Below are 68682 nucleotides of genomic sequence, written 5' to 3' on the forward strand. Positions count from 1 at the left end.
GTATTTACAGAGCCTGCACGGCAGGCACTGAGCATCCCTGGGCTCCCTTTGCCAGGGATGGGGCACAGCACAGGAGCCAAACACCTCCTGCCACAGCCAGGGCTCCCCGACCCACAGGCACAGCCTGGGGGACCCTCGGGATCATTCATCAGCTCCCGGTGGCCGGCACGGAGCGGGACCTGCTGCAGAGATGTTCTGTGATGTTCTGCAGAGCCCGTGCAGAGGGTCGGCATGACCTGGGAAAAGCGAATTAATCGCCTCGCTGAGCGGGGCAGTGGTGCTCAGAGCAGCCACACGCCATCCGTGGCAGCTTGGGACCAAGCCAGAGCTTTTGTCTGAAACCTCGGGGTTTATTTATGAAATCCCAGCTTTGCTCAGAGGAAAGGAGCGCATCCCTCTGTTACAGTGCGCTCGGACATGCCTTTTCCCCATTCCAGGGACCCCTGTGGCTCTGATCAGATAACCCTGGACCCCTCCTTCCTGCCCTGACAGGGTTGGTGGAGAGCCAAGAAGCCCTCCCTGTCCAAAGCCTGGATAAACCCCGACATTTACTGTTCCTTCTCTTTTGCCTCGCTCTTTCCCTTGGACATCACAGAATAAAGAGAGCTGCACCAACATACATCGGGGTATGAGCCTCTTTTGGAAATCTTTACCATCTCCTGATATTCCTCCCCTCAAAGCCTCGGACCTCTGGGCTAGCCTGATAATTTAGGAGCTGAGAGGGGGGAAATATGAGCGGGGAATAACACCGAGGAAAACACAGCTCCTATCAAGGTAGCAGCTTTGGCTCATCAAGGTTTCTGTCTCCTGCTCCAGCCCGAGATGTAAATCAGGTGCAAAAGCCACCGTGGCTCTCAGCCCCCTGCCTGTGCGCCTGCAGCTCCCGGCGTCTGGAAACAAACAGCCCGTTCAGCTCCGCTTGGCATCTCCAGAAAGGTTAAACAGCGTGCGAGGGGCCGCAGGCTGGAAAGGCTCCCGGCAAACCCCCGGGACACCGGGGCTCCCTGCCTGGCAGCGACCTCCCCGGTCACCCCCGGAGCGCTGCCGTCAAGCTTTGATATTTCCAGGCTTTGCGCTGCTGAGGCTTCCTTCTCCCACCCCCATGTTCCCCCACCAGCATTGCCTCCTCTGAAAAATCAATAGGAGTTTCAAGCTGAGACGGAAGGCTGGAGGTTGATATTGCTAGGCAAGGCTGGAGTTTTCCCCCTGCTTTGGGGCTCCAGCAGAAATCACCCCAGTTTTCCGGCCCCCCGTTGATGGGGAGTTGCTGTTGGTCCTGTGCAGTTCCCAGGGGTGGAGTGGCATAGCAGCTGTGCATGGAGGGGTGGCACAACTCGCTCCATAAATACACACACTCTGGGGCTGGATGTGCAAACCAGGCTGCTGGGACAGGCAGAAAGGGCTTGGAGATGCTTTGTCCGAGCCAGCGGTAAAAGCAAAATATAAAAACTCATTGCCAGGGATGATCAATTATCAGGGGAAAAGGCAGGGCACCAACACACCTGGATATCAGTGATTCAACCAGAGTTTGAGCTCTCCTCACCTCAACACAAGCCACCTACACTTCTTTTTGGAGAGGAGAGCTGGAAGACATCCCCAGCAGCTCCTCGTGGGCAGCAAAGGCTTCTCCACCCAACACACCTCACTTAAACCCTTCCCTCCCAGCTGGGCTGCACTGGTCCCTTTGGGTGCCAGCTGAAATGATTTTAGAGCCTCTGGCTGGGCCAGGAAAGGTTGATCTATATTCCCGAGGTCTCATTGCTATTCTGCAGCTTCAGCTCATTAGTGCTTAGGTGCTACAAGAGCTTGGGAAGTTTCTGGGTGAGGCAGTTATTAGGGGAGGATTGAACACGTCTTGTACAAACCCGTGGCCTGGGTGAACTCGCTAATTTACACGATCGAGCGACAAGGTGCCCACAGGCCACCTGAACCAAAAAAAACCACCCCTGTCCTAGATACGGGCTCAGCCACCATCTGGGAAAAAAAAAAAAAAGAAAAAAAGAAAAGGAAAAATTAAGCAAAATAAATAACCTTCAGCCCCAGGAAACTGGCTGCATCATCACACCCCCTGCTAATCCATTAGCCAGCCCTCCTCCGCACACGGCTCTTAGGAACAGCGTGAGCTCCTGCTCAGGAGCTCCTGGAGAGAACCACCACAGAATGGAAGCACAGAAGGGTTTGGGTTGGAAGGGACCTTAAAGATCACCCAGTTCCAACCCCCTGCCATGCGCAGGGACACCTTCCACTACACCCCAGATTGCTCCAAACCCCATCCCACCTGGCCTTGGACACTTCCAGGGATGGGGCAGCCACGGCTTCTCTGGGCACCCTGTGCCAGGGCCTCCCCACCTTCACACCCAAGAATTTCTTATGTGTTTCAAACCTTTATTTTCCCCTTTTCAGTTTGAACCCATTACTCCTTGTCCTACCACTACATTTCCTGAGGAACCACCCTTGCAAAGGGCCAGTATGACCAGTACAAACACCTGCACTGTACTGGGGGAGCACTCTGGGGTCTGCCCTTTTAGAGGGACTGCTCATGTTACTGTAAGGCTTTATAAAGGAAGGGTCTTGTAATGTGGCTCTAGCCTGTTATTTAGGCTAAGGAGAAGGGAGCTATGGGGGAGTGACTCAGCTGGAATAGGGGTACAGAGATGTGAGGAACATTCTGCATGACATGTCCACTTCGTAGTGCATGGTGGTTGGTTGACTTGGGCTTTTGTTTTTAAAACCATGTACCCATGTAACCATGTTGTGCCTTAAAACCATGATAACTGGCTAAGTGCTTTAAAAAGCCGGGTTTTGGCAGTGAAGAACTCTCCTTTACACCTGCCCAGGGTTTTTGGCAATGAAGAGCACTTCTTTACACTTGCCTGGGGTTTTTGGCAATGAAGAGCACTCCTTTACACCTGCCTGTGGTCCCTGCATCACTCATTATCACAACACGCTCCCAACACACGTTCTCAGCACAGGGCAGGGAGAGCTGCTGGCCCTTCGTCTGAGGAGGCCTGAGCTGCTGCAGCCCTGATGGTCCCCAAGCCCGCTGGATGTGCTGAGTTTTCCCTTCTCTGCAGCAGGAGCTGTGTCCTTCTCACCCAGGTTTGGGCACTGCCTGTTCGCACCTCGTGACAGTCCCATGGGGGAGTCACCAGGCAGAAATAACCTCTTTTTGCCTCAGTTTGAGACAAATGGGGGGGAAAAAAACCCCACCTTTTCTCCTAATAAGGGAACTCAAAGTGATGAATTTTCCACTTCTCCTGAAGTTCTTTCCTCGGAGGCACTGATGCATTTTTAATGGTCTCGATGTAGCTATTAAGCTGGTAATTGGAACAGAGCAGACACCAGCTCCCAGCAGGTCGGGCCCCCTCTCCGAGCGTGTCCCCACCCACACGGATGGGTGTTCCTGGGGTCCCTGCTCTCCTCAGCACCGCTGAACCCCCACCCTCCCCCGGCCGCATTTCCAGGCAAAAAGCATCGCCACCAAGATCCCGGTGCTTGGGGGACGCGCTGTCCCTGGCCTGATCCTGCCTGGAGAGGGCTGACAGGGAAAACACTTGGGAAGGAAGCTGTTTCCTTACTCCCAGTCCCGCGCCAAGCCTGCGGCTCCATCCTGTTGTATGGCACGGAATCAATCTTCCATCATCCCCCACGGGCACGATCCTGGATCCCCTGCCCTAATCCCGGCTGCGAACCCTCCAGGGAGGGCTGGGAGGTCCCGAGAGAGCGGGGTCACAGCAGCTTGGGATGGAAAACAGGGGGATCCGCCGGGTCCCGCCGTCGGAGGGGGCTCATCCCTGCAGATCCCGGCTCATCCCGGTGTGTCCCTGTGGATGTTCAACTCCGTGGGGCTGGCTCATCCCGCCGGATCCCGGTGGATGTTTAGACCCGTGGGGCAGGCTCAGCCCGCGGACCCCGGTTCATCCCGGTGTGTCCCGGTGGATGTTCGCCCCGCGGATCCCGGTGTGTCCCAGTGGATTTTCACCCCGCGGATCCCGGTGTGTCCCGGTGGATTTTCACCCCCGTGGATCCCGGCTCATCCCGGTGGAAGTTCGCCCCGCGGATCCCGGCTCATCCCGGTGTGTCCCGGTGGATTTTCACCCCCGCGGATCCCGGTGTGTCCCGGTGGATTTTCACCCCCGCGGATCCCGGCGGATCCCGGCTCATCCCGGTGGATTTTCACCCCCGCGGATCCCGGTGTGTCCCGGTGGATGTTCACCCCCGCGGATCCCGGCTCATCCCGGTGTGTCCCGGTGGATGTTCGCCCCGCGGATCCCGGTGTGTCCCGGCTCATCCCGGTGGAAGTTCGCCCCGCGGATCCCGGCTCATCCCGGTGGATTTTCACCCCCGCGGATCCCGGCTCATCCCGGTGTGTCCCGGTGGATTTTCACCCCGCGGATCCCGGCTCATGCCGCTCGCTCCCGCCGGGTCCCGGCGCCGGGCGCTGCCTCCCTCTCGCGGCCGCGGGCAGCGCCGGCTGCCCCGGGCCCCTGGACTCGAGGGGATCCCCAAGCCTGGCGAGCCTCCCCCTGCCCCAGAAACCCACAACCTCACCCCCAGCCCGGCAGCAAGAGCAGCAGAACCCCGGGTACGCCCTGGCAGCGCTCCCGGGGTCCCACTCCTGGGATGCTGAGTTGGGGCTCCCGTGTTGTGCAAGCCCCAGACTGGAACCAGCGGCCCTCCACAGCCTCCTGCACCCCCAGTCCAGGGGAGCTGCTCCAGGGATCCCATCCCAAGGGTCGCAGCTTGTACAATCCCCAAATCAGGAGCAGCATCACCCCACACTAGGAGGAGAAAGCGGGATCCCCCTCCAAGCTGATGCTCAAACAGCAAGAGGAGACAAGCAGCAGGTTTGAGGGTGAATTTTATTGGAAACAAGGATGGGGGTTGAAGGGTACAGATCATTCCCAAAAATATAAGGGGAGAGGGGCTTCCCATGCAAGTCAAAATCCTTGCCCACCTTAAAGCCAAGCTGGTTATCCCCCCAGGGAACTGCCACTGCAGAGGGAACGAGGTGGGACAGGGAGGCAGGGAAGTGAAAAGGGACACGGGATTTGGACAGGTAAGACCCGTGTTGAATGAAGCAGAGGAGATGGCACAGGGAGGTGTGGTGTGTCTGCCCCCTCAGCAAAGCCTCAGCTCATCCACAGGGGCCCAAGCCCACCCCAGAGCCATCTCCCCTGTGTTTGAAAGGGCAGATGCTCCATTGTCCAAAACCATAGAAATCAGGACTTTCTCCAGGAGAAATGCAGAAAAAAAAAATAAAAAGCATGCAAAAAATATTTTTTTTTTAAAAAAAAGAACACCATTCCCCAAAGCACCAAAAAAGGGTGAGATAAAGGGGAAAAGGGTTTAAACAAAGAGAGAAGGGAGAAAACCCAAAAGCTCAACTCAAAACAAAAATAATCCAAAGTAACCAACTATGGAAAAAAATACAATTGTACATCTCAGCAGCAAAGCTGTCAAACCAAGCAGGTACAGGTGAGTGTCAGGTGGTTTGCAGAGCAGGATGAGGAGGAGGGAGACATGGAGAACATCAATCACTCCCTTATTTTCCATCCAGAGGTGGGCTGGGGGGGTCAGGGTCGAACTGAAGCTGAACAGGGTTTGTGCAGCTGCACCTGGGCTGGGTTCCTCAGGGTTTGCTGACTCGGGGAGGGGGATCAGAGGGATGGCACAGGGAAAGCCTGGCTGTGTGATGCATCAAGGGCTGAAAACCATGTGCTCCAAAGCAGCTTTCCCAGGAGCAGCTTGTGGGGATGGATGGTGTGGAGCAGCCCAGTTCCCAGGCAGGGGGTCCCCAGCACTGCATCAAACCCTGGACTGCAGGAGGGGGGATAATGAATTTAAGGGGACATCATTCTTCATTGTGGGGGACCCTGAACACTAGAAATTCACCCTGAAATCCAGACCTCCAGGGCATGAATTTCAGGAATAACATTTTTAAAAGATTCAGTTAAAAAATAGATGCATTTCTTTAAAAAAGAAAGAAAAAGAATGTAATCTTAGACCAGAGTGTTTTCTAGTGACCCCTTCCCCACCTGCCCAAATTTAGCCAGAAAAATGTTATTACACCAGATCTGCTGGCCACATAGACATCTACACATTCATCATTGATTTAAAAATATATAATATATAGAGAGCACACATACACACACACAAATATATATTAGAAAAGAAAAAAAAAATCCTTCGGAAAAACTCAATTATTAAAAAAAAAAAAAAGAAAAAAAAAACCAAACCAAAATCCACAGCCGGTGTGTTTATCCGTGATCATGTACAGTAGAAGCCAGAAACCCCTCCTGCTCCTCGGGCTGGGAGCTTGGGGAAACACATCAGGTTTTCACAGTGGATTTGTCAGCAGAGAAGGAACTGCTCCTCCCTCCTCCCACACAGAAGGGCTTTAATTTATAGCAAGTTAGATCAAACCTAGGAAACACGTTACAAAGTCCATTATATATAGACATCAAATGTACAACTGCCGGCAACCCCGGGCCAGGCACTGGGGTTTGGCTCTCGCTGGCACCCGCAGGGTTGGGGACAGTTTGGGACACCAGGGCTGCGAGTTCGGCCTCTGGAACAGCGTCACAGTGCGAGGTCTGACAGCAGCTCCAGGCTGGAAAGCAGATGGAGCAGAGACTTCTCAGGGAGCCAGGCAAGGCAGAGGCAGCCAGGGATGTGTCCTCCCAGCCCAGGGCCACGGGGAGGAGAGGCAGCCTGGGGCAGCTGCTGTGTCTCCATCACCTTGTGCCCACGAGGGAAGGGATGGCTGCTGGGTGAAGTCCCACGGGCAGGCGTGGGGACAGCGTGGGCTGCAGCTTGTAGCACAGTGGGCTCGTGGGAAAATGCCTTTTTGCCTCTCCTCAAGAGAGCAGCATTGATTGAGGGAGAGGGATGCCCGAGCTGGTGCTGCCTCAAGGTGTCCTTGGTGTGGAGCCAGGCGTTCAAACAGCCTCAGGTGTGAGCAGCAGCCCAGAGAGCCCCACGAGCCCCTAAAGCTGTGTGGGCTCCTGGGGGCAGAGCCAGGCACAGAGGGAAGGCAGGTGAGACCAGACTCCAGGGAAGTGGCTTTGGGCAGGCAGGAGAGGAGTGGGAGAAGCACAGCAGCACTGATTCTCTCTGTCTTCCCCCGACAGCAAAGGAACACAACCCCCTGTGCTGTGCTCTGGGTACTGGGGAGGGGAGGTGGCCTCTGGCACCCTCTGCCTGCTCAGGCACTGCTCCTCTCCAGGGACCTCCTGAGCCTTCAGAGTCCTTGGCTTGGCTGGGAAGGTGTTGGCTTCAAAAGGCTCCTCCTGGGGGATTTTTTTCTCAGGGCAAAGAGAAAAGAGATTTTGCTGGGGCCAGAGATGCCCCCAGGCCGGGGAGGTGGATTTGTGATTTGTGCAAAGCACCGTGTGCTGAGTCCTTGCTCTCCTGCGGGGAAGCCAGGATGGAGGGACTGCAGGGAGCTGGGAGTTAGGAGTCTTCCCCGAGGATCTCTGTCACAAAGGAGGCCATGTCAGTCTCTTTGGTGTCGTGCAAGGTGAAGAACGGGTGTTCCTGCCAATGATCAAAGAAAATGTCAGCTGACACCAAGGCCAAGCACAGACCCCAGGACATGTCACACAGCTGGAGCTGGACTCCACCCACCTCCCCAGACTCCCATGGACACCATTCTTCAGCTAAAATATGAACTTTGGCATTTCTCAGCTCAGCCCCAGCAGGACACCCCACCTTGGCAGCTGTACTACCATCCTTCCAGGTCTAAACTCTCCAAGAGCAGATAGGACAGAGGGAGAAAACACCTGGAAACCCTGACCTTAACACCCATGAAATGAACCCACCCTTCCACCTCTGACACACTACACCCATCCCACTCCATGCCTGAAAAGTCCCATTTCCCTGCTGGACCACTGATCTGAGTTTCAAAACTGGGAATAAAGACCAGCAGAAGCAGCTCTGTGCTTACCATAAGTTCTAAATAGTTCATTCGCTCAGCGGGGTTCTTCCTCAAGCTGGAAGGAAAAAGAAATGGGACAAAAAGGCTGTAAGATCTTTTTCTTTTGCTGTACCTGGTCTGTCATAGGGGATCTCCCCTTCCCACCCAACATGAAATGCTCCCTGTGGGCTGTGCCCATCCCTCTCCCTCCTTGGCTGAGCACGTTTGAACCAGCAGCAAAGCAGCCAGGTAAGGTAACTGGGGAAGGACAACTCAGTGTTTTGCCACAAAAAGCACAAGCCAAGCAGCTCTGCAGTCTGTCCCACACAGAGCAGAACAACTGGGAAGGGGAGAATATGGTTTCCCAGCACCTGCAGGCTGAGCTTGCCTTTGCCTGGCAGCTCCAGGCAGCACCCAGGGAGAAGGGGACACCCTGGGGGGAGCAGCTTCCCACAAAACCACAAAGCAGCTTTCACCCAGAGGCTGCCAGGCGTTGGTTCTGGTTTCACTGCCACTTTGCCAGAAAACACCAACATTTCAGCAGCAGCAACAGGAAAAGGGGAAGAGAAACCTCTGCATCTTCCAGCCAGCCTGGGTGAGTCAGGCTGAGAGCAAAACCAGTTTGGGCAGTGCTTCCTGCCATGCCGAGCACCAGGTACAGCAAGGAGGGCAGAAATGGGTTCCCAAAGGACAGCAAATCCAGCCCCACGCTCCACTCCAACCCCTACGGATCAGGGCTCCTCCTCAGGCAGGCTGGAGAGCCAGCAGGCCCTGCTGGAGCCTCACCACTGTGCTGTGAAGTCCACAAACTCCTTGGAGAAGCGTTCAGGGGGCAGCTGGGGCGAGGGCTCCTCCACCACCTGCTTGAGCTGCTGGAAGGGCGTCCCCCAGGACTCGTACGGGAAGCGGAGAATGGCCAGTTCAATCTGGGGGTGGAGGCAGGGCGACGTGAGACACACACCAAGCACAGCCCCACGATGCTCAGCCAGCTCAGATTCAAAGGAAAACCCTCAAACCCACTTTCCTCACAAACCATTTTCAATTTGGGTCATACTATCTCTCTTTTTTTTTTTTTTTTGTTTTTTTTTTTAAATACAAAGACCCAGAGGCCAAAAATACTTCCTTTTGAGGTTGGTTCAGCATATTAATGCATTTACAGGAAGTCACAAAAGATATGTAAAATGGGATTATTTAAAAAGATAATAATAACAGCACACAGTTTCTGCACTGGCTTCCAAAGTACTCTGCTGGCTCTAAGGCAGCCCCTGGGCCTTGGGCTGGCACTGCATGTGCTAAACACACAAAAAATCCACAAACCCAAGAAAAATTAAGTGCTAGAATGTAGTTTTGCCAAAACCACCTGAATTACTCAATTCCTACAAGTCACCTCTGCTCCATCCCTCATTCAAGCAGGAAAAAAGTCTGTCACAGTTCTTGGGTAGTCTCCTCAAGCCAAGGATCAGTTCCTGTCTCAAAATGGGCAACAGAACCTTGAGACCTGCCTGGTAGGGTGTGATGGGATGGGAGGAAGAACAAACCTGAAAGGACAGAGCCCAGTGTCCCTCCCTGCCTCTGGCTCAGGTCAGGGGAGCTCAGTTCCTGCTGCTGCAAAACTGAATGAAGCCACCAGCCTAGGAAGGCCTGGAACAGCCCTGCAATGGTCTGAAATCAATCCAACCCCTTCATAAAGAAAAGAAACCTAAAAAACCCCAGGAGGAAGACACAAGAAGGAACCAAACATTCTGTGGCTCCATTCAGCTGCAGGCTGGCCAGCTTCCAGCAAGGTGTCCTCTCCCTTCCAGCTTTGGAAAGGTTTGGATATTCCATCACTCAGAGTCTCCCATCCCACAGCTTCCTGCAGCTCAGAGCTGATGACATTTCCTGTCAGCCAGACCAGCTCTGCACTGGCATGGGGACACCAGGGAGAAGGGCTTGGGTTTGGATGAGGCCACTGGGGAAGAGGGAATATTTACCAAGACACAGCATGCACAAACAAAGGGATGCAGCTCCCAAAATAAAAGCCACGGCTAAGAGGGCACAGGAGAAATTCCTGCAAATAATCTACCCTCAGAGAGAGAGAGTCTCCTGGAAAGCAGGAGCTGTTTCTCTGGCAGCATCCCTTGGAGCCAACAGCTGGGATTTCCTTTGTCCGCTGGCGCCAGAGGATCTCAGCTGCTTCCTGCAAGATCTGTTTCTTGCAAGAGGCAGATTAAACCATCCCAAGCAGCTGCAATTTTGGAACTGAAAGCATTTCCCCTTCCTGTTGGCTGCTCTGAGCTACCCCGCAGGCAGGATTTGCTGCAAACCACACACAGCAGCTCTCACTGCAGCAGGACTGGAATCCCCTGCAAGGCTCTGGTGACATGGAGGGGTGAAGCAGGAAAGGTGAGCCCCAGCTCCACTGACCACCCCTCAGCCAGCAGGAAGGGAACTGCAGAGCAATTAAAAGCCAGACTCTTGGATACTCAGTGTGGATACTCATTGTCATCCTGATATTGTCTGCTGGGAGCCTGAATTCCCTGGGTAATTAACCTCATTGCCCTGAGCTGTCATGCTCAAACTGAGTCCTGCTTGATGGGCACCCACCCAGCCCCACCTGCCCAATCCCCATCCCAACCCTGGGGCTGCAGACACAGATCCCAGCCTTTGGCCTTACCATTGTGATCCCAAGGCTCCAGACATCTGACTTCACGTTGTAGCCCTTCTGGTTCAGCTCGGGGTTTATTCTTTCTGGCTGCAACAGCAAAATGGGAGGAGTTACCACTCCTTTCCCAGTGCAAACCCCACAGAGCACATCTCTGGCTCCAAAAGCCAGGCTGGGTGGATTTCCCTTCTCATGTCCCCAGAGAGGCAAGGTCTGAGGTTAAATCTAGCTCTGATTAAAGACAAATCTTGCTCCACACAACTCACATCAACTCTCTCTCTTTGTAGGAGAGCGAGACTTGCATGATCCCTGCCTCAGGAGCACACACTTCCCACATGGATGCCACACATGGCAAAGGGAAATTCATACTGACTTGAGGACGAAACTGAACGATCCTGCCAAGAAAAGCCTCAGCACTTTCTATCCAACAAGAAGCAGTGCCACAACCAGTTTTGTATCCTTCTGCAAATGGAAGGGGCAGAGGGAGAGTCACTGTGGGATTAACACAGAGCTGGGCTTCGAGGGAGGCTCTGCTGAGTCAGGGAGACCAGAGCACTCTTGTGTGGCTTTTCTCTCAGGGTGGAGGTGGAACAGACTGATTTCTAAGCAGCAGCCTCTTGCAGTCAGGGCTGAGGTTGCACAGGGTTGCACTTACAGCCATGTAAGGTTTGCAGCCAGCATCCATGGTCTTGGCGACAGAGTCCACCAAGTAACCACTGATCCCAAAGTCGCACATCTTGACGTGCCCCTCCTTGTTGATCAGCACGTTGGAAGGTTTCACATCTAAGAGGAAATGCAAGAGGGAAAATTTGGCTTGTTCAGGGGTATTGAAGAGTCTGAGACAAAACAGGCAATTCCCTGCAGGCCTGGGAGGGAGCAGGCAGGCCCCAACACAGGGGAAAGGAGACAAAACCCCAGCAGGCTTATTGCAATAAAAGTCATTCACAGGTGAACTACAACCATGTCCTTAGGGAGAACAAGTCCTGTCTCCAACCAGGCAGGTCAAAAGGTTGAAATAAAGTGTTGAGGACTTTATCCCCAACTCCTTAGGAGAGATTTATGTGCCCAGCACAGCTCTACCAAATCTTCAGAAGAGTTTGTCTCATGCACATCCTGATCTGTCCACAAGTACACAAGGGACTTTACCAGGATGGAGAGCAAGACCTGGGTGTTACAATTCCCATCTGTGATTTTGTAAGGTCTCCTTCAGCCCCCACTATGCTAAAACTACCCAGGCCAGAAGGATTTGGGGATTTTATCTCCAAGAGCTGCCTTCAAGGCACTTCTGTACTCCAAGAGGGACAGAGATGCTCATAAAATACAGGTAGTGATGAATTCTGTTGTTACACTCCACCCTTCATCTGGAAAAGAGGAAGAGAACACCACCCTGCAGAAAGGGAAGCATCTCAGGAGCAAGCATCTAGATCTGTTCACCACAGTCCCAAGCACCAGCAGATTCCACTTTAGGCATCCCACAGGGACACAGCACACCTGGAAAGGTGTCCTCCCCTAGCCTATTTCAAGGTTGGATCTCCAGCCACACTCCACTAACCCATCCAGCATTTACCTCTATGGATTACAGACAGTTTACTGTGCAGGTGCTCCAGAGCTCGTACAATCTGGGGATAAAAGAGTGAAAAAGCACCCATCAGTCACAGGCAGCAGCAGCTTCTCACTGCAAACACACCCAGGCCTCAGGAGAGGCCTCCAGCAGGCTCAGGGCATGCATAAACCCATCTAAGGACTCAAGAGCCACTCACAGACACAGCCATTTTCCCCAAAATGTCTTCAGGGATGGTCTTCTTCTTCTCCAGTACTTTCTTGTAGAATTTATCTAGGGAAGTGTCCATGAGTTCCATGCAGATCCACACGTCACCCTGCGGATGGAGAGAAAGCAGCTGAGAGGGAATTCCCTGGAAATCCAAGGGAGATAAAGAGCTGGGCTGAAGAACACAGAGGTGTTTTGGGGAGAGTTTGGTGCCTGCAGTGCAGTGCACAGCCCAGGTGCCCCCAGGCACCCAGCAGGTCAGTACCTCACGGAAGAGGGCTCCGTAGAAGGTGACTGTGTAGAAGCAGTCGACCGTCCTCATGGAGATGTCCAGGTCCATCAACAACCTCTTCTGCTCCTGCGTGTTCACAGTGGCTCGGATCCTCTGGGGCAAATATGAAACAAGAAGGGTTTGGTGTAGGTGGGGTAACAAACAGCAGAAAATCAGATATTCACACAGTAGAAAATCAGACATTCAAACAGTAGAAGAAATTAGTAGATATTCAAACATTTGTTTTAGGTTGGCTAACTGGTCGATCTGCATGGCTAGAAGCAAGAAAAGCAAAAAAGCATAAGCATAAACTTTTGACTGAGCTCCTTGAATCCCCCAGCCTGACTCAGGACCTGCAGTCCTGGGACCAGAGTGTTTTATCCTTATTTTGCAGCCAGCAGCACCCAGGAGGAGACGCCCAAATTGCCTCTGCCAGACAGAGACTTGATGAATGGCCAAACTCTTGGCACTCTGTGCAGCAGGTGAAGGGCCAGGCCAGCAGCCTGGACAGGCACTCTGACATCCCAGCCTTGCACTGCAGGCACCAATCCCAGATTTCCAAGCCTGTTATCAACCCCACCGTGCCCAGCCACCACCAGCAGAGACCCTCCGCTGGCCAAAGCGCACCAGGAACACCAGAGGCTGCCAAACCCAGAAAAGCCTGTCCTCATTGTGCCACAACCAGCGGAGCTCAGCAGCTCCTCTGCTCCCCTGGGGCTGCCCCTGCTGATCCCCAGCCCAGCCAGGTGTCCTCACCCACCTTCACGGCCATGATGGTGCCGCTCTGCGCATGCCGCACCTTCTCCACCACGCCGTAGGCCCCGCGGCCCAGCTCCGAAATGGTCACCAGGTCATCAGCTTCCACCTCGAAGTTCTTTAGGGAGAGAGGACAAAATGGCATCAGGGACAAGCACGTTTATCAACAAGGACATCAGACAACGCTGTCAGCTCGCTCGTGCAGAGCGTTTCAAACAATGGTACCTACAGGACTCCAGAGGCACCACACTTAGAGAGGATGGGAGTATTTTTGGCTCTGTTGAATCACAGCCCAAACCCTCTCACCCTACACTCACCAGGGTTCATTGAATTCCCACTCTGCAGCTGGAGATCAGGACTTTCATCCTTTAAGCCCAGGGAACATTGCCACTAGAAAGGGCACCAAAGGTTGGTGCCTCTCTGCCGGCAGGGGATTACCCACACAAGGGTATTTCTGCAGTTGCTGAACTATTTGCAGGATTTTAACAGCTCCTGTGCTAACATGGGCAGCAGTCAGGAGCCTACACCACAGCTCCAAACCCCTGTGTGCAGCCAGGGATCCCTCACCTCTCCCCACATCCCAAAACTCATCAGTCACAAATACACCTTTGTGAGTTTAACAACACCTGTGCAAAGCCTCTCTTAGGTGGGGTGCACACAGCAACTCCATTTCTAATTATCAGTGAGTTCAAACAGGTTTTGCCCACTTTCAGTACCTTCTCCTACCACCAAAAAGCTGTCAGCAAGGTAAAACCTGAGTTAACACCAAGAAAACAACTACCTAAGTGCTGCTTCAAGCTGGAAAAAAAAAACACAGCCAGTGCTCACCCCAGAGAGTGGCTGACGCTGCAGGGAGCCAGCAAGCTCCTGCACAAGCCACAAACAAGTTTCCCTAAAGCCACGTTCCCCTGTAATTGCTGGCTCTGCTGGGCAGGGCACGAACCGAGTGACACACGGGCTATTTTTGGATGCTGCATTCATCTCTCCTAATAAGTCACAGGCCTCCTTTTAGCCAGCCTTTATCCAGCCTCCAGTTTTCCTCCGGTCTCAGGGAACGAAAATAATACCAGGATGCCAAAGTGCCCCAGTGGCCACAAAGGCAGCGAGGGTGGGAACCAAGCACGGCACCGCTCCGGATACGGAGCCTGCGAGCTACGCCCTGAGCAGGGAGAGAGGAAACAGCCTCTGGCCTGGAGCAGCCAGGCTGGGACATGTGGCTGCCAGGCCCCTGGCCAGCACTGTCCCCTCAGCAGCAGCCACCAGGTCTGCCCGACCTTCCTGCCAGCCCTGGCTCCGCAGGTTGCAGCCAGATGTGACTGTAGATTGCAGCCAGATGTGGCGGGCAGGGAGGGCTGTGCCCGAGCTCAGCACTGAGCTGAGCTCTGCCCAGCACAGGGAGGTGCCAGCCCTGGGTCCTGCAATGAGGAGAGCAGGGCTGAGGGGGACACATCCGACCTCCCAGCACGGGCAGCTGGCAGAGGAGCAGTGCAGGCTCGCAGGGGCCTCCAGGAAGGATCTGGAGGTGCTTTTTGGACACGTGTTCCGCAGTTGTTCCAGGTTATTGTGTTTTTCCTTTCCTGGCATTTGCCCCGAGGCTTCCCCAGAAGTTCCCAGCACGCTCCAGGAACCAGCGCTGCCCTGCCCAGCAACAAGAGGTGATGGATGCACCCACAGAGCTCTCCCTGGACAATGGGATGCATGGCATGGCCTGTGCACATCCCAGGGACCCGAGGTCACCACCCACCTCCACTCCTGAAGCTGGACTTCTGCCCAAGTCCTCTTCTCCATCATGTCACTCCAAAATACCCAGGCCAGACCCTTCCTGCAAACACTGGAGCAGGCAAGGAAGTGACTCTAGAGAGTTTTCCCTGGGCTGCAGCGCTGTCCCCCTGCACGTACAGTGCCCAGGCTGTCACAGAGCACCTCTCCCACAGCTCTTGCTACACACGACACCAGGCCCAGAAAACAGCACAGGCAGCAGGACTGTTCCCTGGACCCAGCCAAAGCTTCCTCTCCTCAACCCTAATCCTTGCACCGAGGCCAAGGGACCCAGATCCCATCAGCCAAGCCACCTCCCAGCCTGGATGGGTCTAGATATAGGGCTGATCCAATGCAGGGTATTTTTAGCTCGTTTGCAAACAGCTCCTGCAGCCCCAAGAGAGCCCATAAGAAGAGAATGAAATAAAAGAGAGACGGTGGCTATTTCTAGCAGTGTTTTTCATCAGGTCACTAGGAAAGACTTTTGAGAACCAGAGAGAAACTTTGTGCCCAGCTTCTCCTGGGCCTCAAGCAGCAACACAGAGCTGTGGGTAGGCAGGATAAAGGGACTTTGTTAGGAGCAGTCTGAGAGCTTGGTGAGGCCACCCTCATTTAGGACAGATGGGTTGGATCATCCAAGAATGGCTTAGATTAAAAAGTTGTATCCCATGAGGCTGCACTCCCGATCTGACAGATTGCAAGGCACAATCCATAGAGCTCTCCATGCCAGGGGAAACCAAACTGGAAGCAAGCAAAAAAGAAACCCCAATGGCACGTACTTTATCTCCAATGGTAATGAACGTCCTGGAGTCCAAGTTCCTTGGGGGCCTGCAAGAAATGAGACAGAGTCAGGAGAAAGCCCAGCTTCATTCACCCTCTTGGCCAGAGCCAGGTTTCACATTCCTTTGAGCACTTTCAGCTGCTGCTTTCCCCCCACCCTGTGCCTCGTTGTAGGTTCCAACCAGCCCCCTCCAAACACCCACAAATGCTTTAAATCGTGCCAGTAATGCCTCACCCCACACCCACAAGGCACAGTGAGAATCCTGGGGAGTCAGCCAGGTGAGACATGCACCAAACCACCAGGCTGTGAAACCATTCCTGCTCGGGAGAGGAGCCTGAGGAGCTGAGATGAGACATTTCTGTGGCAGAGCAGCTCAGCTGTCATGTTTTGACAGGCAGGTGTTGTACCAGCACAGCCACGTAGCCTGAAACGCACGCGAGGGAACAACAGGTAATTCCTCCCTGTGAGTCATTTGTGTACACTCTGCTGCCTGATCCAGGCAGGCAGAGCAGGCAGCACTCGGGTGTCACCCTTTGCACAACACCAGGCAGGTGAAAGTTGTCCTTTATGGCTTTTTTCCTTATTGCTGCCCACTTCCCATTCTGGGCAGCACGGTACTTTTAGAGCCGCCCTGCGTGTTCTGCCCCTTGTGCCTCACTTCTGGGCTCTCCCCATCCCCTGGGAGCTTCTAAAAAGGAGAGATTGCCCAACTGGTTTCGTCTCAGTTCCCATCAGAGCAGCCTCCAGCTTCAAGGAAGTACTTTGGGCTCTGAGCAAAAGCCCTGCGCTGCGCAAATATTTGCACTGCAGCTTGAAAAGCAGGGAGAAAAGGAGCAGTGGACAGCTTGTGCCAACCTCTGGGCATGCAAAGCCCTGCAGACTCCAGCATGAGGCCTTCTCCAGGGGAAATTCAAACCCCAGCAGGAGCAGAGACAGATGTGCCCGTGGGGGAAGGAGGTGGCTGTCACAGGCAGGGCAGGGCTGTGTGAGGCTGCACAGCACCAGTGGGTGAGCTCCCCTGCCTCCCCCTTTCTACCTGGGGTTTTCAGCAGTGATATTTCCCTTTTGGGGACTCCACTGCTCTCCTGGAGTTTTCTAGAACAGGTTTCTGGAGTAAACAAGGCTCAGCAGTGGCGATGCAGCCCAAAGTGTTTTGGAAGAGCACCATGGAAGTGGAATTTCAGCCATCTGCTCTTTGTCAAACCAAGCACTGCTACCCTGGGCTCTCCCCCATGGCATAACAAGCATCAGCAGCTCGAAGCAAACAGGGCAGGGAGAAATTCCAGCGCCCTGAGATACTGCTGGGCACTGGCCCCAGCACCAAACAGCACAACAGTGCTAGATGTCTGTGTCCTCCTTTTAGCAGGGTAAGGAGCTGCAAACAACTCAAACTAAACCTGATACCCTGGTCCTGTAAAACACTCCCCCAACCTTTGTGCCTCTGGCTTCTGCCGAGGTCCAGCTATCACCACCTCTTCTCCTCCCCTGCACTCAAATTCTTCCCTCTTCTTCCCTCAGGAAAATTCACTCTCTCTACCACATCTTTGCCCTTTGGCATTGGCACAGCCATGGCAGAAAGAACTGAGGAGAGCTCCCCAGAGGATTCTGAGTCTTTGCCTTTAGGACATTTCCTATCAAACAGGCACCTCCCAGAGCGACACACGCTGTGCATGTGTCTGCACACATGTGCAATTCCTTCTCATCACCCACGAGCCCCAGCTTAAGAGACAATAAAACTGTGCTGATTATGGGAGGTTTCCAGAGGTCATTCCCCTTGAGGAAGTGCCAAATCCAGCTCTGGAGAGCCTCTAAGCAGCAGAGATCCTTACGTTGTGTTGGCCACGGGTGGTTTGATGGGGACACATGTTATCCTCAGATCCCGTTTCTTCTTGCCTTTCACTGGAAGAGAAGATGCACACGTGAGCAAATGGATTTTTGCTTTTCTCCTTCAAGCACCCTCTTCCCAGCAGCCACTAGGCAAGGAATGCACGGCCTGGACCCCTCACCATGGTCAGCAGAATGCCAAGAAGGTCACAGTGACCACTTGCCCAAAATTTCAGGCAAGAGCCAGAGCAAAAGTGGGTCTCAATGACACTGATGAACACTGCTCTGTAGAAACAGCCAAGGGTGCACTAACAGACCATCTTCCAGGTCTTGCAGCCAAGCACTGTACCCCAGAAGTGCTCTTTACCCTTCATGGTCATCAATAGTCCCTTCTCTTTGGGATTTAAGCCCTTTCTGGGGTGGAAGCTGCAATTTCTGCTGGGCACTTACCTGGTTTGTGTGGCTCCAAGGATCCTTTGGAATCTGAAAGAGAAAAACAAGACACCAGCTCAGCCTTCATGCTCCAGCCAAACCAGAGAGCAGCCCTGTACCCCTCATGGCTCGTGGACCCAGCAGAGCTCCAAGAGAGGGAGGCAGCTGGGCTTGAGGAGCACAGCCAAGCCTGGCCCCATCCCCGTCTCTCCAGCCACAAGAGGTCCCCACGCCATTAGTGATGTGCAGGGCTCCCAAAAAATGTTCCCTGTCCAGAAGCTCCTTGATCCCCAGGGCCCCAGGGGATCAAGCCTGGCTTTCCTGGGAAGAACCAGAGTTGGACCTGGCATGGAGGCCAATGACCATGAGACATCCAGCAAAAATCTAACAAAAGCACTCCAAAATCCAACAAAAGCAAGGGGTTACTCCCAGCAGGAGAGGGAACACCCCATCCACAACAAATGGAAAACAGGTAAAAAACAGACACAAGCTGTCAGCCAGAAGTGAACCCCTCACAAATCTGGGCTTGCACAAGCTGAGGCACCAGGAGTGACTGGCATGAGGATGCTCTTGTCCCCCTCCTCCCAACTCCAAACATCCCTGAGGTAACAACACCCACAGGCCAGAATCCTGCAGGTGAAAATTCCATCCTGGCTCCCTGGGAAAATAAACTGACCCCAAGGGGCTGAAAGTGCAGCAGCTGAGAGCATCGAGGTCCTGATCCTCCCAGGAGAGACAAGGGGGCAGCTGCACTTCTCAGCTAAAGCTGCTGGGGCTGCACAGAGCTGGAAGATCCATTAGAAAGCAGGAATATCAAGGTGTGCTCCAGGCATGGGGCTGGGAGCAGACAGCTCAGTGTGGCCTTGGACAGCCTTTCAAAAGCTGCTCCTACCTGCCTTGCTGCTGGGAGCAGGCGTGTGGACAAAGTCCAGCACTCCAAAGGCTGCCAGGGAAGGGAGGGGAGAGCGAGGAGCTGGAATTTCAGGAGACAGAACCATGCAACAGCTCCTGCAGCTGCAGCAGGGCAGAAGGGAGACACGTGCCCAAAATGTCTCCAGCACTGACAGCCCCCAGCCCTGTGCCCTGCCAGCTCCAGGACAAAACAGGTGCCTGGGACTCACTTCTCCTGCCTTGTCCTTCCTCAAATGCAAACCTCGCTGAGGTTGTGGGTTCAAGTTGGTCTGCAACATACTGCACAGGTCCCACCTGCAGGACCAGCAGCATCCCTCCCTGCTCAGGGGAATCAGCACAGATCAGTCCACACCCCCACCTTATCTGCCACTTTTCCTGCACCAGAGCTGAGCCATAAGCTCCAAGACCAGCAGAGTTTCCATGATGTGAACTTCCAGCTCAGTGAAACCAGCCAAGGAGCCACTCCACCCCAAACCGATCCCGCTTGGATGGAAACCACCTGACCACGTCAGAGCAGTCACAAGTTCTAATTTGTGAGCCTGCAGAGTTTCCCTTCCCCACTGCCCACCCTACAGGGCTGGAAGGGGCACTGTGAACAGCTCCAGACACCTACTGATGGCACTTGGTAAAATACCCAGTGGAGCAACGACAGGAGCAAATACAGAACAGAGCCAGAGGAAAGATGATGTCGTGGGTTCACCAGTGCCTCTCCTTCCCACTCTCAGCCTCTCAGTGTGGGAGGCCAAGAATAGAATCTAGAAACTGCGGTCCCCTGAGTCCTTCTGCACTCTTCTGCACTCAGCTGGAGCTTGCTGTGGCACCCATCCTATGCCAGGGGATGGATTTAGCTCTATGCTGAGCATTTCACCCACAGGAGCTGCTCCAAAACTCTAACTGGTCTGTGCTCCACACACAGCCCTCCCTGCTCCAGCAGCTACCAGCCAGACCTCTACACGAAGGCCTGCTCTCCCCCCGTGCTGGCTGGGATTCTGCTCCATCTGTTTGCTCTCCCTCTCCCCAATTGCCATAGTAACCCTGCAGAGCCAGCACAAAGCACCTTCTGTGCCAGCAGCAGCTCCCCTGGCACCGTGGCCGTGACTCCCGGGGCAGCAGCAGGGTCCACAGGCACCCAAGCCAGGTCTCTGCAGCATGGCCTCAGCCCTTCTGGCTGCAGGGAGCTGGGAGCACTCAGTTTGGGGTTGGGAATCACAGGGTGCCTTGTCCAGCAGAGCCCAAGCTTGCAGGCAGGATTTGCAGCATGGGATATCAGGGCAGCAAGGGACACAGAGATTCCCTGTTCAAACCCCCTGCTCAGCACAGGAGAGTATTTTGATGTGCACTGGCCATGAACTCTGCTGTCACAGGCACCCTGCACACTTCCCTGTACTCCCAACCTATCACTCATGACTTCCCAGAGTTGGAATCAGCAACCATCCCTTTCCCAGCCTGTCCTGCTCAGTCCCAAAAAACGTTTCCTAGCTCCGATATGAAAAAGCATTGATTAAACCAGAGATATTATACCACCACTCCCAGACTTTGCCTGGGCCACCTGTGAAAGGCAGAAAACCCAGCTCAGCCCATTCCTGCAGGAATAAAATCACCCAGGATGCTGCCCTGCAGCCAGGAGCTGAAGCAGAGGCTGGATTCATTTGTTACAGCTCTCCTAAAATTTTAGCACTTCCCAAAAGCTGGCCTGAACAGCTCCTTGCTGCAAGCTTCTCCCACTGCCTGTGGCACCAGAGCCTCTCCCCAAGGAGAGCCAATGCCCCATTCAGGGTGAATGAGAATGCAGGAAAAACCAGGGGAGGGAATAAAAAAAAAAGGGAAAAGAAGAGAGAAGTGGAAAAGCAGTGGGATGGGCATGACATGACCCTGCAATTCAAGCCCTTCAGCCCCCGCAGGCAGCTGCTGTCAGCTCCTTCCCACTGGAGAGTCCCTGGCACTCTCTCCTACGCTTGAGACTCAGCACAATCCCCCCACATTCGGGAGCCCGCGAGGGTCGGTGCAGGAGGAATTGCTAGAATGTGCACAACTGCTTATGTCACCTGAAAATCCTGGAAACGCTCCAGTTTCCCAGAGCACTGGGCTCTTGCAAGAGGGCTGTCTGCAAGCACAAGTTCCCCTCAAGAGACCCCACTGCAAAGGCCAAAAGGCAGCAGCAGGACAAGGCGAGCTGGGGACATGCCCTGGTTATCCCTGCGAGCTCCAGGGCTCTGCTGCCAGCCCCGAGCCCACGGGATGGCAGGGCACCATTCCGGGCACAGGGAAGGGCTGCCAGCCACAGACACACACAGCACAGTGCCCTGCACCCAGGCAGGGGAAAATTAGCTGACAGAAGTTCCTGGTGCGGATGAAATTGCAACCCACGTGATGCTGCAGGCACGTAACTGCATCCTTTATGCTAAGAAAGGAACCATTTCCTCCTAAAGAGAAAAAAAAAAAAACCAAAAAAGCCCAACGAGATTTTTTCTCATGCTATAACCACCACCAGTTAAGAACCGCCAGACATTTCCTGGAACTGCCTAATTCAACACCGGAATCCTCATTTTTGCCACCACCAACTTCAGCCCTATTAAGCTGCACCTCTCTATGAGAGGTTTTTCCTCCCCAATCCGCTGGTGTGGGCGGAGAGAAATGAAGAGGACAATCTAAAGAACTGCAAATAAAACTATTTGCCTGAGTCGACCTTTGAAATTAAACCTCACCACTGCCTCCCCGGGGCTCTGTTTGTAGCCCCAGGTGAAGTCCTGAGCACGGGAGGCTGCTCTGAGAGCTGTGCTGCTTTGTTAGTGCTGGGGGAAATGTTTTGGATGCATCCTGGTTCTCCTCGATCTGAGGAGGAGAGTCAGATGCCATGGATAGGGCAGAAAGCTGGAGGGTGGATCCCAGCCCTGCTGCAAATAAAGAGCTGGAACAAAAAAGCATGAAGGGAAAAAAAAAGAAAAAGAAAAGAAGGGAAATAAATTGAAGGCAGGGTGCAGAGCAGAGAGGGGAATTTGGGTGCTTGGTCATGAGAGCCAGCTCCTCAGAGGCACAATTTGTGCTGTTTTCCACTGTTGGGAGTGGAAAAAGCTATCCATGGAAGTGGAAAAAGGGCTCTCAACCTGCCGAGAGCCATCACTCATCAGCCGGCCGAGGTCCCGCTGCAGAGGGGCTCCCGCGGGTCAGCGCGCTCCGCACTTCTGCAAAACTGCCAGCCAGCAGCAGGAAAAAAACACGCTGCACAAAAAGCCCCTTGCAGCCCCAAAACAGCCTCTCAGCCTGTGCTGAATCAGAGTTCCTGACTGCTGGGGCTGTGGGCAGCCACCTTGCCCGTGCAACAGGCACGGGACAGGCACGGAGAGCTGCTGGAAAAGCCTGCGTCCCAGGAATGCGACTCAAACCAGAGCCAGAAGCCAGCTTCACCCTCTGCATATTTTCCTTCAGACATGCTGGATTTAATTTTTTTTTTTTTTTCACAATTAAGATGCCAGAGTTTTAACCCCACAAAACATGCAACTTTTCCAGTGCTTTAAAAATAGATCCCCAGCTGCAAAGACCGACCCCCTGCCCAAGCTAGGACAAACAAAACCGCGTGGATTGACCCCAAAAAGTTACAGAGCCCCTTTTAGCACCAAAACCAGCCCTTTGCTCTCCCCTACCATGTGTTTTGGAAATTGCAACATCTACCTTGCTTCTTGTCCATGGTTTCCCAGAAATGAAGAGCAGCGCCGGCACGCCTGGCACAAGAGAGGGATGGGGGCGGACTGGAGGAGGGAGGGGAAAAAATTCCCGCAGGATCCAGCGCACGGCACTTCTTGCAAGCACCGATGATTCTTTTCAGTGGGAATGCATGGCCCCAAGCACCCGCTGGCTTCACAGAGCCCTCCTGGCCGGGTGTCCCCAGATCCCAGGGCTCCCCAAGGCTGGGAGAAGCAGCAGCGAAGGCAAGCGGGGGGAATTGGGGAAGGTAGAGCAGCGTTCCCTCATCGGCAGCTGCCGAGGTTGGCCGGACTCGGCTCCGATTACCCTTGAAAGCTCAACAGTTGTAAAAACTGCAGCAGAGAAATAGCAGGTGACGTCAACAGGAAACTGGTGGCGAGCCAAACTCCAGCTCCCGGAGCTGCTGAAGCGCTGGATTGCTACAGTGCATCCCGGTGGGACGCCTTCTCTTCCCACAAACTCAACCATCCCAAGCCAGCCTGCAGGCCCAAGCATCCCACCGGAGTGACCTTTGCTCCAGGACAGCCCTGGCACCAACCAAGGGGAGCCCAGGCACGCTGGTTTGGGCACCAAAGAGGTGCTGGGATGGAAGCAGGTCACATTTCGTTGTGCTGCAGGTGACATGTTAATTGCTCTGCCACTAACAACTATTACCACAACAAATAGTAGAAATATTGCTCCATGACAATGCCAGCTCGGAGCTCAGCAGCTATTCCAGGGTGACAACCGAGATGGCATCTCTGGTAGCAAAATATAAATTGCTGCACGCACTTGGCTGGGAAATAGCAAGGGAGAGTGGGAAAATAAAAGCATTCATTTCTCTGCGAGCACGTGCAAGAAAAGCCGTGGCCAAGAATTGCTGCTCTTCCCCTTTCCCTCAAAACCGCTCCAGCAGAAGCCAACGCTGATGTTCCTGATCAAAGCCAGGCTCAGCTCTGACAGGCTCCAGTTTTGTTTTCGATTTCCCTGTCAGCCTGGAGGGGAGATACTGTACCAGATTCTTTACCTTAAACTAATTATAGAAAATCTACCAGTGCCTTGCTACTGAGTTCTCTCACTCCAGGCTGTGCCGGACCAGGCACATTTGCAGGCTGAAAAGTCAGAGGTCAAGGTAAACGCACATACCAACATAATGAGTGGCTCTAATTTTAAATAGTGTTTATGTAAGCCCCAGAAGGACTGCGGAAGGTATTTTCTCAGGCTCATTTCCACTCCCAGGGTATAGTTTCAGGCATAGATCATCAGCACATAAAGGATGCTGACGCAGGAGCTGCTCTTGCAGAAGGCACTGAGAGCCACCAGCACCCGTCCCCAGCACTCCAGGGGAGAGCAGTGCTGTGCTGCCCTCCCATCACTAACTCTACTGACAGCTAATTCCCTCTCACCCAGACACAGACACTCCAAGGATCTTTACAGACACCCACAGAGCCAGAGCTCCTTTGGAGCAGAAAGTCCCTAACCCAGCAGGTGGGATGGGAAAGAAGATTTCCTTTGAATTCATCCTGTTGGGTTTCAGCGCCTGAGGACCAGGGGTGGTGTAAAGCAGAGCTTCCTGACATCTCAAAAGCATCTTAAAAATAAACAAACAAGGGGGAAAAAAGTGAAGAAACAAAAACAGACCCAACCACCCTTCCAAGTCTCACTGTTGGGAACTCTTTCAAAGGTTTGCTGGTGCAGTACAAATAGCCAGGCCTGGAAAGATGTGCACAATTTGCCAGAAATTATCCAATCCTTTATAGGGCACACAGCTAATCCCAGGGGAACAAAAACCTTCAGGTGTTTCACTGGTGTTAACAAAGCCTCCCCACGAGGGATGTCACCCCAAAACAGGAAAGGGATGCTGGGAGAGCAAATCCTGGGGAGAGTTCAGGCACTTGCAGAGGGTTGGGTATGCCAGGGCAGAGCCAGGGACAAGGATGGCTCCCATCCCTCCCAGCAGCCTCCTGCCAGGGGGCTGGCTCAAATAAGGGGAAGAGCACACCCTCAAAAACAGCAATGAGCTCAAACAGTGCCCTGCCAACACCGGGCCCCTCTCCCCACCCTTCCCCTGTGGACACACAGCCCCTCCCGAGGCCACTTCACTTAAGGCTGGGTCACCATCACAGCCAGGGAGTGCAGAAGGGGACTTGTGTTTTGCCATGAGCAGCAGAATTGTCCCATTTGGGGCTGGAAAGGAGCTTTTCATCAGCATGTTTGGGATAGAGCAAAAAATTAATTACTTCACCTGTCCCCTAAGCTGAGCTGCTGTCTAACCATGGGGACAGTCTGATTTTCATGGAATACTGCTCAGGGACAAGCCCAAGCACCAGCTGGCTGTCCCATCCCAGCACCACACTGCCTGGTGACCCCCACATCTCCCAGGAAGGGCAGCAGCTTCCCTGGTGAAGGCTGCAGAGCAGGCACTGCCCAATTTGGGGTGTGCCCACCTCTCCATGCACCCGGCACACATCCCATGGGAAAGCCTCACGTGCCCCAGCCACGCACAGGACACAGGCTGGAAACTCTGCTTGAAAATAGAGCCTTTGAACTGAATCCAGTTGGAAAGGGAACAGTGTTATCCTTCTCATCCCCCTGGATGGGGCAGGACAGCATCCATGGCTGGGGACAGCCAGAGCAGGACGTCACAGCCACAGTGCCACCAGTTCTGGGTGAGACTGTGCAAAGGGACAAGGATGTGACCTCCCGCTGTCCAGCGAGGAATTTGGGGATGGGCACTTCAGCCAGAGTGTCTGACAAGCAGAGGCACTGGCACAGCCACCTCTGGGGCTCAGAGCCACACCCGGGCTCTGTGCACCAGCCAGATAACACCGGGGCAGCCCCGGGAGGATGTCACCGCCCAGCCACATTCCAGCAGTATTTTTAGGTTACCTGCACAACCTCGAGGGCTGGAAAAAACGTTTGATTTTGTCCCCATGTGTCAGCCTGCTCTCGCCCAGCCCCGTGACAATGGAACACACTCGTGACCAGAGGCCAGGCTCCCCTCAGGAAGCTGAAAAGCCCCATCTGGCTGACACTCACACGGTGACAGTACAGGACACGCCACATAGGTGCCCAGAGTTGTGGTGCTTTGCACCAGAGTTTGTGCAAAACCCCTGTGCAAAGGTGGGGACAGTCACAGGGGCAGCTACTCAGAGCAGGCACTGAGCTGGGGTGCAGGCAGAGCATCCTCTGGGATGGACACTGCCTCCTTTGCATCCTTCACTCCAATTGGATTTCTCCCCAAAAAAAAGCAGTGGCTGAGGCTGCACCTCATGACAGCTCAGCTTTGTCCCGAGACAAAAATCTGGAAGGAATCCCAGCCCTGATGCCCTGGGATTGTCAGGGGAAGGCAACGGAGACAATGCTTAGAGAAAAGCAAAGAACACACTAGAATAATAAAAAAAAAGTAGACGAAAAGGAGAAGGTAGAAGCATCCATCACCTGTGTCCCTCTCCCTGCCAGCAGCTACCAGCATCACTCCTTCCTTTGATTTCTCACTTGGTAGGCTAAGCCATGAAAAAATAAAATCTGCTTGGAATTGATGTGACTGGCTAGTGACAGTTTCCTGATGGGAGAGAAAACTCAAACTGTCCTTGGAATAGATCAGCTTGACAGGAGGCACAGTGGGAAAGGGAATAGTTTGACTTTGTAATTGTCAGCAGTAACTCAACTCCAGCAGCAATAGACACTTTTTCTAGCCAAGCTGGCATCATTCAAGTACTTCCAGGTGTCCTTGTGAACTTATCAAGAGAGCAAAGTATTCCCTTCTCTGCTTCCTAAAAAAGAAAAATTAGGAAAAATAAGATTTTTACCATCCTCCCTCCAATTTGCTTTGGGCAGGGATAGAGTGACATCAACTCTGCAAATGATGTAAGACAGCAGGCACCTGCTATGAAAATGGAATTTTTCAGGAAAAAAAACCCCTTTGCATTCCCAGCTGCCTGCTCTGGGAGAGAGGCAGAAACAAGAGACTGACCCAGGTGCTTCCCTGGCCCTCAGACTTCAGGCAGGACATTCAAGAGCAGCATCTGCACTGGGGAACAGGCCAAGCAGCTGCTCAGAGGGTTCACAGTGACATTATTCCCCAGGGACCTGGAATGCTTCCCACTCCCAGGGTGCCACCACAGCTTGGGTGGACAAAGCCTCTGCTCCCTCAGAGGAAAACTTCTGACCTCCAGCACTGAGCCATCCCCGAGGTGCAGGAGCAGAGAAAACCTTGGATTATTCCCTTTGGAGCAGGGTGCTGGTCCAGCAGCTTAGAGAAAGCAGCAGGCGAGTGCTGCAGTACAATTCCCTACATTTCCTGCTGTCCCACACCAAATTTTTGCTCTTTTTGGTACATATTCAGTGCCAAGCCTCTTCCCTGCCTCTCTCACCCATCCCTTTTCTGCTCCAGGGAACCAGGCAGGAGACACAAATACAAGGAGAGAGCTCAGCCCCAACAAGCTGGACCTGCAGCCTCTTTTCCTGGCATTAACCACACGGTCCTTATGGCCCACACCATGGATTTCCTGCCCTCCCTCCCATCACTGTTCCTCTGCCCCACAGAACAGACTGCATCCACACTCCCAGAACAAACCCCATGTCCAGCTGGTCTCTGAGAAATCACCTGTGAACATTTCTCTCCTTTGTTCCCTCACGCTCCCTGCTGCAAAGCTTAAAAAATACTCTCCATTAAAGGCTGGAGCACCAGCACGCTGCCCAGCATCTCCCTGCCCTCTCTCCTCTCCACAGATTCTTATCAAAGGCTGTACCAAGCCTGTGTGGGGAAAACATTTATTTTCAGGTGGATTTTCCCAGTACCCACAGGGCAGCTTTGATTCATGATGAGGAAAAGCTCCACAGGAAACGTGCCCACAGCTCAGTGGTGTTTTACCACCACAGCTGCTCCTCCGGGTGGGATTGGATCTTCTCTCCCCTCCTTCTGTCACTCTCTCATAGCCACCCCATCACACTGCACTTTTCCCAGCGTTGAGGGAAGTGAGAGTTGCAGGTTTTTCCTGGTCAGGGCAGATTGGAGAGCTGCCTCTCCATCCCAGGAAGGCAGAGGTCTCCCGAGCTGGGCTGGTCCCGACGCATCCGGCTCAAATCCCAGCTCAAGAGCTCCAATGACTCAGCTCAGCCCAGCCCGCAGCTGTCTCGGGGCACACTCAGGGCTTCCAAGAACCATTTCCATTTGAGTAACAGAAAATCAATTTTTAAGAATCCTCTTTCCCCAGAAGAGCAAGGCTCACATCCGTGTTTTGGGGAAAGGAGCAGCGCTCTCTCTGCAGGGTGACGTGTGGAGAGAGGAGCTGGAAGGAGATGTGTGAAACATCAAACCTGGCTGAGATCAAGGGAAACACACCCTGGCTCCTGTCCCTGGGATGCTTACACATGGTTTCCCTCACTGAGCTGAGGCTGTAAAACCCCAGGGGGAAACCCACAGTTACCAAACACAAAACCCTTTGTGGATCCAAAATTAAGGGGAAACTCTGGCAGCTACCTGGAATGTACACAAAAACATCACACCTACAGGGGAGCTGCTGGAGGAAAAGCTGAGTGGTTTTCGAGCACCTTAGCACAGCATTCACAAGGCTGATAAGAATTAGAAATTCACCCACAATTTCTGCTTGGTAATTTCTGCAGGCACCTCCTCCAGCCCTCGTTTCACTCTCACCACCCTTCAAGAAGCCAGGCAGGGACAGGTGTAATTAATACCTGCAAAAAGCTGTTCTTGGGTAAGAAAGCAACATCTGCAGAGCACCAGAGGCAGCCCCAGCTCAGCACAGCCCTGCAGGTATCCTGGCCTCCGAGGACAACCCCAGCCCTGGCTGGCACCAGCCACCCTCTGACACTTGGTGCTCACCTCTGATGCTCAAAGCCAAACAATTGCAGGCATCAACAAAAAACCTGAGGGAAACGGGCTGCAGATGCTACCAGAGAGTGAACACAAGCAAATAATCTGAAACACCCACCACATCCCTCTTTTCAGCAGCCTTAAAGCAGTGTGGAGCTGCTTCCAGACTTAAGGAAAATGGGTGCTGCCAGAGAGAGAGACAGATAGAGCTTGGCACAGGGGCTGGTCAGGTCCAGGCTGGTCCTCCAGCAGCATCACCACCCACCAGCACCTTCATCCCTCTTTCTGCACAATTACATTTTTTTCCTGACCACCACAGGAGTAGCAGTCAGCACCGCAGGTGAGGATTTGGCACAGGGTGGAGGATTTTAGTTCTGGGGACACCAGGGAAACCTCAGAAGTCAGCTGAGCACACGTGCACACACACAAAGGTGTTTCACACTGTCCTGCCCTGTGCCAGCAGGGATTTTCTGGGGGTTTTACACACAGGCACGTGGGGCTGGGCCTGTCACCTACCCCCGAGCACCTTTCAGAGGTGTTTGGAAGATGACAAAGAGCAGCCAAAGCCACATATCAGCACAAGATCATCTCAGCTTTGGCCGGGGTGCAACTTGGCAGCAGTTCAGGAGAGAAACCAAGTGATGCAGAGCAGCAGGGGACTGTGAACTATGCAGAGCAGCTTTCCTCAAAAGCCCTGACCGTGAGCACATCTGGCCCTCAGCACAGGAGCCACGTCACTTCAGTGATGAGCTGCAAAGACATCCCGGTGTCTGCAGCACAACACACCCCTGCAGCCATGCCCCAAACGCTCAGGGCTGATTCAGAGGGGCCATCCCAAGGGCTGCACACTTTGCTGCTTCATCATCTCCCTCTCAAGCCTCAACTTTCCCACTCCCACACCAAGTTCTTCATCCTCCAGCAGAAAAACTCCTCCACCGTGCAGCGTGTTTGACCTTCACCAGCTTGAGCAGGGAACCAGTCTCCTGCAGGGAGGGATGAGTGCAGCAAGAGGGAACATCTGCTCCAGCTGTGCCAAATGCCCTCCAGCCAGCAGGGTCAGGCTGCTGCCATCTCCAAGCTGCTGTTAACACACCCCAGTGAAGACATCCAAGGCACCCAGCCTGCTGCAGCACAGCCAGGCTGCTGCGTCAGGCATCCCCACGAGACCCCGGCGAGGCAGGAATTCATTCACACACACACACACACACACACACACACACACACACACACACACACCACAAAGCAGTTTCCAACTGGCCTGCAAGCCCAGACAAGCTGACACACCCTAGATAACCCCGTCATCCTCCCCATAGCCACCCCCAGCCCATCCACGTAACCAGCCCTGCGTGTTTATGATCTGTCACACACATGACTGTCACCTGCCAGGCCCCACAGGACAACTTCTTCCCCTCCTGTCCCTCAGTCCTGCACTGCTGGTCCCATCCACACCCATCATCCATGGATGCTGAGGGAGGATGTGGCTCTTGATGCTGGCAGGGCCCCATCCCAGCTGCAGGGATTTGTGCATTCCTCATGAGAAACCTCCAAGAAAGATCTTTATGAATGAAATACAAGAATTAAAAGCTGCTTTTTACACTTCCTAAATGGCACTACCAGGGCAGGAAAGGAGGCAGCAGGGATGAAAACTGGTGACAAGGGGCACTTGGTGATCAACAGGCAGATCCCAGGGAGAAAAGGGTCCAAACCATTCCCAGAGAGCTCCATCAGACACAAGCAGCTTGGCTGATGCCAGTGCCAAACCACAGCTAAGGTTAGAAGCCTCTGATGGGAAATTACTTTTATCAAGCACTCTGGAGGTTTCTTCCTTTCCAAACCCAGATTTGTCTTTGGTGGTGGTGAGGGGTGGGGGAGGAAGGGTGAATGCTCCACAAACAACTTCTGGTAAGTGTTGTCTCCTCATCCTGCCTTCTCTTACAAGTTATGCTTTTAGTGGAAATTTAGCTTTTAAATTTTTTTTTTAAATAATTTCAATTGAAATGATGAAATTAAGGCTTAGAGCACAGATCAACTCAGCAGTGCCCCTACCTGGGCACAGTGCAGGCAAGAGGATGGAGGCTGTGGCAGCTCAGTGGGTGCTGGAGAAGGTCCAGCTCATCCTCATCTTCACCCCACTGCAGGTCCCCAGCATAAGGCAATGATTTCCTTCCTCTCCTACTCACTGGGACCCCCAAATCCTGCCCCTCCCCTTGGCCACGCTATAACCCACCACATTCCACACAAGCAGCCTTTTGCTGGGCAGAGAAATGGCTGCAAGAGAAAGGAGCACACAGGGAGCCCTGTCCCAGCTCCAAAAAAGAGAGCAGACTCAGATCCATGGCAAACTGAGGCCCACTGAGGCCACAAGGCAGCACTGTGACATCTGAGATTGCTGCAGCTGTGCCCAATAATTCCAGAATTCCTTTGGACAAGGAACATTGGGACTCACAGCACTGCCACAGCATCACTGCAGCATTGCCCCCACACAGATAAGAGGCTGTGAGGAGATGAAAAATCTCCCAGGTGGAAAAAACCAACAGAAACTTCCAGTTTCCATCATAAAAAAAATCCTCTCTGCCCTTTTCCCCACTCCAAATCCCTGACTAACACTTGACCTGTGCTACAGAGGTTTGTCAGCAAGAGGCAGCGGGTAGATCCAGCTCCATATGAACCCACAAGCCATCCTGAGTCATACCAGCAAAACCCCAAACTTTTTGTTGATAGAGTAGAATCACCTCCCCAGCCAACACAAGCTCCTCTCCCAGCTCTTTCCCCACCAAACAGCCAGCCCAGGCTGTGCCTTATTAACCAACACAATCAAAAACCACCTTCTGTCCAAAAACCCACAGAGCCACACATCTGCAGAGGTGTCACTTTGGGGCACAAAATCACCAGTACCAGAAAGCTGCTCCCAATGGGAGCCTCTACAAAGTACAGAAGATTCCTCCAGTAACAACAACCTTTGCAAACCAACTCCAGCTCAGCCCTGGACCACAGCTCAGAGCTGGAAAACAAAGGGATCAGCCTGCAGTGAGATTCATTATCCACTAAAAGAAAAGCAGGGAAGCATCCCTCCAGGGAGGGAAATGGATTGCTGAGGCACAGCTAAATATTTATCACATCCAGCACGATATTTTCCAGGCGCCCACCGTTATGCCAGCAGAGGAGGAAGGCAGGAACAAAGTGCTGTGCTTTCTCCAGGATCGTTACAATTAATTGGATTCAAACTCCGTGGTGCTTCAACTTGAATTAAATAATGGCTCCATGGGATCAGAGCTCCCACCTCTCCAACCCTGGGAACACCAGGCTGGTGGCTGCTCTGCCTGGACACGACGGGAGCCCAGAGCCAAAGTCCTGCTTCGGCGGGTCACGACCCACACGTGTATTTTTGGCAGAGCTGCCTTTTTTTAGGGATGGCAGCTGGAAAAGTGTGAATGGCAGATGAGACAGTGCTGGATTCACAGCCTGGATTGCCTAAGAGTGGTGTGCTCCCACAGAGGGCACGGCCAGGGCACAGCAGGGACGAGGCACCACCACTTATTTACCCACCCAGAATAGACAAGCCACGAGAACAAGCACCAGTTCATCCCCAAGTCCTGGCATTCCTCACTGCTGGCTTTTCCAAGCCTCTGTGGTGAAGGAGAGCTGCCTCCCCAGAGGCACAGCCTGGCTCCAGACAGATCCTGATCCCTCTCCCCCCAAAAGCACTTCTATTCCCAAAGGACATCTCCCTGCTAAGGAAAAACACTTGTTTTTGAATTACTCAGGCATCGGTGCTGGGTGAACCAGGACAGGACAAGCAGGTCTTCTCCCTCGAGATCCCACCCATACACTCACCCTCCCTCTTTCCCCTCCCTGCAGCTGCTTTTCCCCAGAAAACTCCCAATATTTTGGGAAACAACTGTTTCCCCAGCAGCACACTCCTGCCTGTCCCTCCAGGCATCAGGGGCCACTCAGGTCACAGCCAACAGCCCCAGGGATGGGCACAGGGATTTCCATGTGCAGGGCAGGCAGAAAATACACTTTGAGGCCCAGGGAAAAGGGTTTTGTATCCCCAGAGTCTCAGACCTTGCATCCTCCACTGTGTTTCTGCACCCACACAAAGGCTGAAAATTCCCTGAGGCTTCATCCCCTCCTGCTTTAACTTCTGGGTTACAACACCCTCTCTGCACAGCGTCCATTCACCAAAAAGGTGCAGACCTTGCTGGAAAATCACAGCCAGGCCCAGCCCCATGTTGCCAGCTGCAGCCAGAGGCTGTGTCCCTTGCAAAGTTCTGCAAGGAGGACACAGGGACAGCTCCAGAGCTTTGCTCCCAATTCCTTCCTACTGTGCCACCCAGGCCATGAGACACAGCTCGAGGGAACTTGGGTGACCTGAGAAAACAGGGAGTTTTTGCATATATGAGTAAACATCAGCCTCAACAGCGCAAGATAACACAGGAGACTTCTCCCACATACAAGATCCTGTGAGATAACTTGGATCAAACAGACAGGAGCAACGGGAAGAGGAAGAAAGAAAGCCAAAATCCTCCCTAAGAGCCACAAAATCCCCAGGAGGTGTTTATCTCCCAAGCTACGTTTAGTGCAGAGCAAAGCCCCGGCACAGCACCATTCCTGTCACCAGTGTCACGGCCAGCCACGTATCCCAAAAATCTCCCGAGGCAGGAGACAACCCCATGACTAAGCCAAAGTGATGGCAGGTGAGTTTTGGAAGGCATCTGCCACAAAAAGAGCCAACCAAGAGCTTCAACACAGCAGCCTCTGTTTACAACCCTGAGCAACACAAACCAAAGGAGAACCAGCAAAGGAAACCTGAGATTGTTCACTGAAATTCCCTAAGGAAAAGCAGGGAAATTTAGCTTAAATTCAGGCTGCCTGAAAGAGAGAGAAGCAGCTGCCATGAGCAGCAGGTACACACACTCAGACCTGTGAGCATCCCTGGAAAAACCAGCTGGGAGGCAGGTGCAAGCCAAGGAGAGGCAGGATGAGAGGAGGATCACACTCAGGGATCCACCCTCGTGCTGCTGCTGCTGTCCTGATGGAAGCAAAGGAGCTCAGGTCAGACGGGGACTCTGAGCTGCCAGCAGACACCAGCTGCTTTCAGCACACACAGGGTGACACCTCCAGCACAGGACACCAGGGTTAACTGCACGAATGAACCAGTCTGCCACAACCAACAGAAACCTCCACGCACAGAGCAGCTCCAAACCTCCTCTGAGGAAAGCACCGCGCTCCCAGGCGCTCCTCCAGGCATCACCTCTTGCTGTCAGCCACGCTGCTTCCCCCAAAATCCTCCAGGCCCAGCTTGAGCTTCATCTCCCATGGGGCACAAGTGGTCCCTGGGCCAGGCTCACCTCGTCCCTCCATCCACACATCCGCCGCTCCGGCACAGGCAGCCGAGGAAAGGTCTGCGCTCCGGTGTGCCAGCCTTTAAGAAGCCTGGATGATCCCTTCCAAGGCTGGATGGCTGGAGGCATGTGCTCCTACCTGTGAGTCAGCAGCTCCGAAAATCGCTGCTGATTCACCCCCTGCTTACACAGCAAACAGGAAACTCAGGTCCACATTCCCTCCGGATAAGACACGGATCGTTTCAAACCGGGGGGAGGTGGAGGAAAGAAAAAAAGAGTCACGGGAGGCGCGTTCATCTGCTCACATGGCTCCTGACTTCGACTTTCCAGAGCATCACTCCCGCACGGGGAAAACCCCTCGAATTTTATTCCGCGGATTCGAGAGGCAGCGGCCGCACTCCGTGCGCTCCCTCCTCCGTCCGGTGCGCGGATGGAGCCGGCTCCGGGGAGCACCGGGACACCGGCAGAGCCACCTCCCTGTCCCCATCCATCCCGGCACGTACCGCCGGCCGGTGCTCTCACCTTGCGATGGGCACCTGAGTCACCGTGCTGTGCGAATAACCCCGGTGACACACGGTCACGTTCCGCGGCTGCGGACAGCGGGACAGCAGCGCGGCACTCCCGGCACACGCCGGCACCGGGTCCCGGCCGTGCCCGGACACCGGCACGAGGCGACACGAGGGGACACGAGGCGACACGAGGCGACACGAGGCGACACGAGGCGACACGAGGCGACACAGCCCACGGCCGCAGTCCCAGCCCGCTCCGTCCCTCCCGGCCCAGCCCGGCGGGGGCTCCGCTGGCCCGCGGCTCCCAGCCCGGAGTTCCCGAGCAGCGGGAGCTCAAGGCAGGCAGGCGAAACTCGCGGCAAACAAACACAGCTCGCCTGTTCTTATCGCTCTCCCCACGCCAAACGCAGCCTCGCCCCGTCTCCCCCACCCCGCATCCCCACCGAGGGTTCGCAGCCCCCGGCATCGCGGCTCCGGGACCAGCGCAGAGGAAGCCGCGGGGAGCCCACGCCCGGCGGGCTGGGCAGCAGCCCCGGCCCCGCCGCCCCTCCCGAGCCCGCTCGTACCTCTGGGCAGGGACATGGCGCTGTGCGAGCCCGGCGGGCCCGGCCCCAGCGGCGCCCGCCGGTCCCGCCCGCCGCGGCCCCGCCGGCGGCCGCCCCGCCGGGCCCGCCCCCGCGCCGCCATTGGCCAGCGCCGCGCCGGGGGGCGTGGCCAGGGCCCCGCGCGGAAACGGCTCTGCGGTTCTCGGGCGCGGCTGTGAGGGGGAAGTGAGGCGGGCGGGTGCTGCTGCCCCTCAGGAGAGGTGGCCTCGGTGTCGCCGTCGTGGCCCCGGGGACGCTGCCCCGAGAGCGGCGACACTGCCGCGGGGTTGGGGCGCCGAGCATCCCCCCCTGTGCTGCTCCTCGGCCCTCACCTCCTCTGTCAGCTGAGGGTGGTCACTCACGCCTCCCGTGGGTCCCGCGTGCCGTGGGTGCCAGCGGCGTGTCCGGCTGGGAAATGGCCGGGGAGCCAAGGGAGCGGCCGGAGCTGTGTCAGGGGGGTTTGGGCTGGATATCAGGGAAAGGAAATTCCCCCCAGAAGGTGACCAGGCACTGCCCAGCCTCCCCAGGGGATGGGCACAGCCCCAAGGCTGCCACAGCTCCAGGAGTGTTTGGACAACGTTCCCAGGCATAGGGTGGGATTTGGGGGCCTGGAGTTGGACTGGATGATCCTTGTGTGTCCCTTACAGCTCAGGATGCTCTGATTCCATGGTTAATTCCTCCCTGAGTCACTGAGGAATCAACCCCTCCCAGACGTGGCACATCCTGGGGTAAGGATGCTCCCACAGCCACCCGAGCTGGGCTGCAGGCAGAAATGCTGGATACGATGTGAGAGATGCAGCTGAAAAAGCAAAAAAAATGAGATTCCAAGTGCCATTTTCTGGCTGGAATTCTTCGTGTGATCCATAAAGACCAAAGGAGGAGTTGGAGGGGTGGCAACTGCTGGCAGCACTGGTGAGATCGCAGCTGCTCTGCCACAGCCAGCTCTCAGCTTTGCAGAGAGTTTGGGATAAATCTGAGGACTGGAAAAACCTCCTCAAAGCCAGGCAGTAGAAGGGATTCGCTGCCAGAGGGAAGGAGCTGCAGGAGTTGGGATCTGTGGCTGCACGGGTGCCTCAAGCACCAAAGGCACCAGATCCAGCTGCACACTGAGGGTGGAAGAGCTCAAATGCAACATCAATTACAGGTTTTTAGCGGGGAGAGCAATTACCTTCCCCAGAGAGGTCGCAGATTCGCCACCTTTCAAGTCTTTCAACACAGACGAGGAGGAGTCTTTCCAAAAAAGCCACTGCTCTGCAGCCCAGCCGCGGGTCAGCAGCGCTGATGCAAGAGCTGTGGTGTCAGTGCAGGGCTGGGCCAGCTGAGGGGCCCTTTCTGACCTTTATCCACACGGATCTTGGAGCCAGCAGCGGGGTTTGAACTGATCCACACAGCTCTGGGCTGAGGCAGTGCTTGGGTGTGAGTTTTGGGGGGTCTGTGGCAGAGCAGAGCATCACCAGCTCTTTTACAAATGGGGAGCTGTGGGACCGGCTCTGACAGCTGGCCCTGCTGCTGGCAGCACCTGGGGTGTCACTGCGAGCTTGGGGACATGGCCCTGCTGTCCCCAAATGTGCACCATCCCCCTCCTGCATCCCTGGAGGCTGCTACATCCAGGGCTGGATGAAGCAGTGACTGGATTTGAGTCTCTGGCTCTCAATCCCAGGGGTGAGAGGGGACACACAAGTGTCACCAAGGCTGCCAGGCCTTCCAGCACAGGAGCTCTGCAGGGCACACAGGGAAATTGGGAGCACTCAGCATCCAGATCCAACAGGGTGGGAAGGCAGGGAGCACACAGACCCCCACGAGCTGTGAGGAAGGCACCAGAAGCACCCTCGAGGTCACCTCCCAGCCATGGTAGGGCTTGGGGATCTCCTGGGGGACCTCTCCACCTCTTCTGCAGCTTCCCATGGCTGCTTCTGCCTGCCCCTCCTCGTCTGAGCCGCTGTCCCAGGGAATCAGCACAGGCACAGGATCCCCATGGAGCCCGAGTGCTCACAGAGATTTTGGCAAGTTTTGCTGCAGTTTTGGCACCCATGGAAAGGCTCTCCATGCTTTCAGGGGCTGTAGGTGAACCTTTGGCTCTGGGTCAGGGCGATCACCGAGGGCAGTAAGGTGTTACACTGTGACATGAAATAACTCACAGAAGCAGGTTGGATGTAAAAGGAAAGAAAAAATAACTCAAAAAAGTAAACTTTATTTTCTGACTCTACTATATATACATTAGCAAAAATGGTAGTGGATTGGAGGGTGAAACTGCCACCTCTCCAGCTGCACTGGTCAAGCTAACAGTCTATAAATTCTCTCCACCCACAAAGAAGAATGTAAAACAGTTATTATTTACATGAACATGTGTGAGAAAACTCAGTAGAAATATGTAAATATTAGAAGGCATAGGAACTTTTAGAAGAACTTTAAAACTCTCCAAAGAACAGGGTGACAGTAAGGAGTTGCTCACCCATGTCTGGGCAAAACCTGCTTCTCCTTCCTCCTCTCTCCTAAAACTTCAGCCCTGCTGTGTCCTGAGCATCCCTGTGTGCTGGAGGGCATCAGCCCTCCCTGACAGCTCTGGGATCATGCCAGTTATCCCTCCCCTTCCTCCCTGCCACACGCCAGCCGTGCTGGGCCTGGCTGCTGCAGGCTTTGCATTCCCTGCGCTCCCCTGCTGTTTGTGCCTCCCTGCAGCAGCACACAGCTGCCAGGGAGGGGATGGGGTGAAGGACAACACCTCCTCACCAACATTCATGGAGAAGGAAGGGAATTTACCCCTCTGCCCAGCAGACACCCAGTCCTTGGGGCCAGGCTCGATGGGAGCGGGGAAAGAGCAGGAGACCAGAGCAGAAAACCAGTGCGGGGCCAGTAAAGGACTGGTAAAAAACAGTGCAGGACCAGTACAGAGCCACTACAGAACCGATGTGGGGTCAGTGTGGGACCAGTACAGAACCCGTACGGGACCAGCACAGAACCAGTGCAGAATTAGTGTGGGACTGGTACAGAACAGTACAGAACCCATGTGGGACCAGCACGGAACCAGTGCAGAATTAGCGTGGGACCAGTACAAAACCAGTGTGCAATTAGTGCAGGACCAGAACGGGACCAGTACAGAACCAGTACAGAACTCGTGCAGGACCAGTATGGGACCAGCACAGAACCAGTGTGGAATTAGTGTGGAATCAGTGTGGGACCGGTACAGAACTGGTACAGAAACCGTGTGGGACCAGTACAGAACCAGTGTGGAATTAGTGCAGGACCAGAACGGGACCAGTACAGAACTAGTACAGAACCTGTGCAGGACCAGTGCCGAACCAGCACAGAACCAGTATGGGACCAGCACAGAACCAGTGTGGAATTAGTGCAGGACCAGAACGGGACCGGTACAGAATCAGTACAGAACTCGTGTGGGACCAGTATGGGACCAGCACAGAACCAGTGTGGAATTAGTGTGGAATCAGTGCGGGACCGGTACAGAACCAGTGTGGAATTAGTGCAGGACCAGAACGGGACCGGTACAGAGCTAGTACAGAACCTGTGCAGGACCAGTGCCGACCCAGCACAGAACCAGTATGGGACCAGCACAGAACCAGTGCGGAATTAGTGTGGGACCAGTACAGAACCAGTGCAGAATTAGTGTGAGACCAGTGTGGGACCGGTACAGAACCAGTACAGTTACCTGTGCGGGACCAGTGCCGAACCAGCACGGAACCAGTGCGGAATTAGTGCGGGACCAGCGCCGAACCAGCACAGTACCAGTGACAAATCTGCACAGAACCAGTGCGGAATTAGCACGGGACCAGTACCGAACCCGCGCCGTTCCGGCGGCCGCTGGTGGCGGCGCCGCCCGCGCGGGGGCGCCTGGGCTGCCTGCGGTCCCCACGGCGGCGTTGGCGTTGCCCCTTTAAGGGCCGCGCGGCCGTACCAAAACAAAAGCGCGGCGCGGCCATTGGCTGCGGGGCGGGCACGTGCCGCACAGCTGGGGCTTCCTGCGGCCGCGGCCGCGCCGGGCCCGACCGCGCCTCGGCACCGGCACCGGCACCGCCATGGCGCACTCCGCGCCGCTCGGCCTCCTGGAGCAGGGCTGCCCCATCCAGGTGGAGCACGATCGCAAGCGGCGGCAGTTCACCGTGCGGCTCAACGGTAAGGGGCGGCGCTCGGGGCTCCCGGGACGTTACCGCTGCCCTCCGCCCTCCGCCCCGGTCCGGCCGCGCTGGCCGCTCCGGATCCCCGTTCCTCTTCAGCTCTCGCTGTTCCCCCCCTTCGCCCCACCCCACGTTGTCTCTCCCCCCTTTCCCCTCCCTGTTCTTCCTCCCCGTTGCTCTCCCCTTTTTTCTTCTTCTTCCTGCCCCTTTTTCCCGTTCTCACCGATTTCCCCCGTTTCTCCCGGTTCCCCCTCCTGCCGTGCCGCTGAGTCCCGCTGCATTTCCCCCGTGCTCTCCGCCCTGCCGCGGTGTGACCCCCCGCCCCAGCCCTTCCTGCACCCCAAAACCTTCTCGCAGGGGATGCGGCATCGCTGGGCTCCCTCGCTTGGGGTGTGTGTGCAGCCCGGTGGGGACACGGGCAGCTTGGGGGGCACTGCCCCGGTCCCCCCGGGAGCAGGTGCCTGCGGGGGATGTGGGGGTGCTGGGAACCGGGGCCCCTCTGGGGATGTTCCTTCAGGGAAACCCCAGCACGGTGGGTGCCGCGGTTCTGTAGGACCAACGACACGGATCCAAGCTGTGACAGCCACCTGTGGAGCTCTGGTGACACAGTGACCCCCAAAAAGTCCGTCACATATTGGGTGGAGTGAACAAAGAAAAAAAAAAAGTAGGTGCCACTAAAATTTCTCTGTGGTGCACTGATTCTTTCCCAGCCTTCATCTTAATGGTTAATTACAGATAGTCAACGATCCCGGCATCTCTTTCCCATCCATTTGTCATACTGAGAACTACTCTGGGTAAAACTGCCTCGCTGCCCTGCAGAAATTGCAGGGTAGCTGCCTTAAAAAAAAAAAAAAATAGCATGTAGTTCAGAAATCATAGGGAATGCAGGAGGCTTCGTCAATAAAACAACAAGAATAGTCCAGATTTTATTTTAGACTTCTCTTTCCCCCCACCCCATTTTCATTTCAACCACTAATTACAAAGTGCAGGCTGGAGGCTCGGCAGTGGTGGAGCAAGGAAGGAGGAGACAGTGCAGAGAAAACAATTTCACCAACTGCTTATTTCAGATTTCAGCCTGAGATCAAACGAGATCCCAGGTGCTGGGTCCCCACTGCCACCATCAGAGCATTGTCCCAGCCAGTGAAGTTGGTGTCTGCAGGAAATAGAGGGGACAGCCAAGGGTCAAGAATTATTAGGGAAATGTAATCTTTTATCGTGGTTTTCTGGATAAAAGCTCTGCCAGCCACACCATGGGCCCAGCAGCGTTTGGTGGCTGAGCAGGGATGAGTCGTGACTGGGGAGGGTGAACTTTGAGAGGGAGAGAATCAGCTGTGGGAGTTGTGTGTGAATCAGCACAGAAACTTCTGATTCAGCAGGGGGTCATGGCATCACAGAATCCCAGGATGGTTTGGGTTGGAAGGATCCTAAAGCTCATCTCATTCCAGCCTTGGGCAGGGACACCTTCTGTGTGCCCAGACATGGGCCAGGTTGCTCCAAGCCCCATCCAGTGTGGCCGTGGGCTCACCCAGGTGAACCCCCATGGTCAAGGTTGTGTTTTTTCTGGGAGTTCAGGGAGTCTGAGTCCTTTTTTGTGAGTTCAGCCACGCCAGGCAGCTGAGCTGAGCAGTGTCCTGCTGTGATGGTGGCCGTGCTGCTGTGCTGACTGACTAACATCCACGTGCAGTGGGTGATCCACCTCTCCTCCTCCTTGTCAGGCACTTGCTGGTAGCAGCCAAGCCCTGGAAGCTGGTCAGGAGATAACATCTCTGTGGGAGTGCGTGGCAGGGTGTTTGTTTCCTGCACTGCTCTTTGTTGCTCCTGGCACGATGAGCATCACTGGTGTGGAATGCCCTGGGAGGTTTTCCCTGCAGCAAGCAGGGAATGACAAGAAATGGGTCAGACACAGATTTTAGCATCAAAGTGACCTCCATGTCCCTCAGAGAGCACTCTTGTCCTGTGTCACTGAGCTGTGGTAGAGATGAACAGCAGTTTGTGGGCTTTCAACTTTCCTGTGATGTCCTCATTTCTGCTAAATGTCAAGTGTGGATGATACCCTGGGAAAACATGGATGCAGCAGGCACCAAGCAGCCAGACTTTGACAGCTGGTGGTTTATGGTGGTGTGATGTTGGGTAGAAAACTTTGCATGGTGATGAATTTCTGGAAATCCCTGGAGCAGGAGGCCTGAGATAGTGAAAGCTGTGAACTGCTTGTGAAAGTGTTCGTTTTCAGCATCATCCTGTGCTTGCCTCTGTGCCCCTGTGTGACCTCGTGGCAGGACTTCCTCCTTGTGCACAAGGGAGATGAATTGCACTCGATTTTTCTGGGGCTTGCCCTGTCTTTCCTTTCCCTGCTGGTTCCTCCCTTCTCTCCCCTCATTGCTGCAGTAGCTGCTGAAACTCTGATAGGAGCAGCTGCTTCACTTGAACACGTTCCCTTTCCCCTTGCATCCCAAATGAAGGAGCATTTAGAAGCTGAAAGTAAAGCTGATTATAACCAGACCTCACTGAGCCTCGTTATCCCTGGAGAGGAAGGCAGAAAGACACCCAACTGGATTTGTAATGGGCTAGGATGTGACTAACAGCCTGAGCCAGCCAGAAACCTCCCTGTGCAGAGACTCTCTTGGAAAACATCAATTTGTCAAAGCTAAAAGCTTCCATGGGAATCATATAGGCTGATTTTGTCAGGAATAGTTGGGTGTTTCTTTGGCTCTGAGACAAAATTTCAGGTCAAAACAAGAAACCCAAAAGGACCCCCCATGCCAGAGCAGTTGGCTGGTTGGTGCAGCTGCTGGCACAGATGTTTGGGGCAGGAGAAGAGCTTTTAGCAGCAGCTGCTGTCACTTCTTGATGCCCATCACACCCATCAGGCTCCCGTGCATGGAGCAGCTCCAGTTCCTCAGGGATGCTCGAGCTCCAACACTTCTGCTGGCTGCAGCATGCCACACTTCCCAAACCTCCCCCTCCTCCCCAGCTGCACTTGGGCAGGATTTTGGCTGGAAGCTCCTGCTTTGCCCGCTGCTGATCTGAGCCTCAGGAGCTCCTTGTCCAGGAGCCCAGGCTCAGGTTTATTGGGAAAACTGGAGCAGGTCATGCCTTGGAGCTTTCCTCCATAATGGGGCAGATGCTTTCCAGGAGGGGGGAAGGTGCTGAGTGTGCAGCAGGGACCAAAGATCTGTGACCAGACACTGCATCAAAGCCATCCCTGCTCCTCCCGTGCCACAGGCACCTCCAGAGAGCTCCTAAACAGGAAACTGCTCCAAACCAGCCCCCTCTGCTGCCATTCCTGCCAGTGAGGCCCCTCCACGAGGGTTGTGCTGTCTCCACTCTGGCTGTTGTGCTCTGTTGTGTTTTCTCTCCCTAGTAACATGCCAGTAGCTCCCTGGGGAGTGAGGCCAGCCCATGGCAGGCAGAGCTGTAGCCTGGGATGCACAAGCTCCTCAGGACTTCTTGTCCTCTCAGCCCACCCCACACACAGCTTTTGCTTTTTCCTCCCCCGGCAATGTTTGGCTCAGCAGCAGAAGACCTGAGCTGCCTCCTGCTCCTGGGAGATGGGGCTGGCATTTGTTCTGTGCCCTTGCTCCCAGGGAATGGCTTTGCAGCAGTGTCCAAAGGGGGCTGGGGCACAGGAATTGGCCTTGCAGGCAGCAGCCAGAGGTCCTGGGCACACGGAGGGGTATCGTGGGCTGGGGTTGGTGCAGGGGGACAGGGAGAAGGGGTAAGGGACAGTCCTGCAGTGCTGCACCTCCCCTCCGTGGGCACTTTGTGTATGCCAGGAGAAGGATGGGCTGGAGTGGGGTGCCTGTGTGTCCCTGATGTGTCCCTTCCTCAGCTGGGCTGGGCTCTCTGCTTGCTCCCCCAGGCTCCTGAGCCACCCAGCCCGGGCACTTTGTCTGGCATCAGAACTGAGCCCACCACTGCTCCATGGAAGCAAACCCTCCACGGAGAGCCAGGTTAGACCTGGTCCCTTGCCCAGCTCCCAGAAAAGCTTCCCTGTGCCCCCTGTGAGTGGAGGGGGGACGGAGGGCGAACAGGGCACCGGCCGTGCTGCCATTGCTGCCACCCTGCTCCTCTCTGGCTGTGCTGGTTTGCAGCCACTCCACTTCCCTGGTGCCAGCAACATCCAGGGCAGCTCCCGGGGCTGTCTGTGCTCACTCTGTCAGTGCAGGCTGGCACCTCCTGTCCCAGAGCCCCGGGGGTGGCACGGGCTGGAGGCTGGCAGGAGGTGCCTCTTACGCCCTGTTTTGGGGTTTCTGCTTGTGCCCCCTCTCTCTTTGGGGGGGATTGCACCGAGCTGGGGCTGGGTGCTCCCAGGAAGGGCCAGCCCTGCTCCCAGCCCCCCTTCCAGCTTTCCTGGGAGCTGCTGCCATGGCCAGGGCAGCACAGAGCACCAGGGTTGGCTCATTCCCAGCCCTGGCTGTGACCTGCAGGGCTTGCATCACACCCCGTGGCACAAGTGGCCTTGGTTTCGTGTGCTGTGCCACTGAGGTGAGCGTGTGTGGATGTCATCATGCACTTGGCTGAGCTGGGATGTTTTCCTGAACTGGGCTCAGTTTCCAGCAGCACTGACTCTCTGCTGTAAAATCAGGCTGGTTGTAAAATCCTTTCTGTGTGTGCTCATCTGTGCCCTGGTGGCACTCTGCAGCTCCTGTCCTGGCTGGGGGTTTGTGCTGCTGGGAATATTGAAGAAAAACCTGTCCAGGACATGTCTGAGATCCTCCAAAGACTGTATCACCTTCAGCTTTAAAATGCATTTGTGTCTTCGATACTTCTAAACAGGCCATATATTTTAAAAGTGTATTTAAAGAAAAAAAGATCTTTTGTTCTGTGCTTAATTTAGTTTTAAACTTCTCAAAGCTTCAGGCAGAGGCTATGGAAAGTTTTAGCCTGGGAGGAGAGTGGGGTGGAAGGGCTGGAACGAGTGAAAGCTGCTGTTATAAGATCATTTTACAGCCTTTGGTGCTGCCAGCTCTGCCCTTGCCACCCCTGAGAGCTGCCACCAAATGCTCTGTGAGGGTGAGGACACCTCATGCCCCAGCCTGGGCAGGTTTCTCTCCAGCAAGATGAGTCTGTGCTGCTGGGGAAGGGCTTTACCTGCTCCCTTGGCTTTTTTGGGGTGCCTGGATCCACGTGGAGAAACACTGCAGTGCTCCCTTTTTTCTCTCTGGGGGAAACTCAAAGCTTTTTGGTGAACCAGAGCTGAGAGGGGCAGGACTGAAGCCTAGAAATACTTGGGGGGATGGCAGGGAGGGAAATTATTTATGTCCACCCAAGAACAATGTTGGCACAAGAAGGAGTGGGCAGAAACCAGCAGGAATAAACTCGGGCTGGAAATGTGAAGGTTTCCATCCAGTGTAGGAGAATCGAGTGTCTGCATAAAAGGAGCAGGAATAAAAGCTTGAGCTGCTTCTCTGGAAACACAAAATTCCAATGGGCTCCTTTCTAGTTTCTCTTGAGTACAGGGATGAGGGAAGCTGGAGTTGTCAGCTGAAATGCAGTGAAATGGAGTGTATTGAGCTCAGCTAAAGCAGATCCTGAATGCAGGTGAACTTTGCAGCCCTTCAGCCATAAAAAAAAACATTGGAGAGAAAGAAAAGTTCTCATTATTTTAATCAATCTTGTCTGTTTGATTGGGCTCTTGCATTTCTGAAACTCACTTTTAAGTACAGAAACTCTCTAGAAATGAAACATTTGCTTTTGCACTGAAGGCTCAGGTTCTGTGGGTGAAACCAGAGGGGTGTTCTGACTCCTCTGATTTATTCATGAGCTGAAACCTCTTTTTTCCTGTAACTGAGCTGCTGTGAGAAAAGTCAGGGTGTTGAAACAGGAAACCTGTGCATGTGTACATGTAAATTTGTGTGCACAGCTCCCCTCCCTTGCACACCTGTGTGTGCTTTCCTGTGTGTTTGTGGGATTCACCTCCCCAGCATCCTCCCCAAAACGTGTCTAGACAATGCTGCAACACCAGACCAAGGAGTCTTGTCCTGTTTTATGTGCCACAACAAAAAAAAAACCCAACCAAACAAAACAAAAAAAAAAAAAAAAAAAAAAAAAAACAAAAAAACTGTGCTGGAGGAGAAATTAATTAGCTGTTACCTAGGTCAGCTTTGTTGTTTTTTCCCCTCTTCTTTTTACTCTCCCCCACCATCAACACATCTCCTCCCTCCCCACAGCTGCTTTCCTACCCTAAACATGTTGTGCTGGCATCACTGATTCTGGGCTGGCTCAAAAACTCACTCCTGCTCCTGGGACTTAGAAAGGGGGACCAGAGAGGACATCCAGGTGTCACTGAGAGCAAAGCCACCACTGAAACCCAGCACCAGAGCCATTTCCATGGCATGAGGGATGCTGTAGCACTGCCCATCCTGCTGGGGACTCTCAGGGGACATCCCAGCCCTCAATCCTCTGTCCCATTCCCTGCTGTGGGTCCTCCAGGGACACCCCAGCCCTCAATCCTCTGTCCCATTCCCTGCTGTGGGTCCTCCAGGGACATCCCAGCCCTCAATCCTCTGTCCCATTCCCTGCTGTGGGTTCTCCAGGAGCACCCCAACCCTCACCCCTCTGTCTCATCCCCTGCTGGTGGTTCTCCAGGGACACCCCAACCCTCAATCCTCTGTCCCATCCCCTGCTGTGGGTTCTCCAGGGGCACCCCAACCCTCAATCCTCTGTCCCATTCCCTGCTGTGGGTTCTCCAGGGGCACCCCAACCCTCACCCCTCTGTCCCCTCACTCAGGTTGCCACGACAAGGCCGTGCTGCTCTACGAGTACGTGGGGAAGCGGATCGTGGACTTGCAGCACACGGAGGTGCCCGATGCCTATCGAGGGAGAGGAATTGCCAAGCACCTGGCAAAGGTACGGCCCCAGCTGGCCACAGGGGCTGCTGCCATCCCTGCTGTGGATAAAGAGTCACTTTGGAACTGTGTGTGTGCCCTGTGGGAATCCTGCTCTGCTGGGAGATGGGGTGGCTGGCGGGGCAGATGGAAATCTGGGGTCAGACATTCTTGTTTTTGTGGCAAGAGGAGCTGGGTGTCAGCAAATCCAGCCAGTCATCCATTCTATTCCTCCTCCCAGCAAAAAAGCCTTGTGCAGGGGCTGATGGCTCACCTCAGCTCCAGCTGGACCCCTCCTCTCAGAGCTTCACTGCACTCCTGAGCCCTCTGCCTGCCTTGGGCTGTGCAGGGAGAGCTGAGGAGCCATCAGCACAACGGTGGGGGGACCGTGGGGTGCTCCCTGGCCCTGTAAGTGGGGACAAAAGGATGATGAAGGTGGCCTTCACAGGATGGGCTGGGTCACCTGCAGCACAGCATCCACCAGCTGGATGTGTTGAGGGTTACGTGGGGGCTCTGTGGTGATGTGGTGGCTGTGGCAGGGCAGCTGTGCCCTCCCCTCAAGCCTCTCCCTCCACCTGCCTGGCACAGGGGGTACCTGAGGGACTCCTGCTGCTTCCCCCATCCGGGTGAGGGGTACAGGGCTCCCACGAGGCTGGGGGTGTTGGTTGTGACCCATCTGATCTCTGCTGGTTGCAGGCAGCCCTGGACTTTGTGGTGGAGGAGGACCTGAAGGCCCACCTGACGTGCTGGTACATTCAGAAATACGTCAAGGAGAACCCGCTGCCGCAGTACCTGGAACACTTGCAGCCTTAAGGCAGGACTGCTCCCACACCAGCACACCTGGCCCTGACTGTTCAAGGCAGCCTTGGCTTCTCTGCAGTCTCAGGAAACCCCTTCCCACACTCGCAATTCCCGGTTTTTGTAGGCGTGAGCGTGGGCACCACCTCCTCCTCCCTGCCCGCGTGTGAGCATGGCTGCAGCCCCTGGGCACACGTGGTGCCCACCAGTGCTTTTGCCAAGCCAGGGGATAGAAGAGGGTGAATTTTCCACTAAACTCCGTCGCAAGGCCAGGGCATGACTTGTTCTGCACCTCATCCTCTCCCCTCCGCTTGGCAACAGCTTTGAACTTGCTGGGGGATGTTGGTGAGGGCTGGGCATGGGGTACCGGCCCCCCTTTCCTCCTGGCAGCTGGGGAGATGCTGTGGATTGAGCTTTGTGGGACAGAGGGAGGTGCTGGAGGAGCCCCAGCCCGGTGTCAGGTTCATCCCCTGCAGCACCTGGTGGGCAGCACTCCGTGCCCAAGCCCACATGCAGCACGTAGAGGAACATGTGGGCTGTGGTGGCACCTCGGGGGCTTTGCTGCACCGGCTGTGGAGACACTGGGATGGTGACAAGCCTAGAGACAAGAGCCGTGTGAGGAGTGGACTTGGACTGCAGGGGCCGTGGCAGAGTCTGTGCAGAGGAAGAAATGTGGCTGAGTTGCAGATGCTGCTTCCTGGAGATGCCAGCTCCTGCCCAGCTTCTCTACACAACCCTGAAGTGGCATCCCAGAGGGCCATGGACTGTCATTCCTGTCTCCCTGCCCTCGGTGTGGACACAGCCTGCTCAGGAGAAGAGACCAGCCCCACAGCCAGCCTTGGCCTAAGCAGTGAGGGACATGCCAGGGCACCAGGGTGGTTTCCTGCAGCTGAAGAGGAAGGCTTCCCCCATCTCTGCATCCCTGTCAGTGCCCCAGATCAGCCCCATCAGGACATCCTGAGAGCAGCAGGGTGAGGCCTCCAGGACCTGCTCCTGGCCCATCTCCAGGGTTCAGTGCTAGAGGCACCTGCATCCACGTGGATTCCAATGGCTTCTCCTTACAGCCTTTGGAAAGAAGCCCTGGCTCATGGCATTGCTCAGGGCCTCCACTCAGCTCCAAGCTCAGGGCACTGGCAGCATCGTGGGGACCTTGGCCAGCAGCAGAAACACCCTCATTTCGTGCTCTTACCTCTGTGGATGATGATTCTGTAGCACAACCTGTTGCCACACTTAGATGTAGAGGTAGCACCATGATGGCAGGGCACTGCCAAGTTCCAGCTTGCTGCCTGTCCTACCTTGCCTGCATTTTCCAGGGTTTGAGCTACACCTCAGAGCATCTCACACTGAGCTCTCAGGATTTTGTTGTGTGCCAAGACAGGGCTGTGGTGAGGGAGATGATGTTTTCAACACCCCCAGCCCTGAGCAGCCACTGGGGGCTGCAGCCAGGCAGGACAGGGAGAGCCTCTCACCTGGAGATCAAATCCAGACCTTGCTCAGCTCAGCAGGGACTAAAGTTTACAATCTGTGCCACGGAGTGACTGAAGCCCTAGGTGAGAGGCAGCTCAGCCTTTTCCCAGAGCCCAGCACAAAATCCATGGCAGCAAAGGCAAAAACTCATGCAAAATCTTCTCTCCTGGTCGGGGTGGTCAGAGGTGGAGACCCTGTGCCAGGATTTCAGCTTGAGCTGTCCCTGACCACCAGCTCAAGGGGAACCCTTGCTGCCTGCCTGTGCTTTTGGGCTGCCCATCACCAGCACAGCACAGCCCTCTCAGGCTTCCAAAACTCCCAACCTCCATCCCTGCCCTGCACACTGCAGGCTGTGAGACCCCTGCCCGTGCCCACCACCTGTGCCAGGGGGCAGAGCCACTTCTGCCTTGTGCTGCTCAGGAAAGGCTTCAAGCTCAGCCCTGCCTCTGCTTCATTTCTGCCCTCCTGCTGCTTATTTCACCCAGGCTGTGACCTTTTAGGGTGGCTTTGAGGGACTGGGAAAGGGTGGCAGGTAACAAACTAAAGGGGCTCAAGAAGAAACGTGGACTGCTAAATGTTCCCTCTTTAACATGCAAAACACACTTCAACACATAGTTACAGGAGCAAGGCTGGCTCTGGTACTGCTGTGATGACTGAACCATCCCTTCTGTTGATTCCAAGGTGAAGCTGTTTTGTGCCCTGGAAGCCAAGATAAGACACTTGTGTCTTTGCCACAGCAGGGCTGGGTGCAGTGTTTGAGCTCTGTCCTGGTTTTGTGCTCATTTCCACCGTGTGCAGTCTGCAGCAGCTCCCTGTTGTGTCAGCTGGCTGCAGGGAGTGCTGTGCTCGCTGTCTGGGCAGATTCCCGTGCCCAGCCTGGCTCTGGAGCCCCCGTGCTGCTCTGGCAAGACCCTCGAGCTTCCCGGCGCTGGATCCCCGCAGCGATCGCTGCCTTAACCCGGGCACAGCATCGGTTCTGCTGCTGCTTCCCTTCGAGGTGCTACAACCCCCCCCGGCGTCTGACCTGCCAGAGACGTGTGCCAGTGTCTGTGCCAACCATTTCCCTGCTGTGCCCACGCTCTGTCCCAGCCTTTCCTCCTCCTGGATGCCAGTGAATAGCAATACCCACAGGTGACCAGCGATGCCACGGTGCTCCTGTGACCCTGCACGGCCGGGTGGGACCCGGCTCGGGGTCCCTCGGTGCTGGGTAGCCCTTCCCTGCCTCCCCACCAGCTGCCTTTTCCCAGCTGGTCTCCGCAGAAAGGAGTTTTGAGTCCTGTGCTGCCCCTTGGTGCTGATTAAGCCTGGAGGAGTTTGGGATCTTGGACTCTCCCCGGGCAACGGGAGTGTGGAAGTGGTTTGGTTGAATACTGAGCTCCCCAAACCCGTTTGAACTACAGACCTCTGGTGGGTGGGGGAATGCAGGTGGCTGTCAAACCTGCTCCCACAGCCCCCAACTTGAAACACCCCCTCTCATCCGCTCTCCAGCGTTGTCTTCCTCTGTCCAAGGTTTCCGTTCTGTTGGATTCGGTGGTTACGATGTGCCTTTCCTTCTCAGGACCTGTTACAAACGACCTTTCTGCTCTTGTTTATGTTTAACATTTATCTTGATCCCTCCCTCTGTCATACTATAAAACATGAACATAATGCATGGAATACAATACAATAAAAGTGTGGCTTAACTGAGCTGCAGTGGCTGGGCTGTGCTGGCGGGAACCACGTGCTCCCACTGCAAACAATCAGTAGGTAAGGGGTGAAATTGTGTTTCATTTGAGGTCACAGGGCTGGCTGACCTCGTGATGACTGCAGAGCTCAGGGTGAGCAGGATCACAACTGGTTCCTCTCCCTTGCCAGCTGAACCAGCCCTGCTTACCTTCATCATTCCTCGGGATTTCAGGCCACTCTTGGGGAGTTGTCCTGTAGATGAGCAGACACTCAGTGTTTATGTCCACTGCTTTAAGATCAAATCATAACTGAAAATGTGAGAATGAAAATATTTAAATATCCAGTTGCTGTGCTTGTCCAGAGCAAGGTGGGCAGGCAGCTGACTCAGAGGGACACAAGGCACTTCCCTCCTGGAGCCATCCTGAACACTCAGGATCCTAGCGGGCCATTTGTGTCACTTCCCAGTGCTGTGTGAAGACTACAGAGGCTGAGACCAGAATTTGGATAACTCAAATTGCCGGGAAGGTTGGTGTGGAGAACAGTTATGATTTGATCCAGTGTGACAAGCTGCCCCTGGGCTGCAGCAGGAGCTTGGGGTTTGCTGCTCCTGGGGGACAGCCCAGGCAGTTGGGATCTGTAGCTGGGCTGTTGCTGGTAACACGCTCTGTTTACATTCCACATTCCAGACAGTCCATGCTCCGGCCTGTCCCAGCACTGCTGCACGTTCTGGGCTGGGCACACTTCCCAAACACCTCCTTGTTCCTGCGAATGCAGCGTTTTCCTCCCCCGAAGCAGCTGCCCCCCAAAATACAGCGGTGTGGGAGGGCCCTGCAGGGTGGAGGAGCAGGGAAGGTGGAGGCAGCCAGGGGTTTGTTCTCTTCAGTCACATCACATCACTTGGCAATAATGCTGTCAAAATGAGGGTTTTTTTTCTAGGAACGGGGGATGCAGAGCCAGCACTGTCAGGCTGGAGGAGGGCTCCGAGAAGGAAGGGGGTGCGGAGCAAGGAGCTGCTGTTTGATAAGGGAAAATTTAAAATTTCTGTTAAAAAGGCTCCTCTTCAGGGAGGAATCCGGCTGGGAGCAAGAGGGAGCCTTGCAGAGGCTCAGGCATCCTGGAGATAACCATCCAAGCACCCTCCACAGAACCTGATGGATCCACAGGAGCTGGGAAACCTCTGGCAGTACCAAAGCTACATTGCAATTCTAGAGGAGCGTTTGGTTATAAACTTTATGTTGATTTGATGATCTTGAGGGTTTTTTCCCAAGTGGTTCTGTGATTTATTCCTCCTCAGAGATGCAGCAGGGGAGCCTCCCTGTTCACGGCACCTCTTTGATACTGATTAAGGATGTTATAGAAAGAACCCATTTATTACCAAGGAGGCGGAATTCACCCCAAAACCGCTCAGTCTCTCAGGAGATCCTCCATCCCTAGTGACCTGCAGGGAAGAAACCTCCTGCGTTTTTGGGATCGGGAGGCGATGCTGAGGCTGCCTAGCGGTGCCCACCCGGGGCAGCCGCATCCCCTTACGGCGGGGCCGCGGGGCAGGCCGGGACTCGCCGCCGCGCTCCTCCCACCGGCTGGAAGGTCCCGGGCGGCGGGGCCGGGCCGAGCCGAGCCCCGCGGAGCCGCTCCGCCACCGGTGACGGGGCTGCGGCCGAGGGTCTCACCGGGATCTCACCGCGGAGCCCACCCGGCCGCACCGCCCCCGTCCACGGGACTACACGCCCCAGAGCCCCCCGCGGCCGTGCGGCGGCGCGAGGCACTGTGGGAATTGTAGTCCTTCCGCGGGCTCAGCCCCACCCCGAGCAACGGCCGCCGCCGCCCCCACGCACTACATCTTCCGTCGGGCATCGCGGCGCGCCCGCGGGCCGCCGGCGGAGACATTTGCGAGGCGAGTGTCTCCAAGATGGCGGCGTGGGGAAGGAGGCGCGCGGGGCCCGGCGGCACCAACAGCGGCGGCGGCCGGGACAGGTGAGGGGCGGCTGGGGGGCGGCGGGGGCTGCGGGGCGGCACCGCCCGCCGCGGCCCCGCGACCCCGCGGTACGGGCGGCGGCGCCGCGAGGGGAGCGTGGCCGGGCGGGGCGGGCGCGGAGGGGCCGGGGGCGCTCGGCGGGGCCGGCCCGGGAAGGTCAGCGCGGCCCGTGGCGGGATGCGGCGCTGAGGGCCGGCTAGAGGAGGGCCGGCCCCGGGAGGCTCCTTCCGTCCACGGCTATTTTTAAAGGCGGGGAGGGAGCGGCGAGTCCTCCAGGGTGACCTCGTTCTGCCGGGGCGGCGGCGGGCAGCGGGCTCGGTACCGCGCACAGGCTGGAAATACCCGCGGAGCAGCGGCGGGAGTTTGCGAATCGCAGCTGTAAATTGGGGAAAAGAGACTGAGAGATATCTCATGGAATCAGTTAGGTTTGAAAGATCTCTGAGGTCGTCGAGTCCAACCTGTGACGGATCCACACCCAGAGCAGAGCGCTGAGTGCCAGCCTAAACACCTCCGGGGAGGGTGACTCCACCACGTCCCAGGGCTGCCCATTCCAGGATTTAATCACCATTTCTGTGAAGAAATCGTTCCAAACGTCCGATCTGAACCTCCCCTGGCACTGCTTAAGACAGTGCCTGGTCGAGCTACTTTAAAATCTATGTGCACAGCTCTCCACCTGCTGAAAATGTCTGGGTTTATCCCGCATTTCCTGACGTTGGCATTTTTTCTGTTCTGCCCCAGGGCTGACTGATGTAACCGGCAGCTGCTGAAAGCTGCTGCAGTGTTCTCTGAGTTTTCCTTTGTCCTGCCGCCTCGCCTCGAAACTCTGATATCCCTCTTAATTAGAAACTCAGATATCCCCCTTTATTTGTCTTGTGGCTTCTGCCTCAAATCTGTTGCCTTGCTGTGATCCAACAGTGTTTGCTTTGATGCTGTTGAATCTACCCTAGCAAGGAGAGCCACAAGTAGCCCTGAAAATTCTGGCGCTAATGTGAATTGCAGGAATGCTGCCTATGTTCAGGGAATTCAAAAGTAATTGAACTGGAAGGGCCAATGGAATTCTTGCATCAGCGTGGTTTAAATAAACAGCTAAGAATACCACAGTGGTAAAACTGTCTGCACCCAGTGCTGGCACTGCCCCAGCACGGGAGGTGTGGAGTTTTCATGTGGCAGACGTGTCCTCCCAGCAGAAGGGAAGAAACAGAATATGGAAAAGAACACTTAATAACGTCAATTACTCTTCCAGGGTGAAAACTGACGCAGACTTAAAAGTGAGTTGTCACTGTGTAACTTCATCTGTGACCTGTACAATAATCTTAATTGTTGTTTGAAGTGATCTTTCTTCAAAGCTGTGATTGCTCTTGATCTTATGATCAAAAATATTCCTAAATACGAGTCACTCCATGAACCTGCTGCTTGTATTATTTTTCCTTTGCTGTTGAGAAGGGTATGGAAGAGAACAGAACAGCAGATCCTCCCCTGAGCAGCATTTCACAATCTCCAGCAAAAGCTGGTGGTTCTTCAGGTGTCACCGTGTACGAACATGACAGGAGGAGAATTCCAAAAGGTGTTGGGTGATGTCAGCGAGGTGCTGCTTCTTCCTGGCAGGAGATGTGGGTGACTGGGCCTCTGTGTGTCCATCAGGGCTGATCCCAAACCACACCTGCCTGTCTTGTCAGGCTGCTGCAGCCCCGGTTGTGCAAAGGCAGCGCTGACAGACCTGATGTCACCACAGGATGACATGTGCTTTTTATAGCTGAATACAGTTTTCTTACTCTGGGCAGGATTCTTGTCCAAAGCCACGTTCCTTTGAACTGAATGTGCTGATCCAGTTTTCCTGGTAACTGAGCTGTTTCAAGGAGTGTTTGTAGTTGTCAGCCAGCTGCTCTAAAAGGCATCTGTGTGTCGGAGGTGGTGTGAGGAGACTCGGTACTGAATAAAATCCTGTCTGCTGTGAGACTACAGCAGCTTTCATTTAAAATTATTAAAAAAAAAAAAAATAGACCAGCATATCTGTGGAGACTGAGTCCCTTCATAAGTGACCTTATTGATACAGAGAAAGCTATGATTGGTTAAAAAGTGCTTCCCTTGCTAGGAGTGAATGTAAGGTCATTAATTTCAAAGGATGTTGACTGTGAACTCCAGCTGGCTCTGGTGGTGAAATAATAATGTTAAACAAAATAACCAAAAACACTGAAGGGAACCAACTAAATATTTGTTTTTCTGCATTCTGGATAGACTCTTTAATGGAGCCTATCTAAAGGGAATTGTTAATCTGTAGACCAAAACAACTTTTTCATACAGAACAGACACTGGATTGTGCTGGGTGTTTTTCTATAAAAGGCAGCCCAGTGCCCACCAGAGCCGGGGACAGCATGTTGTTTGTTCCCCTGGGAGATGTTCTGACAAACTCTGCAAAGAACAGCTTCCATGTCATCACCACTGCCTGCACTGGCTCCTCAGTGCCCTCACAGAGCTCTCCTTTTGCTACCTGCACTGCTCAGATTTCTGGTGCTCTGCTTGCAGCAATGATTGACCTATTTCCATCAGCCTGGCTAATCATTAGTTCACTTAAAATTGACACCTCCTTGTTGTCTGGGGCTGGATTTGTTGTAATGGTCTGGTGATGTTTTCCTTAGAGTTCAGGTAATGTTGTCCCTCCCTAAGGCTGCTTGAAGAGCTTCCCAATGTTCTCCTGTCATTTTTTCTTATTTGAATTAAAGGTGCATCTTTTGAATTCAAGTCTTGCTTTATTGCTCTGCATTTCCTGTTCTTCCTCTGCTTGAGTGCCCTTCTTAAAGCCCCAGGCCTGACAGCCCTGGCTGAGGGCTTGAGCCTGGTAAATTGTGGGGACCTTCAGCAGAGAAACAATTCTCCAGGTGTTTAGGGTGGGATGTGTTTGTGCTTTCTGTGCACCATATCCTGAGTAGAAGCATACACTGGGGAATATGACTGGGAGGTGGAATATTTCCACTGAGAATTAAAGCCAGGCCACAGCCTATTTCTTAATCTTGAAATTAAATTCAATTTCAGGAAGGATTTATGTTGGAGGGAGGGAAGTTTAGTGTTTGGATTTGTCATGCCTTGACTCTGTTAACTTCCTCCAGCTTGGCTGAGATGCCAGCATTGCTCCCAGACAGCTCTGGCCATCTGTAATGTCTTTTTTCTGAGATCTTGCACTGCTGAGCTGGGCTGTGTGTGCTGCTTGTGACCAGGTGTTATCACACTGCTGCAAGCTTCTCCTTTCTAATTTTTTTAACTACTTATCAAACTGGTCTCCGTTTTCAGTTAATCTGATTGTTTGGTGCTCTGAGCAAAACTCAGAAAGAAAACTTTTAACAAAACTTGACCTACGTGTTATGGGAGGGGCTCAAAAGAACTTTTATTTTTGCTCAGAACTGTACTTGTGCAGCTTAAGATCGTTTCCAAGTGTGATTTTGAGCATTTGCAGAACTGAGACAGTTGGATAACTTGAAACCCTCACTAAAAGAAGCCTGTCTGGCAGGTGCCATTAGTTTGAAGGCAACAAACTCAGGAGGCTCAGTCCTTCTCCCTCCAGGTGGGCAGTGGTAGGAGGATGCTGAGGGTTCTCCCAGGATGCTTTTCCCTGCCTTGTTCTCAGTGCTCTGTTCCTTTGTTTCTGCTTTTGCCACTTGGCACCTGGCAAAACGTAGAGTGACATTGTGCCACCTCTTTAGAATGTCACTTATTTCTTCATCCATAAAGACTATCCAATTGAAATTTCCATTTACCAGGCAGCTTGCTGTTTTCAGGAGCTTGCTTCCAAGGTGGAGGCAGAGAAATGGAGCTGTTCTGGACACTGGAACTTCAGAAGAAATTCTTCCCTGTGAGGGTGGGCAGGCCCTGGCACAGGTCCCCAGAGCAGCTGTGGCTGCCCCTGGATCCCTGGAAGTGTCCAAGGCCAGGCTGGACGGGACTTGAAGCAACCTGGGACAGTGGAAGGTGTCCCTGCCATGGCAGGGGGTGAAACCAGATGGGATTTTAGGTCCCTTGCAACCCAAACAATTTCAGGATTTGATGAACTGCTGGAGCTGCTATTGTTCACCCTCTCCTGGTGCTCTCCCATATTCCCATGTTAGGGATACAATCCAAATGTAATTTGAAGCTTGCTCTATAGCTAACAGACACTTCTGCCCCTCCTGCTGCTGTAGCTCTGTTAACAATGGATTCCTTATTTTTAACTTCGGCAATACCAAAATTTGACATCGTTGAGTTTTAAGTGATTTACATCTTGCTGTGCTAAATAGCTGAGAGTCTGTCACATTCTCCCATCCAGGCATTCATTGAGCACCAGGAATGAGACACTAAAAGTTCTCAAATATAGAATGCCTGAAGCTGCAGTAGAATAAATATTTGGATATAAGGCCGAGAAATATTCCTACAGAACAGCTGTACAAATTTTTTAACTGTTCCCTCTTATTTGGAGTGAGGATACAGGTCCTGGAAAATAATCTGATTGAATAATATTAACTGCTGCTTTTAGGCTCTGGTCTGTCTAGTAAACAACCTATCAGGCTTCTGAACACCTGGCAGCATTTTCTGTCTTCTGGCATTAAGTGCTCTGTGATTTTTTACTATTTTTTCAAGTAAAATGGCATTTATATCAAATCCCCACACTAGTTATGTGGTGGATGCCAGCTCAGACTTGCACAGCTCTGCAGTTGTGTTTGTCACAAGCTCCAAAAGGCAAACTCCACAGCCTCCAGTGTCTGAGCAAATCCAGTTGCTTTGACTGGATTTGTTGGTGTGCAGCTGCTGTGTTCAATGGAAAGGCTGTGTCAGGAGAGTTGTCTCTCAGCTGAAGCCTCCTCAAGCCCACAAGTCAGTGTCTCTATCATCTGAAATCCAAACACTTTTCAGCTTTCCATGCTCCAGGGGCAGCCAATTCTTATGTGGAAATAATACATGATAACCCCACTTCCCTGTGCAGAAACTGAGACTTGTTGCCTGCTTTGCTGACTCTTCAAATGTCCTATTTAAGCAGATACCTTTTTTGGATTGGCTGTTTTGCCATTTGCAGCTTCAGCACTATGATAGAGATTTATTCTGATTTTAGAAGACTCATTTGGAGAAACAGCACAGTTGGGAGGCAGACTTTTCAGGGACAGAGCCTTTGTGCTGTTCAGTTCCCAGTGATTTTTTTTTTTTCAGCAGAACATACTTTAAATTCTGCTTGTTTTGGCATGGGAGGCCAAAAAATAAAAGCATGTGCTTTTCTCAACTTTATTGTTACAAAGCCCCAGAGCCTGGCAAGCCAGAAAATTCCAGAGGAGATGGAGAATGCTGCCTCTGGCCAGTCTGCTGGATTCCTGCTGACAGGTGGCTGCTTGTGGTGTGGCTCTGCTTGTGCAGTGATGGTGAAAGGAAAAAAGGGGTGTTCAGAGGGAAGAACAGGCTAGAGCAGAGCAAGGAGAAATGAGGCTGCTAGTGCCACCTGTCCTGGTGCTGAGCCTGGAGAAATCCCATGTAATGTAGATCCTGAATTCCTAGAGTTAGAAGCTCATTTCCCATGGCTCTTGCACAGGCAGGGAAGGAATGGGCTGGCTTCATCCATGTTTTCCCAGGGATGACAGGGAGATGTGGAATGACAACTGTGCTGTGCCTAAGCCTCTGAGAGGTCTCTGTTGAATTTGGATTCTGCTTCTCTGTTTTGCCCACCCATCTGCATGTTCCTAGGTATTACAAAACACTGAAAGTGCTCCTTGTTGGAAATATTTTATTTTATAATTTTGTCTGGAGAGTTGTGTTAGCACTGAGTTGGCTTCCAGCTTGAAAATGCCTTTCAGCAATAGCTTTTCCATGAAGTCATTATGGCCTTGCAAGTGGTTTCACAAAGATATGGGTGGTGGTGTGCAGTTACCTTAAGCCTCTATGTGTCTTTTGCAATGAAACTGGAATTTTTGATTTGGAAGAAGCTGCACTTGGAGCAGCTCTTATCAGGGAAAAGAATCCCTGGCAGAAACCATGACCAGCTGTGTCCTTGGTGTCAGTGTAACACCTGCTTAACTCCTTTCTTGTTAGAAACTCCTTATATAGATCCTATACTTACATTTTTTTCTCTAAATACCTCTCAATTCACTGCAGAACATCAGAGCCCACCACATCCTGTGTGAAAGGGTTAATGGTAATTTTCCCAACAATGTCTAACAACTCATTGCTCTAAAGAAGTCCCTACCATGCACAGAATTAAGGTGGATTTTTATTTTTCTTTCTACCCATGAACAGGCCAAGGGGGAAATGCACTGCAAGGAACTCAATAATAACTACATTGTAAGTTGAGTTTTCCTTGTAGGTTATATAAATTCCAGCTGGACTTTTAATGAACCTGCTTATGACTGTGCTTTGGGAGAGGGTGGTGCCTCTCAGGTCCTGCTGGTTGATGTTTGCTGCTGTTACAAACCCAGCCGTGTCTGCAACAGCTTGTAATTTAACAATATTCTTGATTACAGCTGGCCACTGCTCAATCCCCTTTGCAGCCTGAGTGGAGCTGCACATTAAGGATAATGTTTGGCAACAGCAGCTTGTGAATGTGTATTTTTCTCCCTTATTTTCCAGTGCATGCACATAAGTACCACTGTACTAATGGAGCAAAAAGTGCTCATTCTGTTCTCCACATCAGCAGTGTGTTCCTCCCGGTATCATGGTGGTCTAAATGCTGTTAGGATGAGGCTGTTTTGTCCGTTGTGATTAGGTCAGATGTGTGATTTGTTCTCCTTCTGCTAAAGGAATCTGCTAGATATTTTTATCTTTGCTAGGCCACGTGCTCAGTTTTGCTCTGGTTAAGCACAAGTATGCCAGAAATATTCATTTCTGCTCAGAAGTGAGGATTTTGCCTGGTTCTGGTGGATAGGTTTTTTACGCTTTCTCAGAGCAGGTGTACAGTCATAATCCTATTTCTTAGCAGTCTGTACATGAATGTAGCTGCATATATAAGGTGATGTGGTGAAGGGGGTGGATGAAGGTGGAAATTGATGTGACATTAAGTAGCTGAAAGCTGCTGCTGCAATAGAGGTTCCCTGAATCCCCTGAGTAGGAAATGTGCTCCCAGGTGAAGTGAGCAGCTCTTTTTTCACTGTTTAAGCAGTACCTGGGTTAAAAACTTGTGTCTTTCTTTGTTTCATCCCACTTCAGGTGAGGGAGTAAAGCGTTCTGCCACAAACTGAATGCTCTGCTGCCTTCTTCACCTTCCCTTTCAGCAATGTTCCTTGACCATCCTTTTTGGATTTACCATGGATTTACTAGGCTGTGTTAATATGGAGGACTAAATAGCAAGCTGCATCAGAAAAGAAATGTATTCATCTGGAGATGCTTCCACTCTCCAAACCTCCCAGAGCAGCTTGTCCTCCTGATCAGTGAGCTGCTTGTCTTGGTTTCTGTGAAAGCTCCTGAAGTCTGTGTGGCTTGTTCAGTGATGTGTTGTGGTCACTAAGGTGTGAGTGACACTTCTGCTCTCTCCAAAGAAACTGCTCGGGTTATCAGTGTGAGAAACCATTTCAGGACTGTTACAAGACCCTATTTCTCAAATTGTTCTAGATCCTTCAAGTTAGGAAAAGGTAAGAAAAATATGTTGCCTTCTTTTGGGATGAATTATTGTACAGCGGGAATAATCAGCTGACATGAAATGTAGCTTGAGTTGAGAAGCTGCTGGTCGTGAAACAGAGGCAGTGACCTTGAGGGGCTGCCCTCACTTGGGCCACTTCTGTCCTGCTCTCCCATCCGGTGGGTGAACAGCCCGTCCTTCAGCCCTGTAGTTTTAATTCTTCATTTCCCCTTACCAGGGTGACCTTGTCCTCCACGGACTGTTACATTGTGCACGAGATCTACAACGGGGAGAACGCTCAGGACCAGTTTGAGTACGAGCTGGAGCAGGCGCTGGAGGCGCAGTACAAGTACATCGTGATCGAGCCCACGCGCATCGGGGACGAGACGGCGCGCTGGATCACCGTGGGGAACTGCCTGCACAAGACGGCCGTGCTGGCGGGCACCACCTGCCTCTTCACCCCCCTGGCACTGCCAGTCGATTATTCTCACTACATCTCCCTGCCCGCCGGAGTGCTGAGCGTGGCTTGCTGCACCCTCTACGGGATCTCCTGGCAGTTTGATCCCTGCTGCAAGTACCAGGTCGAGTACGATGCCTATAAACTTTCGCGCCTGCCCCTGCATACGCTCACCTCGTCCACTCCCGTGGTGCTGGTGAGGAAGGACGACCTGCACAGAAAGAGACTGCACAACACGATAGCACTCGCTGCCCTGGTGTACTGTGTAAAGAAGATCTATGAACTCTATGCTGTATGACTTCAGCAGGGAAGAGAGAAACCCACAAAGACAAGTGTATTAAGACTCCCACAGTAACATTTTGTTTTTCCTCTTTGAGAAGCGGTGGAGACTGGGAAGGATTTGGTTTGATAGAGCTGTTATTTTTCAAATAACACATCACTGGTGCACCAAGGTTTTTCAGTTCTTCGTTACACTTGAGATGTGGATGTGTGGTGACTTGGGATCCGTATGTTAGGCCAGGGGAGTCCAATCCAGCAGCAGAATGTCCATGAAGGCAAGCAATAGAAAGAAGGGGTGTGAGAGCTGCTTTCTTTTTTTTTTTTTTTTTTCTTTTTTTTTCTCTTTTTTTGTTTTTTGGGAAACATTTAAGTATATTGTTTAATTGTATTACACAGAACCAGACAGAAGTTATCATTGACCATTAAAGGATGAGAATTTCAAATGCTCTTGCTCTCTTGTCACTGTTATCAAAGTGATACTGCTTTAAGTGTCCAGGTACAAACACATTCTGCTCTGTTCTTGTTCTTCCTAAGGCGGATACATCTCTGAAATGCCTTGAGCCAATGCAGGGTTGGGGGCTGCCAAGGTGGGAGTCCACCTGTCCTACCTTTGTGCTGTGCCCTGACCACACAATTCCACTGCTTTTGCCTGGAACACAGGAGCTGCTTGCTCCTGCTACAAGGCATCTTTGTAACTGCATCTTGTTACCTGAAATTTTAGAATCCAGTCCTGTGCATTAACCCATTTTTTAGCTCTAAACTCAAAATCTTGTTCTTAAGAGTGGGAAGCATTTACTCTCTGTGAGATCTGCCAGTTATTTTTAAAAGATAGGGGCTTGCTGTCTGTAATCTCCTCCCACCACATGGGGAATAGGTGTGGCTGGCATTGGCAGGGCCAGCTTGGCACAGCTCCAGGTGTTACATTGGGAATAGGAGAGCAGAGGCCTGCAGTGAGAGCTGCCTGTGCACTGTGTGCTCCCTGCTGCAGTGGGAGCTGCAGCCTGACCTTCCAGCTGAAACACTGACCTTGACAGGGTTCAGACCCCAAATTCTCCCTGTCTGTCTTTATCTCTTCAAATTGCCACGGCAGGCACCAAGGACTCCCTGTCCTCACTTCCATGGGCTGTTCTGACAGTGCTTCTCTGACTTGTGCTTCTCTGCTGGGGCAGTTTTTTGTGAGTAGGACATGCAGCTCATTCTGTGTGTGCTGGGCAAACTGGGTTTGCTGGGTGTTGCCAGCCCTGAGCACCAGCAGCTGTACCTGAGTGGGCTGGAGGAGCTCCAGTGGCAGTGAGACATTTCTGGGTGGCAGCAGCCCTTTGTACAGTGGCTGAGCTCTCTCCCTCCAAGGTTAAAAGAAGCTGAGATCCAGAGCATATATTTATAGCAACAATGTACAGTTGCCTTGGCAGAGAGGAGGCAGAGAAATGCAACTACTTCATCTTTCAGTGGTTAGGCCAGGCTGGGCAAGCTGCCCTTCCACCCTGACGTGTTTCCAGAGTCCCTGCTGGATGGATTTGAAGCCAGTGGCACATCTGCCACAGCTACTACTGCTTATTGCTACCGAAGGCCCTGAAATACCTTTGTGCTGACCACACCAAAGGTGTTCCTGATCTTTTTTTTACTCAATGCAGGATAATTCTCAGAGCTGTTAGTTCCTTTTCTGCACCAAACCTCTGGGGTCCTGGTACCTTTTTGTGTTAAGCTTCCCCTGGTCTGGAATGATCACTATGGCAAGTTCCCTAAATGCATGGCTGGCATCAGAGACTTGAGTTAAAAATTAGCAAGTTTCCTGGGGTCTCTTATTGCAGGAGAAAAGGTGAAAAGTCAGCTGTCACAATGGATAGGTCTGATTGAAAAACACAGCTGTTACTCCATTCTGAGGTGGAGGGGCAGAGGGGCTTGTTCTCCAGGGAATCTCAGTGAAAATGCAGCTAAAATGCGTTTTAACATTCTGGCTGTTAGGGCTGTAACTGTTCAAAGTGACCTGGGAGAATGAGAGGAGTCTTGAGGGGTATTTTAGTGCAGGGTGAAATGGTAAAACAACTTCCAAAAATTCTCATCCATGTGGAGTGCTGCTGTATCTGCTGTCCCCAGTGCCAGTAGCTCAGTGGAATCAACAGTGGCTGGGGACAAACCTCCCTTCAGAAGCCCTCACACTTTGCTGTCCCCCTGCCCATTGTGGATGTGCTCTGGAGTGTGCAGCTTTCCCCTCATCACAGAGAGGGAATTTACCTCCAGAGGGAATGGGTGCACTCTCAGCAACCTCTGCCTTGGAGCTGAAGCTCCCACAGTATCTACAGGAACTCCCCACACATAATTTTTCCCTCAGGCCTGATGTGTTTCACCCTCGGTGCCCTGGATGGGAACACAGGAATGCAAAGCAGCCCCTTGGTCCTTCCTGAGTAGCCACAACCTGAAACACCAGAACATGGAGCAGCTGAACAAGCCTGGCAGGAGCACTGCATTTCACCAAGAACCTCAGGATCTGAGCATGGGAAACACAAAAGGAACAGCACAACACCAACACTCCCCTTGTGGAGAGGCAGAGAAGGTCATGCCTTGCTTTCCTATCTTAACAGGAAAAAAGGTGTCTGCACACCTGAAAGCTTCACCTTGTCAATCCAACCCCAGGCCTTTCTGTGACACAGCCCCAGCCACAGGGAAGGTGGCAGAGCATGGATGTCCTGACAGAGCAGCAGCATTGTCATCAATAAACACATCCCTGGTTCTCAGAGATTATTTATAAATCTGTAGTGGTTAAGAAAAGGCTTTTGGAAGCAGAAGGTCCTGCTGAGCCTGCACACCCATATCAGAGTTTGTGTGACTAATCCTCTGTGGATTCACACTGTGTAAGCTAACAGGTCCCATAAAGAGGGCTGGGATAAAGCATGTTGTTCTGCAGCTACTGCTGGTACAGTAGCACCTTGCAGGGATGTAAGGAAAAACAAAACCCTCCTGTTTTCCCTTCCTCTTAAGTTACGTGCTGCACGAGTAGACCAAGGGATTAATTTTATGGCAACGTAATTTATTTGTCATCAGATGTGCACTCCCAGGCAGGACAAGTGAGGCAGGACACATGGAAAATGCTGGCAAGTGCTTGGAGGTGGCAGAGGTCTGAACCTTGGTTCCTACTAGTAGAGTTTATTTCAATTTTAAGATTATTTCTCTCCTGTATCTGTGCAGCAGTTCCTTTTTCCTAGTGGTGCTGGTATCCCTCACATGAGGAGAAGGGGTGAGGAATGGAACATGGCACCCTTCAGGGTGTCAGGCTCCCTGAGGAGATACCTGAACAGGCAGGTAACATTCCCCACAGGATGTGATCCTAATTAGCATCTGTGATTGCTTTAAAGCAGATGAGAACAAAGGGTCTGTCTGCGACACTCTGCACTTTACACACATGGACTCTTCTCTAGTACCAGAGAGTGCCTGGCATCCAGAGGGTCACGCCTGCTCTGAGCTGCAGGTGGCCCAGGTGTGCTGCTGTCACCTGTGCAGTGTGTCCTGGCAGCAGCTGCCTTGCTGTGCCATTCAGTGCTTCCCTGCATTCCTTGGGCTGGGATCCACAGAGCGCTGTCGCTGCAGAATTAACAGTCCCAGTACATCAGCAGGGCATGATTCAGACAGGTAAAATGATGCCAAATACACCCAAATTGTACATCAGTTACTTCTTTAAAAGTGGCACTGTACTGATCTTAATTTATCAGATGACTTGGCACGTTAACAGGAAGAGGCTGTGAAGTTTCCCACTGCAAGCAGCATGTCCTGGATCAGATTGGAAGGAGTGGGAATGAGACACTGATCACAAGAGCTCCCAGCTGAGGACTGTATTTCACAGGGCTGGGGACAGCCAAGGTCTGCTCGTGTGAAGGCAGAACAGGTGGGTTTTATTTGTAGCAGGCCAGTAAAGCTGAGCATGCCTGCAGTGAGGTGAGAAGTCTCCCAGCCAGGGGCCTTCCTGGCTGCAGTGTTCCCCTGACCCCTCCCCTGCAGCCTCAGCTCTCCCCCATTGTCCAAGCACCCTTCCTTCTCCAGCTGAGGTTCCTCTTCCAGCAGTGTAAGGGAAACCAGTTCCCAGTCTCCATGCAATGGTAAACAGATTTTTGAGAAAGGATTTTCCTGCAGGAGCACCTCCAGTGATGTCCCAGCCGACTGCAGGGCCTCAGCCTCTCCCTGCTCAGGGCAGCCGAGCTCTAAGAGCCCTTTACTTTTCTCTCCTTTTTTGCTCTGGATGCCATTAAGGTGAAGAAGAGCCTGGGGCAGAGGTTCCTCAGGTAGACAGCCAGGCAGGGGGTCAGGCCAGCCACAAGCACTTCCTTCTTCTTCTGTCCCACTGCATTGAGAACCACCTGAGCCACCTCGGCCGCCGTCTGTCCCTCGGCCGTGGTCTTGTCCATAACTGCCAAGGGAAAGCTGAGTGAGCACCACCAGCAGCAGGTAAACCCCCACTGAGGTGCCCTTCCAAGGAATGCTCTGACTGCACGTGGCTGCTTGCTCTGGTTTTCACTCCACTGTGTATGGGAGCACAGGCAGCTGTTCCTCATGGCTGGCCCTGAAGGCAATAATTGCTGTCTGGAAAGGCTAAATTTTGGGGCTTGCTGTTCCTACCCTGCATCAAGAGTTGGTTTTTGATCCTTCAGGGCTAACCTGTGTCCCCACCAGAGACCATGTGTTGCAAACACACCTTAAAACAACATGGAGATGCTTTAGACATAGGGCAGCAAGTGGTATCTCACCTCCATAGCGAGATCCATCCGCTGTGACAGCGTTGAGGGACAGGTTTGTCTGGATGTAGCCAGGGCTCACAACTGTCACTTCAATGTCATACTGCTCCACCTCTGCTCGCAGACAGTCAAAGAAGGCCTGGGTAGCATGCTTGGAGGCAGCATCTGGAAAACAGGGAAAAGACTGTACAGCAAGGAGGAGCAGGGCTGAAGGAATTTTCACTTTGTGAATGGGATTTTCACTGCAATGCAGCCACTTCTCACCAAGAACCCAAGAGCTGTTCTCCAGCCTCTACCTTTGTTTTTGTTTAGTGAATGGCAGCAACAGGCAGTGGGAATCAGAGGCAATTTAAGAAAACAAAACATAAACTCAAGTTGAAAACTGGCTGGGATCCTGAACTCAGTATCACAGCCCTGCCAGAGCACTCTAGAGTGAACCCCAGCTGCCTCCCACTCCTGATAAAGGAGACCCAAAACCTCTGGAAGGCAGAGCTGGCTGCCCTGCATGTGCTGAGCATTAGGGACTTGCAGAGCAGGTTCAGGGCTTGGCTGCACAAAGGGAGCACCAGATCACACAGGCAGGCACAGCAAGGCAGCGTGGCCTAGGGCAGGATTTTCCCCCATGAAATGGCTGAGTGACTCCTTTTTTTTGGCCTGTGACTGCCACCACCTCGCCAGCAGCACCAGAGCCAGCACAGGCTGCAGACCCAAGCAAGGGCTGAGCTCCTGCTGCCAGATCCACGTGGCTCTGGTCCCTGTGCAAGCACCCTGGGAGCTCCTCAGAACACACTTCCTGGAGCAATTGGACCCACATCACCTGCAAAACCCATGGCTCAGACATTCCTGACCCATCCCATCACCACTCTGCTTCTGGTGTTCACTTTCAGTGATTTACAGATGCTTGTGTGTCAAATGCTCTCATCTTAGTTCATCCATCTTAATTCCACCAATATTCCTTGTCATAACTGATTTAGCATGAAGAGTTTGCTGGGTCAAGATTGTTTAGGCTTTTGTTCTGGCATTGTTTGTACTATGGAACTTCATAATTTATTAAAAAATTCTTGCCTTCTTAGAGGAGATAATGCAGACAAATTACAAGGACAAAATACCATAAAATTATGGAATTATAGTGACACGAGAGGACTGTCAAGCTGTTTTCAAAACACATTCTGCATCCCTTAAAAACTTTAGGACAGGGATAAGATTTTGTATTTAAGAGTGCTGTCAGTGGTTTTTGACCCCATTGAGGGTGATGCACACAGCCAGTTCCATGGAGAGCTAAATGTGGAAGCTGGAGCCAAGTATTTATTCAGCCTGGTGCCTCAAATATGTCTTTCCCATCTTCTGTGGAGGTACTTACATGCAGATCTGAAAGGAATGCTTATTTTGCCTTGCACACTGCTGATGGCCACAATGTGGCCTTGTCTCCTCTTGATCATGGAGGGGAGAAGTGCTAGCAAAGGACAGAAAAGATCCATTCAGACAACAGTCCTGCCACTGCTGCTGTCAAGAATCAAAGCTTTCAGAGCACTCAGAGATGCTGAAGGGAATTACAAAATCCCTCTTCAGTGCAGGGGTTGGGACAGTGCTTGGGATGCCTCTGACTGCAGCTGTGCCTGGCAGGGAGGTTCACCTGTGAGGAGATTCCTTGTGCCAGAGGCTGCACAAGGGCTGCTGTGGTGGCTCTGATCTCCCACACACTGAGCAGCAGGATTTGCTTTTCCTGCCACCTGAACATCTTCCCATTTCCTGCAGCTGACACGCTCCAGGCTGAGCTTTCTGTGTGACCAAAGCTTCCCAGGAAAGCTGCAGCTCCACTGGAACCCCCACCACGTTCTCCAGTGTTCTGTCAGTGCAGACAGGATAACTGGATCTCTTCCCAAGCCCCTGCCAGGCTGGAGAGGAGATGGAACCAGGGATCATCTCCAATGGGGTATCTCCCACCCAGTCATGGCCTCAGGCCTGCCCATAACCCCAAACCTCCCTTCAGCCTGTGCTGCACCAGGTACAGAGACAAACACAAGTGAAGCTGTGCTCAGTTGTGCTGCTCTGCAGAGGCAGCAGCCAAATCCTGTGGACCACAGGTACCTTTGGTGAGGGCTACAGGTCCAAAGTAATTTGTTTCCATCACTTTCTTATCCACGTGCAGTTCTGTGTCCACGATCGTGCCTCGGAAGCTGATGCCAGCGTTGTTGATCAGGATGTCCACGTGGCCCAAGGCCTTCAGGATCTCCTCAGCAGCATTTACCACAGCTTTGGTGTCCGAGAGGTCAAACACCACAGTGTGAGGTTCGTGTGTCTGTGAATAAACTAAAGTTAGCAAAATACAGTTGAGTGCTGGGTGTGCCAGCTCATGATGGGATCCTCCAGCTCTGGAAGGACAGGAGCAGGGCCATCCAAACCCTGTGCAACTACAGTGCAGCTGTTCCACGTGGCAGGAATTTATGGCACAAGCAGGTTGTGCTCTTCCTTCTCTGCTCCTGTAGCCTGTTCCCTATCCCTGAGCCTAGGAAAGGGACAAGGGAGTTCTCAAGTACTAAAGTTTCCCATTGTCTTATTAAAAGAAATGCATTTGAAAAAGGAAAAAAAACCCCATGTTTTCTGCAGAAGCCAGCAGTACCTTTCTTGGCCACAGTCAGCAGGCAAAAACAAAAAATAAGAGCAGAAATAAAGTCATTTTTCCAGATTCAGTGTATGAGGTGCAGGTGTAAAGGGTCTGGACTCTGCCCTCGTGTGCTTTCACTTCCATTTCTAGCCAAGATGGCTTCTTTTGGGGGGTTTTTACAAGGAATGACATGCCAGCTCAGTGTACTATCCCAGCATCATCCCTAAGCACACAGTTGGATTTTTCCTATTTCCAAAGAGAATAACCCAGAGGCAATTCTGTAACTTCCGTAAGAACCCAAGCAGAACTCCAGGCCATGTGAGCCCATGGCTTGTCCTGGTCCCACACTCACGTTCTTGCGGTGATTCTTCACAGCACACAGCTCCTGCACCAGCTCCTTCAGCTTCTCACTGTCTCTGCCACAGAGCACCAGCTTGGAGCCAGCTGCATGGAAAGCTTTGGCACATTCTGTGGAAGAAGCAAGGAAGAGAGAAAAGCAGGCATGTGAATACCAGCCAAAGGCCAGATGCTCATCAGCCCTGGTGAGAGCTCCAAGTGCAGTTTGCTGGCAGGGTCTGAGGTGGCTTTACTGCTGCTGTGTGGTGGCCAGACTGATTGTCAGAGAGGTCACAACCACATCCCACTCTCCTGGGACTGTGACAGACACATGATAGTGGTGAGGCAGCTGCTGTGCTCACAGATACTGTGCTGGTTAGACACTTACTGTGCTGTTCACACATCCTCCCCTTCAGCTGGTCAAATCTGCCTGTGCCTCTTTATTTTTGACTTTACACCTCTCTTAAGAGAGACCACAGTTACCTTGTGTGTGTCATCTAACGCAGGTCTTAGGAGTTTCAGTTTTAATGAACACCTTCAGAGGTTCTTGGAGCCTGGGATTTAATGCCTTCATCAAGGTGGTTCTCTTCACTGGGAAAAGCCTGGAAAAGGGATGCCAGGCTATTGTCCTCCTAATTGCATGTTCCTGTCCCCTCTGGGAGCCAGAGGGACAAACTCCTTGTTTGCATAAGGGATGACAGTGGATGGCAGTGAACACACACTAATTAGAGGTGGTCTGGTGTATTAATAACTACAAGTGAGGGAAGTTGTAAAAGATCTTGCAAGTGAGTCAAAAATAGAGGAAACTTTACAGTACAGTGGTGGAAGTCTCTACACCC

The 68682-nt window shown here is 53.3% G+C and overlaps 4 protein-coding genes across 5 annotated transcripts in view; 2 read left to right on the top strand and 2 right to left on the bottom strand.

Moving 5' to 3' along the window:
• Positions 1–4843: 4843 nt before the first annotated feature.
• On the bottom strand, positions 4844–35060 carry MAP2K3 (mitogen-activated protein kinase kinase 3). 2 transcript variants are annotated; one of them, XM_021549738.2, is made up of 13 exons: positions 35005–35060; positions 18171–18203; positions 17726–17795; positions 15895–15943; positions 13362–13475; positions 12596–12715; positions 12323–12439; positions 12130–12181; positions 11218–11345; positions 10575–10652; positions 8705–8844; positions 7949–7994; positions 4844–7539 (listed from the first exon to the last, which is right to left on the bottom strand). In XM_021549738.2, exons 1-13 carry the CDS (start codon positions 35018–35020, stop codon positions 7456–7458), a joined length of 1047 nt encoding a protein of 348 aa, XP_021405413.1. In that variant the 5' UTR covers positions 35021–35060; the 3' UTR covers positions 4844–7455. The 2 variants fall into 2 exon arrangements, with proteins under 2 accessions (XP_021405413.1, XP_021405406.1); XM_021549731.3 differs by lacking the exon at positions 35005–35060 and adding an exon at positions 22734–23093.
• Positions 35061–38996: 3936 nt separating this feature from the next.
• Positions 38997–49930, top strand: NATD1 (N-acetyltransferase domain containing 1). The gene is made up of 3 exons (XM_021549746.2): positions 38997–39150; positions 45883–46001; positions 46676–49930. Exons 1-3 carry the CDS (start codon positions 39054–39056, stop codon positions 46790–46792), a joined length of 333 nt encoding a protein of 110 aa, XP_021405421.1. The 5' UTR covers positions 38997–39053; the 3' UTR covers positions 46793–49930.
• Positions 49931–51771: 1841 nt separating this feature from the next.
• Positions 51772–60625, top strand: TMEM11 (transmembrane protein 11). Its single transcript, XM_021549767.3, has 2 exons — positions 51772–51883; positions 59681–60625. Exons 1-2 carry the CDS (start codon positions 51819–51821, stop codon positions 60195–60197), a joined length of 582 nt encoding a protein of 193 aa, XP_021405442.1. The 5' UTR covers positions 51772–51818; the 3' UTR covers positions 60198–60625.
• Positions 60626–63189: 2564 nt separating this feature from the next.
• Positions 63190–68682, bottom strand: part of DHRS7B (dehydrogenase/reductase 7B) — an 11161-nt gene continuing 5668 nt past the window's right edge. The window contains exons 3-7 of the mRNA XM_021549757.3: positions 67860–67975; positions 66991–67201; positions 66263–66355; positions 64915–65067; positions 63190–64577 (exon numbers count right to left, since the gene is read on the bottom strand). Of these exons, the coding sequence (XP_021405432.2) occupies positions 64372–64577; positions 64915–65067; positions 66263–66355; positions 66991–67201; positions 67860–67975 (779 nt within the window). The 3' untranslated portion in view covers positions 63190–64371. The remainder of the gene's footprint in view (positions 64578–64914; positions 65068–66262; positions 66356–66990; positions 67202–67859; positions 67976–68682) is intronic.

The sequence above is a fragment of the Lonchura striata genome, chromosome 16, assembly GCF_046129695.1.
Source record: "Lonchura striata isolate bLonStr1 chromosome 16, bLonStr1.mat, whole genome shotgun sequence".
NCBI classification, from domain to species: Eukaryota; Metazoa; Chordata; class Aves; order Passeriformes; family Estrildidae; genus Lonchura; species Lonchura striata.

Excerpts from the sequence above, each read along its gene's own strand:
- MAP2K3 (XM_021549738.2), bottom strand. Across the intron at positions 11,346-12,129 it reads ACTGTCTGTAATCCATAGAG|ATGTGAAACCTTCCAACGTG; the intron begins GTAAATGCTGGA and ends ATTTCCTCTTAG. Across the intron at positions 8,845-10,574 it reads GGAGCCTTGGGATCACAATG|ATTGAACTGGCCATTCTCCG; the intron begins GTAAGGCCAAAG and ends CTCCACCCCCAG.
- NATD1 (XM_021549746.2), top strand. The coding sequence starts at position 39,054 with ATGGCGCACTCCGCGCCGCTCGGCCTCCTGGAGCAGGGCTGCCCCATC. Across the intron at positions 39,151-45,882 it reads GTTCACCGTGCGGCTCAACG|GTTGCCACGACAAGGCCGTG; the intron begins GTAAGGGGCGGC and ends CCCCTCACTCAG. Across the intron at positions 46,002-46,675 it reads TTGCCAAGCACCTGGCAAAG|GCAGCCCTGGACTTTGTGGT; the intron begins GTACGGCCCCAG and ends TGCTGGTTGCAG.
- TMEM11 (XM_021549767.3), top strand. The coding sequence starts at position 51,819 with ATGGCGGCGTGGGGAAGGAGGCGCGCGGGGCCCGGCGGCACCAACAGC. Across the intron at positions 51,884-59,680 it reads AGCGGCGGCGGCCGGGACAG|GGTGACCTTGTCCTCCACGG; the intron begins GTGAGGGGCGGC and ends TCCCCTTACCAG.